Raw genomic sequence first — 72,089 nt, forward strand, 5'->3', positions numbered from 1 at the left:
TTCTGTTATATAGGGAAACTGTTACAACTTTGAAATAGAATGAAGAAGACCAGGATATATAGAAACTATGGTCAAGTTTGCTAGAAATGCAAGGTAAATAACACAAAGACATGCAGATTAAAACAATAAAGTGCAGTTTTACATAGGCTATTTTGGAAGAGTTATAACGCTTGGGAGGATCACTGACCAACAGACAGTGGCTTTGAAGGCAGCCAATTCAAGACAACCTTTCAGAGAGACAGTCGAGAAACAGACACACTCACTTCATTCTTCACTGCCTACCTCATTCTGATCTCCTGCTAGAGGTCCCTATTGGCTGAAACTAGAGGGATATGAATATGTTGATATAGTCCATATGGCCAGAATGCCAGCACAGGTAGGGGTGAGGCAAGGTAGTAAGTATATCTGGAAGGATAGATGAAAGAGAGGTGACACAGAGCCTCTGATGCTGGGGGTCCCCTCCACCAAGACAAACGTCTGTCAAAATATTGTATTTTAGGGAGGAGGAATACAGGGGGAACATATTCTTATTTTTAAAGTCTAGATTTAAACATTGTATTAAAATCCCTCTGTTGATTCAAATGCATACATTATTTTTCTCCTGGGAACAAGCTTTACAAAACAATCTATTGTCTAGATAGATTACAAAACTAGAGTGTTTTAGTCTATAATGCTGATTTCAAATAGTACATTTGGATGCTTTACAAAAAAGAGTCCTTGAGGGATAAATTAAAAAAAATAATTTCCGAGAAACAGTATAGAGTAGAGAACTATATTTATTCTCACTGTTCTACAAGATTTTTTTATGTTCTTTAAGGCATGACTTGGAGAAATTGCAGGTTCGTTCCAGACTACTACAATAAAGTGAATATTACGATAATGTAAGTCGTGAATTTTTTGATTTCCCAGTGCCTATAAAAGTTATGTAATAGCATTATGTCTAAAAAAATAATGTATAATACCTTAATCAAAAAAATAATGCTGTTGGAAAAATGGCAGTGATAGACTTGTTCTTTGTAGGGTTACTGCAAACCTTCAGTTTAAAAAAAATGCAATATCTGCAAAAAACAGTAAATTGAAGTATGCTTGTAACTTGTTTTTATTTTACAAAGTTTGCTTTTGGCCTTTGCTAGTAATAATCTAAAATGTGAGAGTTCATTTTACGCACTTGACTAGCTGTTTTAATTATACCCTATGGCGCTGAATGAGCATCTACATAGCCTAGTTCTCCCTGAATTTAGACAGAAGCATATAAATTGCAATCCAGTGAAAGTATCTCCAACAGCTTTCAACTGAGTTTGAAAATGGTTTTGTTTACTATGTGAGCCAGGGTAGTATCTGTATTAGTGAAGGTAATCCAAACAAAACAAACTTTTAGTTAGTAGTAGTATAATGAAATTCAACAATTCACCCAACATATCCAACACTTGAGCACCTTCGAAATGTTCTAGATGTTTGATTTACATCACTGAAGTACAGAGAAGTATTTCTGTGCTACAGAAACTCATGTTCTAGCAATGGAGACAAGCAATATGTAATGTATATAATAAGTTTATAAACTGCATAGTATGTTAGAAAAGGATATATGCTACAGAGAAAATAAAAAGTAGAGCAAGATAAGGGAGACTAGACTGTGGGGCATATTGCAGTTAGGATTAGGATTAGGATTAGCTTCATTGATAAGGTAATGTTTATATCAAGGTTTGGAATCAGCATGCGAGGTAACCAAGCATATAGCTGGAGGAAGAGCTATATGCTCTTTGCTCAGAGAGAAAAACGTCATAGGTATGTGTATATATATATATACACACACACACATATATATATATAAAAGAGTGTGTGTTCTGAAATTAAAAATGTAAAAAGGGTTAACTTAGTTGGTATACCACCTTTTTCCTTAATCTCTCCTTTATCACATCTAAAGCACCATACTTTTTACCAAGAGTTCTGCTTCTCAGCTACGGTGGTGACAATAGAAGAATAGTCTCATAATTGTCCATTTACTTGACTTCTAATTATGTATGTAACACCAATTCTATTACCACCAATTATGGTAACTGAAAACAATTAAAAAAATTTTGGTTGTTTGCATTCCCCTTATTTGTGTGTGTGTGTGGCTTTTTGCATAACATATTTGCATACAAGGGCATATAGCCATCACATACTATATTTTCTCCCTTCTACGTACATTCACTATTAATTCTATTCATTGTTGTTCAGTCACTAAGTCATATTTACCCACTTTGCAATCCTATGGACTGCAGCATGCCAGATTTCCTTTTTCTTTACTATTTCCTGGAGTTTGCTCAGATTCATGTCCATTGAGTCAGTGAGGCTGTCCAACCATCTAATCCTCTGTTGCATCCTTCTCCCCTTGCCCTCAGTTTTTCTCAGAATCAGGGTCTTTTCCACTGAGTCAGTTCTTCATATCAGTGGCCAGAATATTGGCATTTCAGCTTCAGCACTGGTTTTCCCAATGAATATTGATTTCCTTTAGGATTGACTGGTTTGATCTCCTTGCTGTCCAAGGGACTCTCAGGAGTCTTCTGCACCACCACAATTTGAAGGCATCAGTTCTTCAGTGCTCTGCCTTCTTCATCCATACACGACTACTGGAATTAATTAATTCTATTAGTTATATAATTATAACTATTAATTCTATAAGCAAGTGTATATTTGGTGCTCATCACCAGTCATATTGACGTCTCTCTCTACATGTGGATTTTCTGAAGTTTGCTATTTAACTCCTCAGGGAGCATGGCAAGAGCATTCTTCCTGTATGCCAATAACACATGTGCTATTCTATACTTGCAAGTCAGCATTGCTGGATATAAAGTCCTTTCCTATATATTAAGCCAATTTTCTCTGGTATAAAATTTTTGTTGTTCAGGCGCCAAGTTGTGTCTGACTCTTTGTGACCCCATGGACCGCAGCATGCAAGGCTTCCCTGTCCCTTACCTCCTGGAGTTTGACCAAGTTCACCCATTGAATTGGTGATGCCATCCAACCATCTCATCCCTTGTGGCCCTCTTCTCTTCCTGCCTTCAATTTTTCCCAGCACTGGTACTACTGTCTAATAGTTTGAAGATAACCTAGTATTATTTCTTATTTACTGCTTTGGTCTAGACAACTAAATACTTTATTTTTAGGGTTGACACTAAAAAGTACCTTTCTGTTGATTGTTCTAGGTTGATATTCATAGGTACACACTACACTTTCAAATTATAGTTAAAGATATTTCATTTTTAATTCAGAAAAGCTTTCTTGAATTATAGTTTTTCATATTCTCCCCCTTGCTTTGGCGTTTTCTTCAGGAATGCATATTACTTATGTGTTGGATTTTCTTTGTCTATCTTCAGTATTGGTTATTTTCTCTTGAATTCTTTTCACCCCATTTCCTTTTTATTTTTATTTATATTAAGACATTATTTACTGTGTTTATTCATCTTTCTCCACTGTATTTTTAGTCCAGTCTTAATTTCTAAAATTATTTCCCCCTTAGTTCTAATTCTTCTTTTAGTTTTGTCTTCCCACTTCTAAGTTTTTCTAATTCCTATTTACATTGCTCTTTAAATCATATATTTATATTTTTGTTTTGAAACAGTAAGTTACAGTTTAAATTTTCTTATGGGATGCCTATCTGGTATGCTTTGGTTATCTATAAGGATGTTATTTTTCTCTATATTCGTTTCTTAGTAATTTTGTATGGGATTTGTTCCTAATACAGTAGATGCTGGTCAATTCTATTTGCAGCTAGTTTTCTTGGACTTGCAGAAGGCATAATCAAGGATCATTTTTTCTTTTCTAGTCTAACAAGTCCCCTGAGTCCTCTATTGTTTTCACATAGTGTGCAAGAATTTGGCGACTTGCTCTCTGAAGCTTTCCAGCTCTGTTTCCCTCTCAATTTTTATCTTGATCTTCTCAGTCTTTTGTCTCCATTGCCCATACCCTATTCAATTTTGATTCCACTCCCATTAATTTCTCTTCACTGTTGAACCCTCTCTTGGAAGGGAGTCTTGCTCAGTGTCAGAGTTTACAGGGCCTAAACTGCTCAATTTCTTTAGACTATGCTGTGGGTCCCTCATATGTCTCTACTTTTGAAGTGGTCAAAACCATTCTCAGCTTTAGATGTTGTTCTGAAGTTGGCCTCCCATGCTTTTCAGTGAGTGCCTGGGTTGAGATTCTATATTCTTTGGTGGTGATGGTGGTTTAGTAGCTAAGTTGTGTCCAACTCTTGTGACCCCATGGACCATAGCCCACCAGGATCCTCTCTCCAAGGGGTTTCCTAGGCAAGAATACTGGAGCAGGTTGCCATTTCCTTCTCCAGGGATCGAACTTGTGTCTCCTACATTGCAGGTATATTCTTTACCACTGAACCACCGTTGAAGCTCTCTATATTCTTTAGGTCACTCCATTTTTTAGTTACTCCATTTATGCTTCCTCCTTCAGAAATTATGACACTAGGAAGTTCTAGAAGTTGGCAGATTTTTTGTCACAAACTTGTACTTTGGGGTTAGAAAGAGTGCTATTTTTGTTATCCATAGGATTTTAGTTTTGCTATCTAGTTCTGTCTATGGGGATTGGGAAATTACTTCAGCTATCTTCCTCTACTGCGTTCCTAGAATCTGCCTCATCTTACCTTTTAAGATTAAAATATATCTGTTTAAGTTTTCACCACATGGAAGATTTGAAAACATTATCTCATTTTTTCCATGGGCTCTTGGAGTCCATAAATTGCCATAAGAATTGTCATAACAATTATCTAGAACAACCTGTAAGATAACAAGCTGTCCTGTTTAGCGGATCACTTTCAGTAATTTTTCTTAGCTGAATTCTTGCTAAGACTCAGACCTTTCAAAAGCTGGAAACTGGGATAAATGCCAAATATTCTTCAGGTGGAGGCAGCAAATCTTCTATTATGTACCCAGAATCATCTTTCTCAAAACTTCTGTCTTTCAGTAGAAAAACATGATCATGATTTTCCTTTCAGTGGTTATCACTGATCCCATCTGGATCTGAGTAAGCTAAAGATATTTTGGTAGGTGGCATATGTCCACATCTTCTAATGGGTCATATACCAGGGTTTCATTTTCAAGTTCCCCACAATCATATGAGAGATGAGATTTTGATATTTTAATATAGCTTTTTAAAGATAATCAATGAATCATCATAGTCAGCCAATTATTTGCTTTTATATTACCCACGCAGTTTTTACTCATGATGTTATTTTTTGGGGGACCAATCAGTCCCAATGTCTGACTTGTCTAAGATACAGACAGTCTTATTAATGAGTCATTGCCTGACACCTGCATGATTCAAGAATGTCTTAAAACAACAGTTATCAGGATTTCCAAATCCAGGAAGAAGATTAAAGGACATTCTTTAAATAGATACAGTCAGTACCGCAGCACCTAATTAAACAGATTTCTCTTAGGGGGTGAAAATGTCATTAAATTGGCTGTGTGCTGCTGTGACTCAATTTATTCAAGTAAATCTGTAAAGCCAAATGAATGTTCAAGCAGTCATGAGCTTTCTAATAATGCGTCTATTTTAAAATTTTTCCCCAGAAATCAACATGAATTTTGCTAGGCAGTGTTCAGAATCCATTACATTCTACTTTCTCAAAAACTCAGAAAACATCAGCACCATTATTGTATCCGTTACTCTGTGCACAATACTAGCTAGTTAGAATTTGTCAGAGTATACCAGAAGTGATTCTTTCAGAAGTGACATGGTTCAAATCTTCAATCCCTTCTCAAATGAAGGGAAATATGGCACTCACAGATTGTTGTGTGATATGTTATAACAAGTATTCTGGAGGGTGATTTGGAATTAGGTATCAAAAAGTCTAAAAGAGAATGTTCCCTTTAATTCAGTAATCCCACTTTCAGGATTTCAGAGTACATGTATTCTGAGGAATCAATGAGAACTGTACACAAAGGTTGTGTGGAAACTATTCTCAGGTGGCTCAATGGTAAAGAATCTATGGCCAAGCAGGAGATGTGGGTTCAACCCTGGGTCAGGAAAATCTGGAGAAAGAAATGGCAACCCACTCCAGTATTCTTGCCTGGGAAATCCCATGGACAGAGGAGTCTGGCAGGCTAAAGTTCATGGAGCCTCAAAGAGTCAGACACAGCTTAGTGACTAAATAGCAATAGCACCATGCTGTTTAGTTGCTAAAGCACTTTTAGATTAGGGGAATCTAGAAACAACCATGTTCTACCACCATTAAGGGAACTGATAAATTATGCAACAGCCATATAGATGGTGGGAATTCATGCAGCCATAAGATACTATGTTTGGGAATACTTGGAACTAGGAAACGGTCATCATGTTTAATTATTTTAAGCAAGTTAAAATTGGTAAATTATGAATTTAAATTTGTTTTATGCACATGGACACTGCATGTGCCCATGTGTTCAGGCAAAGAGAGGAGACAGAGAAAGACAAAGAGAAACACAGAGAAAGAATTTTAGACTCCACATCAGGCTATACAAAATGGTACATTCCTAGATTTCTTTAATTATTTAATGTCCTTCAATCCCCTACTCACTCACTGTCATTCTTAGGGCCTCATTCTACCTTAAGGAACTTAAAAATAATATTGGATTTAATAGTTACAGTATATAGATGTAGGAATCAAGTTATTAATCTACAATAATTATCATTTTTTCAGGGCTCCTCAGCTACAGGCTAGTCCTATCAAGTATGGTCCTTACCATTTGTCTTTCCCTCATTTATCTCTCTGCTTCTGGAAACTTCAGGGATATTTCTCACAGTGATCCTGCACACTGACACACATTTGGAACCTGATAACTATTTTCCAGTCTAGAGATCTTTCTTCACTGCTCCCTAGTTCAGGGGGAAGCACTAAAATTCCCCTGGCTCTTTGCTTCTGACTCTTTCTCTCAGACTCTTCAGGGACCCATTGAATCCTCATAAAGGGAATTAAGCCTTAAAGTCCTCGGCTTTCTCAATGGTTGGGAGGAGGTAAAAGGGAAACCAATTCTCTTTTCTATCGGTGGAAATGGGAAAAAGTGATGTAAGTACACATTTATTTCTTAGTCATCCTGTTACCTGAACAAGCAGAAAAAATTTAAAACCGGGAAGGTATATAACAAAACAATGTTCATCATTGGGTACAAGGATAATGAGTGGCGATTTTATTTACTTCGGTTTTGTTTTTAGTTTTAGCTATTTTCCTGATTTTCTATAATGAGCATGTAGAACTAGATAAAATTATGATCAGAAAAATAAACATTTCATAGTTAAAACAGAAAAAACGTCATCCTAAAATGACTGATAATTGGTCCCACTGAGAAGAATCATCAGGTATATTTGGTATAAAAATATGCTAAATGGACAGGGGCTCTATAACAATCTAGAAAGGTGGGATGGGGAAGGAGATTGGAGGGAGGTTCCAGAGGGAGGGGACATATGTATACCTATTCTTGTTGATGTTTGACAGAAAACAACGCGATTCTGTAAAGCAATTATCCTTCAGTTAAAAATAATAAATTTTTTTAAATGCTGAATTTTTTTATTATTCAAGAATTATTGATGAAGAACCAATGTGACAAGACTAACTGGAACAATAAATATAGAATTCCAAATATTGTATATGAGCAGAGAGAAAGAATATGCAGAGCTACAGAATATGTGAGCTTAAACTGAGAAGATAAAAATGTAGGAATGAGGATGAAGAGACAAGATGGTTGCAAGTGAACAAACCAGTCTTTGATCCTTTTATGAAAAGTCTACCTGCGAACCCTTAAGAGATAGATAGCAAAAAAGGAAAAGAAAGTTGGAAGTAGAGAAGCATCTGTTGGCCTTTTGTCCAGGGCTGTTACCTGAAAAGGAAAAACACTCAAATAATTACTAGACAACAGATTCTGTGCTATCACAGTTTTCCCCTAGCATATTAAGTTAGTAACATATTAATCTCTTTAGGGTTTTCCTTCAAGAAGTACCTCATGAATCATCTTAATTAAGGTTTTTATCAATACCTATCTTGACAATTCATTCATACAGCCAATGGTTTCTGAAGGTCTTGCATGCTCCAAAAGAGTCAGTACAGAATAAGAGAACAGAGAGTAGAGAGCAAAGGAGAAAGATGATTTAAATATGGCAGAAAGGATGGGTGTTTTAGAAGACCTAGAAATGTAGAATAAGAAACATTTTTTTCCTCGTGTTACAAATAGTAAGCAGCCATGATTGGTTTTGAGCAAAGGAATGGAAATGTCCACGTATGGTTCCCAGTAACAAGAATTTAGCAGCAAGAAATACTGGGGCAAAAGTGAAATTAGAAAACACAGTTAAGTGGATATAATGATGTTGGTTTCTGTGTAGAAATAAGGGCCAACCAACTATACCTCCTCTCGTTTTGGTGAATTTAGCACTCCATCTAACACCTTGCAGTCTCAGTTTATAGTTTCCTCACCTCTAAGTATTCCTTCCTCCACCACCTCTCTGCCACCTGCTCACTTACTCGCATTCTAATATTTATCATTACTAAAAGTGGCATCAACCTGTAAGGGTCACCTGTCGCCTCATTGGTCAGCAGGATTGATTCCATTTCTCTGGCTGGATAGGTGGGAGTCCTGCCATCCTTCTCCACTCCAAGCGTGTCCCTTCTGAACGTGAAGTGCGTAATTCTCCTTGGTGAAGAAGACTATTCCCTCATCAAGAATCACTGATCAGCACAGCGCCATGTGGAAAAAAACATGTCAGATCAAGAACTCAGTTCCTCTCACTACTATTTTGTTTGGTTCAGTTTTGTTTCCTCCTAAATGAACACATAATGAGAGAATGCAGACTTTTGACTCTCATTTCCCATGACTCAACTTTTCCTTGGGTTTACAACCAATTCTATTGACTTTGGACCGTAAGTTCAAAGGAAAGAGCTTCAAGACCACAATAAGCTCTCTCATCAGTTTTTGCAATCAGTTCCCCAGAGATGTGGGCTGTATCTCTGTCAGTGATAAATAGATCAAAGTCTCTCATTTTAATTATAATTGATACAAAAAACCATTTTTTTCCCTGCAGTTGTACTAATTCAATTCTGATCACTTAGAGTAAGGTAAAGTGACATTAAGTCTTCCCAGCTAAGTTTAAAATTCTATATTTTTCTGTTCTTAAAATTTCTGTTTCTTTCTCTATCAAGTAAATTTGAAAAGATGTATTTTATTACACGCATGTCAAGACAGACCATGAGTCAAATCTAAATTTCTTTTTAGACTAACACTATAAATCAATAACATCTGTTGATAAGAACTTTCAATGAATATGAAATGTTAAAAAATATTCTTCATTATAAATGACAATTGCGGTCCTATTTGAGAATTGATTGAGGCTCCTTGAATGTGTCTTTCTCTTTTATGTAAGATGAAAAATAAATATATTTTAAATTAGAATGCTTTTCCTATAGGAAATTATCACTGTTTGTGAGAAGTGGGAGACTTTTCTTCAGAATGTTTAAGCTATTTCTTTGTCTAAAATCATAAAAGGGTTGGATGGCAAATTGCAGGATAAAGAGAAGCAATATACAGGCTCAAGAGGCCACTCCAATTTAGTGGGGTTTGCATCTACCTCTCTGACAACCTAGATGGGTAGGATGGGATGGGAGGTGGGAGGGAGGTTCAACAGGGAGGGGATATGTGTATACCTATGGCTGATTTATGTTGTTGTATGGCAGAAATCAACACAATATTGTAAAGCAATTATTCTGCAATTAAAAATAAATAAATCATAAAATAAAATAAAATAATTCAAATCTGTATAAACATTTGAATAAAGAGGTGTTTGGGGTTTGTTAGGACTGCAGCCTGGAAGACACAGATTCAAGAAGTATTTGAACTGTGTTGCATTGGACTACAAAATGGGGGAGGTTTATACAGGCAAAAACTGCAAAGCCACAGTTAGTTACATGAATTGTGCATCAAGAATTATGATTGGAGCTGGCAAAAAAGTGAGGGTTCTCAATGTCCACCTGACTCAGTTTTTGTATACCTGAACAGTGATTACTCAATTCTAATTTCCATTTGTCATCAATAATGATATCAGTGAACATTTATTTGCTCTGTACTTACTGTATACCAAAGTTCTGAGTACCTTTTGCTCATTAACTGACAAGAGGACAAAAGAAGTTACATGACTTCTTGAGATCTGGAAGCTTGTATACAGAAGAGGCTGGATTGGAACTCATCTTTTCAACAGCAAAACTCTTTCATTGCATTATGATGTCTTCCAGGAAAAAAAAAAAATCTGCTAACTGATGGTAAAGAGCAACATTTTTATATTACTTAAAAGCACCTTAATCAAATTTTTTTCATTCTCTGATTTTTGTCTTTTGAGATTTCTACTCAGGAGATGCTAGTCAGCTCAAAGCTTTCTCAGCCCCTCTCTAAGGGACTTTCAAGGCTATTTTACAAGCAGAAGTTGTAACTGTCTCAGACTTTTCTATTTACCAAACCCATTGACACCAATAACCTGGATTACTGGTCAACATAATTCAGAGGAAGAGAAGATGAGAGTAAAAAAAATATTTATTCTGTGAGACAAAAGCAAAGTACTGATAAATAAACAACTCAGAGAATAATAATGAAGTTGCCTTCCACTATAAAAGCTACTGATCCTATTTTTAACAATTGCCTTTTTTTCTATACATGGGCTTTCCTGGTGTCTCAGATGGTAAAGCGTCTGCCTACAATGTGGGAGAATCCGGGTTCAATCCCTGGGTTGGGAAGATCCCCTGGAGAAGGAAATGGCAAACCACTCCAGTACTCTTGCTTGGAAAAATCCCATGGATGGAGGATCCTAGTAGGCTATAGTCCATGTGGTTGAAAAGAGTCGAACACAACTGAATGACTTCACTTTCACTTTTTTCTATACATATCAGAATTAATCCTACAGAAAGTTTAGTATTTCATGATCTTTCTGATTTTCTTATCAGTCGCATTTCAGCTGTACTGTGTAAACAAATTTAGGCTCTCCCCGATATCTGATGGAACTTTCATTTTACTTTTTAAAACCATTAAAACTGAAATGCTAATCACCATCCAACCTTCTATGCCTACTCCTCAAATCCCCTGCCATGAAACAAAATCCAGCAGATCTCACTGAAGTTGAATTCCCTTACATGCTAAAAAATAAAATATGGTGTCTAAATGTTGTTGCCAAAATAACACTTAGTTTTGTACTTGCCAGGGCACCATACATAAGCTGGAAATGCCCAGATAAAGCATATGATGGAAAAGACTGAGAGATTTGAAATGGAAAGACTTCAGTTGTGGAACTGCTTCTGGCTGATACCAATCTGTACAAAAAAGTCACCATTCTGAGACTCAGATTTCTCATTTGTAAAATGTTAATAATGATATGCATGTGGTAAGGTTGTGGTGAAGATTAACTAGATAATATACACGCTTCACTACTCTCCTCCATCCAACAGAAACTAGCCCACTGGTCTTGGTGCTACATTTCCTTCCAACCCACTGATAAGCCTTCCCTCTCCAGGGAAGTGAGGACAAAGTTCGGAGCTGCACTTAACCTTGTGCCCACACTAGGTCAACAGTAGCCTGCCTCTGCCACTCACACCTAGTGGTCTTCAGGATCCCCATCAAGTTAACTCAGAATTCTGAGACTTCAGACAAAAACTAGAAATTCTGTAAAAGTGGTATTATGCAAAGGAGAGAGGAAAGGGAAGAGCAATGTGACATTTATGTAATAAATGTGTGTGAGCAGAGAGGTTACGCAGGTGCCACCTTAAAGGAATAAAGACTTAAGGATATGGTTTTTATATCTTACTAGTATCCTTCATTGGTTGTCTGGATATCAACTTTATTTTTTTTTAATAAACAGGAATGAAGAGAGCATAATTTATGCAAAGTGTCCCCAAGTTCTCTGTTTCCATTGAAAGACTGCTGTGCAGGGATGAAGAAACACAGATATTCCTAGACTTTGGAATATCATATATTTAGAGTGCCAACAACTATTTGATTGAAAGCAGGAGGAGAAGGGGATGACAGAGGATGAGATGGTTAGATGGTATCACTGACTCAATGGACATGAGTTTGAGCAAGCTCTGGGAGTTGGTGGTGGGTTACAAAGACGAGTGTCTACTTCTCACTCATGTACTGGGTGGTAGTGAAATATCTTTGACTGTGTCTCATATCTCCTTTATTCCAGGATCCAGACTGAAGGGAGTAGCTCTGTCTCATTTGCACGGCAGAGGTGAAAGGGTAAAGGTGGAACCACATATAGCTCTTAAGGCTTTGGCTGGGACTTAGGGTACAATGCCCCAGTCACATTTCTTTGGCTAAAGCAAGCCATGTGCTCAAGCCTATTTTTAGAAGAGTGTGTGTTTGTGTTCAACTGCTCAGTCATGTCTGATTCTTTGTGACTCTATGGACTGTATAGCCTGCCAGACTCCTCTGTCCATGGAATTTTCCAAGTAAGAATACTGGAGTGGGTTGCCATTTCCTTCTCCAGAGGATCTTTCTGACCATGGATTGGACCTCTGTATCCTGCATTGGCAGGCAGATTCTATATCACTGAGCCACCTAGGAAGCCCCATTTTTATACGTAGAGGGACTATAATTGTTTTATAGGGAACAGAGAGGAAAACAGGACACAAACATGCACAGAGAGGAAGCATTAGAGGTGAAATTAAAGCTGAGATTCTTCTGATCCTTAAGTGCAGTACTGTTATACCCAGCATGCTCCAGTGGTGAATGGACACAGTTGGCACTGAAAACTCACCTACTGATGAGCAAATGAAGGAAAGAAGAATGTCATCCACACAGTTTCTCCTTCCTCATGTGAGGATTCTCCTGGATAATCACTGAGATTTTGATCACCAGAAATCTTAAAATGTCTACACACAACTCATAACTGTGTCGGACTGGGCCAAGGAGACTGGGACAGATGCCAAACGTATACCAAACAGAATCTAACAGAAACACAGTGACGGGAGAGTTTGTCTACAGGATGATAAGCACCACGACACTTCAAGAGCAGTCTTTGAATAAAAGGTAAAGATGAACAATTGTTACCAGTAGGACACTGAGAATGATAGACATGAGGTTCATCATGACTAAAGGTTCTGATTCTGATGCCTGAACAGATATGCTCACAAGAATGAGTGAAAGATTCGGCTTTAAAGGGAAAGAAAGTGAAAGAGAAAGTTGCTCCATGGTATCCAACTCTTTGCGACCCCATGGACTATAGAGTCCATGGAATTATCCAGATCAGAATACTGGAGTGGGTAGATGTTCCCTTCTTCAGGGGAATCTTCCCAACCCAAGGATCAAATCCAGGTCTCCTGCAGTGCAGGTGGATTCTTTACCAGATGAGCCACTAGGGAAGCCCAAGAATACTGGAGTGGGGTAGCCTACCCCTTCTCTAGCAGATCTTCCCAACCCAGGAATCGAACCGGGTCTCCTGCATTGTGGGCAGATTCTTTACCAGCTGAGCTACCAGGGAATTCCAATTTTAAAGTGGACTGTCAATAACATGAACCTATGCACATTGAAATGAGAAGATTCTTGCTTCTTGGAAGAAAATTTATGACAAACACAGACAATATACTAAAAAGCAGAGACAGCACTTTGTCAGCAAAGGTCTGCATAGTCAAAGCTATGGTTTTTCCAGTAGTCATATATGGATGTGAGAGTTGGGCCCCAAATAAGACTGAGTGCCAAAGAATTGATGCTTTTGAAGTGTGGTGTTGGAGAAGACTCTCAAGGGTCACTTGGATAGCAAGGAGATCAAAACAGTTAATCCTAAAGGAAATCAACCCTGAACATTCATTGGAAGGACTGATGCTAAAACTTAAGCTCCAATACTTTGGCCACCTGATGCAAAGAGCCAACTCACTGGAAAAGACACTGATGCTGCTAAAGACTGAAGGGAAAAGAAGGGGGCAGCAGAGGATGAGATGGTTAGAATGCATTGCCGACTCAATGGATGTTAATTTGAGCAAACTCCAGGAGACAGCAAAGGACAGGGAAGCCTAATGAGCTGCAGTCCACGGGGTTGCAAAGAATTGGACATGACATAGCAATTGAACAACAACAATGCAGCTTGAAATTCACAGATCTTCATTTCAATTCAGTTTTTCCCCCACCCAACTGCCTTCTTAGTCATTCAGCAAGTACTTATTGTGAGTCAGTTAGATGCCAGAAATGATTTAAGGTACAGAGGATACAAATTGAAAAAGGAATAAAAATTTCCTCTTCACATGAACCTTCTTTGCTAGTGCAATAAACATAATGATTTCTCTCTCTGCATATGTAAGAAAATAAAATATGTGGACTGTCAGATGGTAATAAATTCTACATAAAAAATGAAGAAAGGGAATAAGCAATCTCAGAGGAAGAGATTGGTAGTGGGAATTGTAATTTAATAGGATAATTTGAGAAGATAACCCTTGAACAGTACACAGTGAGGAAGCAAACCAGGCAGATCCGGGTAAGAGTGTTCCAAGCAGAGTAAACAGTTGGTGCAGAACCTTGAAGTGGGACAGTATACAGCAGGTCTGAGAAAAAGTGAGCAGCCAGTATGGCTGGAACTGAGTCAGCAAAGAATAAAAGGAAAAAATTAGGTCAGAAAAGGTAATGGAAGGGAGAGCAAACCATGTAATACTGCAAGTCATTATAAGTACTCTGACTTTTCCTCTAAGATGGGAAAATCATTAGAGATTTTTCACAGAGTAGTGTTATCATCTCACTTAAAATGTCAAATGATCATTCTGGTTTTGTTTGCAAGGAGAGAAACAGGGAGACCAATTAGGTGGCTATTTCAATAATCTAGATGAGAGATAGTAATAACTTGTACCAGTTTGGCAGTGGTCAAGATGGGAAAAATGAAGCTTTCTTGATGTATTTTGAAGGTAGAGATGATATAACTTACTGATAGGTTGGATATAAGAGAACAAGAGGAATCAAGGAAGTTTCAAGATTTAACGTCAGCAACTAGAAAGATGGTGTTACCATTACAGAGATAAGAAAGACTATCAGAGTATGAGATTTGATAGAAAAATAAGAAATTTTATTTCCAGCAGGTTAATAATAAAATGACTATGTGATAATCAAATGATAATTTTAATTAGGAAGTAACGATACAATTTTTGAATTCAGAAAAGAGGTGTAACTGAAGATAAAATTTGAGAGTCAGAATACAAATGCTTTAAAGCTATGAGATTGAAGGCAGTCATTAAGAGAATAACAACAGAGGGAAAGACCAATCTTTCCAGTTCAGAAGGATGAAAAGAAACCAGAAAAAGAGATTCATAGCCAGTCAGCAGAGTAGGTGAAATAAGAGATCCTGAGATAATTGTTGCCCTAAAGTCTAAACAAAGGCAATTTTGGTGGAGATGTATAACACTGACTGAAGTGAGTTGAAGAGGAAATGGAGTAGAATCTATTTCCAAGTGTAAGATTAACCTTAGGAAGATGACCAGTTTCAGTTCAGTACAGTTCAGTAGCTCAGTTGTGTCCGACTCTTTGCAGCCCCATGAACTGCAGCACGCCAGGCCTCCCTGTCCATCACCAGCTCCCAGAGTTCACTCAAACTCATGTCCATCAAGTCGGTGATGCCATTCAGCCATCTTCCTCTGTCATCCCCTTCTCCTCCTGCTCCCGTTACAAAAGGGAAAGTAGTGTTATAAGCAGGAGCACAGATGCAGACAGAAATAGAGACAGGATGGTGGAATTGTGTGCAAGTTTTCTTCAGACATTTCATTTCTAGAGAAAATAGTAACCATTCCCATGAGCCAATAGTGGGTTTTAAGGATAAAACAAGACAATAAGCCCCAGATAGAGTCACTTGTGCTAAGCCCCACATCACCAAACCAAGACTTACCCATAGTTTCAGCTCTCCCAGAAATGGAATCTTTAATCAATCAATTAGGAATTGCCTGATTGGTATTAGTTCAGTGATCTACATTATAGACCTCTGCCATCCTTAAAGGAAAGTTGAGATGATCAACTTGTTTTTTTCCCCAGTGTAACTTCTTCATTCCTGCTCCCTTTTTCCTATAAAAGCCTTTTATTTTGTACAGAAATTCAAGAATTCCTATCTGCTAGATTGGATGCTGTCTGATTTGAATCACTTTTTTCTTAAACTCTTAAAATTTTTAATACACCTCAGTGTATCACTTAACAGGTTGAAATAGTCACCTAGAATAGAGCAAGAGAATGAATGAGCTGCTAGGTGCATTGTTGCTGGAATCATGTTGCTGGGCTTTGCTTAAGCACAGACATGAGTATGATTTTTATGAAAACAAAGTAAGACAAATCAGCAAGGATATGTATTTTTCTCTAGCTCTGTTCTACTGTGTGGGAGCAGAAAAGAGTAGGCAGAAATTTGGATTTAATTACAGCTGGGGTTTTGCCAGATATAGATGATAGAGACAGTGCCAAGGGAGTTAGGGGAGAATGCAGGGCCATATCATGATGGACGAGGGAATCTAAGCTTCATGAAAAGGAAAGCAAGAAGGCATAAGTGGCAATAATGTGGAAGTTTCAGCAGACTGTAGCTCCTGGAGACATGGTGGTCAGAAAATTAAATGTTTGAACTTGAGATTATGTGGATGCATTTTAGCATATGGTAGTAATAATAATAATGAGTGTGAAGGAAAAGAGTGAAAGAACCAGCTTAAAACAAAATATTTTTAAAAACTAAGATCATGGCATCCAGCCTCATTACTTCGTGGCAAATAGAAGGGGAAGAGGTGGAAATAGTGACAGATTTCCTTTTCTTGGACTCTAAAATTACTGCAGATATTGACTGCAGCCTTGAAATCACAAGACAGTTACTTCTTGGAAAGAAAGCCATGGCAAACCTAGATAGTGTGTTGAAAGGCAGAGGCATTACTCTGACGACAAAGGTCCACATAGCCAAGGCTATGGTCTTCCCAGCGGTCACGTATGGTTGTGAGAGTTGGACTGTAAAGAAGGCAGAGGACCAAAGAACTGATGCCTTTGAACTGCGGTGTTGGAGAGTACTGAGAGTCCCTTGGACAGCAAGGAGATCAAACCAGTCAGTCTTAAGGGAAATCAACCCGAAACACTCATTGGAAGGACTGATGCTGAAGCTGAAGCTCCAGTATTTTGGTCATCTGATGAGAAGAGCCAACTCATTGGAAAAGGCCCTTTTGCTGGCAAAGACTGAGGGCAGAAGGAGAAGAGGGAATCAGAGGATGAGATGACTGGATGGAATCACCAATGCAATGGGCATGAACTTGGGCAAGCTTCAGGAGACAGTGAGGGTCAGGGAGGCCTGGCAGGCTGCAGTCCATGGAGTTGCAATCAGACATGACTGGGTGACTGAACAACAACAGTAACAAAGTCACCAGTATGACCTTGGGATTAAACAGGTGAGCAAGAGAGATAAATCACTGCAACAGAGAATGTCAAGGACCTGAGAGACTAATGGATTGAAAGGATCATATATAAATGGACACTAAAATCACCAGAAACTGGAATGCCCTGGCTGTCCAGTGGTTAGGACTCTGCTTCCACTGCCAGGCCCTGGGTTTGATCCTTGGTTGAGGATGTAAGATCCTGCAAGCAGTGTGGCATGGGGAAAAAAAATCACTAAAAATGATGGCAAGAATAAAATGAGAAAGAGTTAACTGAGCCAGGAACTAAAAGCTTAAAGCAATGAGAGGGAGTATTCTAGGGGTCTGTAGATGATTAGAACGAGGAGAGAGAGTGGACATTATAGTCTGATGACATGTGGTATAAAGTGTGCATGGATGTGTGTGGGAGGGGGCAGGGAAGAGGAAAGGAAAATGCTCTAAAGAGGCTAAGAGGAGCAAAGGGTACACCAACATCTCCCAGAGACCATTGGCAAGAGGGTTTGTGATGGAAAATATCCACCACTTAGAGCTTCTACTCAGCTTTATCCTGGTGATTCAGATGGTAAAGAATCTGCCTGCAACGCAAGAGACCCAGGTTCAATCCTTGGGGTGGGAAGATCCCAACCCAATGGCTACCCACTCTAGTTTTCTTGCCTGGGGAATTCCACGGACAGAGGAGTCTGGCAGGTTACAATTCATAGGGTTGCAAAGAGTTGGACACAACTGAGCAGATGAACACTTTCATAGGTGGGTTCTACAGGGGAAACAATAAACTTAGGGTGACTAAGTTTTTAGTCAAAGCACGACAGCAAAGGGGACATTTAGTGAAGAGTCAGAAGATATCAGGAAATCTGCTCATGATTGACCTTGTATTTCAAAATACACAGCTTTAGGAATTTAGGGTTTTAGGAATGGAGGGCATAGGAGGGAGCTGGGGATAAAATGCAAATGCAAGCAGCACTAGTGTCCACAGGAAGGAGGAAGAAGTCTGAGAGGCCTGGTCAGTCCAGAGAGGACCTCACCTCTCCTTTACTTCCACATCAACACACAACCAGGCCCGGCCTTTCCCCCCTCACGGATACTCACAGATTCATCATTACTACCTGCCTCAGCACCACCAGAGTTGAGCTCGTTGTGATGTTTATTTCTGCTTCCCATCATTCAGAGCGACTTAGTGCTCCCAAGTCATCCTTTATCCTTGAGATTCTCATCCCCTTACCGCTCCATACAGACTTCTCCCAACCCATCACACACTCTACCTCCATTCCAGAAGAACAATCTGGGTGTGAATCATCACTGACTCATGGACCAGCTCGTGTCACCAGCAGTGCTCGCCTTAAGTCACAGTGACCTTTCCTGACCACCTGTACTGGCAGCACAGTGGGGACCGCAGTTCCTGGACAATGTGCAGTGATGGGGTGGTGACTGAACACTGCTTCTTGTCCCTGGGAGTGAAAGGGACAGTGAAGCCAAGAACAGAGTCTTACTGCCACATTTTTCTTCACTCAATTGGGAAATGTATCTGAAAATTACTATAAAACTTCCTATTTTTAAGAGGTGATTTTGTTTTTGTTTTTTTTCAGAGAGTCAAGGACTTTTTAAAGACATTAAAGGATTTACTGCTACTGCTGCTGCTGCTAAGTCGCTTCAGTCGTGTCTGACTCTGTGTGACCCCATGGATGGCAGCCCACCAGGCTCCTCTGTCCCTGGGATTCTCCAGGCAAGAATACTGGAGTGGGTTGCAATTTCCTTCTCCAATGCATGTGTGCATGCTAAGCCACTTCAGTCATGTCCGACTGTGCGACCCTATGGACAGCAGCCCACCAGGCTTCTCTGTCCGCAGGATTCTCTAGGCAAGAATACTGGAGTGAGTTGCCATTTCCTTCTCCAAAAGGATTTACTACTTTTACTCATATAGAATAAAATACAGAAATTCTGAAGTACTTCCTTTAGAAACATTCTGGTTGGACGAAGAGTTTCCATTTTTAAGAGTGATAAGACTAGGTCATCTTAAATCCTTTTTAACACAAAGTATTTATTAATCCATAAGATCTGAACAATTTAAATACTGTTTTGATTGAGGTAGCATGCATGCATGATTAGCCACTTGTCTTCTGGGACTTTTTGTGACCTCATGGACTGTCAGCCCTACAGGCTCCTCTGTCCATGGGATTTCTCAGGCAAGAATACTGGAGTGGGTTGCCATGCCCTTCTCCAGAGATCTTCCTGACCCAGGATTGAACCCAAGTCTCCTGCGTCTCCTGCACTGCAGGCCGACTCTTTGCTGCTGAGCCCCTGGGGAAGCCTGATTGAGGTAGCAAGTCAGCCAAATGCCTTTACAGTGTTCCCGACTGCTATGAACTTAATTGTATCCCTTCAAATTCATACACTGACTCTTGAACCCCCAAAGTGACTATATCTGGAGAGGAGGTCTTTAGGAGGTGATTAAGGTCATAGGACTGTGGCCTCTTAAGAAGAGAAAGAGGAATTTCTCTTTCTCTCTTTACCATGTGAGGACACTGAGAGGGCAACCAGCAGCAAGCCCTTACAGACACTGCCTCTGCGGGTATCTTAATCTTGGACTTGCCATCCCCAGAACCACGAGGAAATTTCACTTGTTTAAGCTGTTCAGCCTGTGGGATTTTGTAACGGCAGCCTGAGAAAATTAAGACACTCACCTGCCTACCTTTCTAGGATTGATGTTTATTCCCAAAGGAAAAATTGATTCACATCTCAGTCTTCTTTGGGAGATAAATTCTGAAAATTTGTGTAACAGTCAAATATTTGCACAACTTAAGATGCTCTCTTAGACTGACAATGTCTCACTGGCATGGACTGTGTCTACTGGTACACCACCGGCACACTGGTTGAATGAAAAAATGCATGCAAATAATCTCTTTGATGGTGAACAACTGAAAGAGGGAAAATACTGAAAAATATGTTGGTTTGCAGTACACACATGAAATGAAAGCCTTACTGTCTTTAGCACCTACTTCTGTGCTCATTAAGTGTCAGGATACTGTGCAGTAGAAAACTCATTTGTGCTTTTTATTTTTCTAATTTAAAATTACTGGCTTGATACTAACCCAGTCAGTATCAAGATTCTATCTTGAGATCAATAAAAACAATCATGTTTTAACACCACTGTAGACTTAGGTACCTGAGATTGGGCAATACCCTCCAATAGATGTCAACACATAAAGAAGAAAAAAAGTTTATTGCACATAAGAAAATCTAAGTACGTAAAATCCTTACTCCTAGGTGTTTTTAAAGCCATCCCTGTGGTACTTCAACATTATTAGTACAAGACAGATTACCCAAATTTTCATTTTTCCTTTCAGTTAGTTTGATCTTGTAAGAAAAGTCATAAAGTGTTACAACTCTTATTAAAAGAGAAAGGAAAAATCATTTAAAAATATCACTTCGGTCTGTTCTTTGACCTGTGTGTGGTGAGAGTCCTGGCAGAGTGAAGTTGAAGGCCAGCGCATGCAAAGGGAATCCTCCTACACTGTTGGTGGGAATTTAAGTTGGTGCAGCCACTATGGAAAAGAGTATGGAGAGTCCTCATAGAAATGAAAATAGAATTACCATGTGATCCAGCAATCCCACTCCCGGACATACATTTGGACAAAACTATAATTCAAAAAGATACATGTCCTCTGTTCATAGAAGCACTATTCACAATAGCTAAGACATGAAAATGACCAAAATGTCCATTGACAGATGAATGGATAAAGTAGATGTGGTATGTACATACAATGGAATACCACTCAGCCACAAAAATCAGTAAAACAATTCCATCTGCAACACGGATGCAAATTGAGATTATCATACTAAGTGGAATCAGTCTGAAAGAGAAAGGCAAATACCATGTGATATCCCTTATATGTGGAATATAAAATATGATACAAATGAATCTATCTATGAAACAGAATCATGGACATAGAGAACAGATTGCCAAGGTGGTTGGTGGTTGCCAAGGGAAAGGGTTTTTGGGGAGGGATATAGTAGGAGGTTGAGGTTAGCTGATAAACCAGTGTATATAGAATGGATAAGCAACAAGGTCCTACTGTATAGCACAGGGAACTATATTCAGTGCCCCATGATAAACCACAATGCAAAAGAATATGGAAAAATTATAATATGCATGTATATGTGTTTATAACTGAGGCATTTTACTTTTCAGCAGTAATTACCACAACATTGCAATTCAACTACATTTCAATAAAAACTAAAAAGAAAAAAAGGCCAGCTCTTGGAAAGCAGAATTCCTTGCCTTCTTGCTGGAACAGCAGAAGAAGTGTATTTTTTCCCTTTCATAAACCCAGATGGCACATTTTTACATTGCGTTAACCTACAAAAGGAGACCTGTAATAGTTGGCTCCTATAAATGTGTGAACTTTGTATTTAAAAAATGTTAACATCAAGAGCATCAATATGCGTGCCTGACCCATCCAACTAAAAATAATCTGTGACACTTGTGTGAAGAACTAATGACATCCATCAAGTTTTCTGTCAACTCCTCCTCTCTTCCTTGTTTCTTTCACTCCTTACTTGATGCGCTTCAATCTATCAGTTGCCTGTATTAATCTCTCCCTCCTGGGAAGGCAATGTGAGAAAATAGCTAACTACAATTTCTCAAGTTTCAAGTTTTAGAATGAGTCAGCAGGTCCGTTTAGTAGCTGCATGATCTTAGACAAATTGTTTCATCTCTTTATTACTCATTCTCCTCATTTCTAATAAGATAAAAATGAAAGTGAAGTTGCTCAGTCATGTCCAACTCTTTGCGACCCCATGGACTGTGGCTTACCAGGCTCCTCCCTCCATGGGATTCTCCAGGCAAGAGTACTGGAGTGAGTTGCCATTTCCTTCTCCCGACCCAGGGATCGAACCTGGGTCTCCCGCATTCCAGGCAGACGCTTTAACCTCTGAGCCACCAGGGGACCAAGATAAAAATAGTTGTACCTAATATTTTGGTTGCTATATGAATTAAGTGAAATAATGCAGGCAATTCTCTTTGCGTACAGCAAATGGTCAAAATCTTAGCCATCGTTTCATTTTGGGATTCACCCTAAGTGAGATTATTGATCCATTTTTTTAGGTCTTCTGTCTTATTCCCTTCTACTTCTAAGAATAATAGGGAAGAAAACCTGGTGTGATTCTCATAGAGAAGTTTTATAACATTAGACTTCTGTCCTCTTGTGGGAACTCCTCAGCTCCCTGTGCATCTTTCTCTTGTCTCCGCGTTTCTCAGTTTTGTCTTATTTTGTGGTTTTCCATCATTCCTTCCTCAAGGTCAAAAGGCTTTTCGTCTCTTTCTGTGGGAAAGCCTGCACTCCCTATAGTCTGTTTCGTTACCATCAGAGCATCTTCTCTATATTCATCTGAGCGGGTGTTCTCAGCATGAATTGTCCTCTTCCTCTGTCTTCTTTTGCCAGGTAGCTGGGTTGACTGTGTCCCCTTTGCTTTATTTAATTTTTTAAAATTTAAATTTATTTATTTTAATTGGAGGCTAATTACTTTACAATACTGTACTGGTTTTGCCATACATCAACATGAATAAGGGCCTTGGAAAGTTTTCATAACTTTTACCCTTTGCTCCATTAAGTTACAAACAAAATTCATATTTATTGAATTTATAGAGGCTACTACTAGGTTCTTGGGAGCCTGGTAGGCTGCCATCTATGGGGTCGCACAGAGTCGGACATGACTGAGGTGACTTAGCAGCAGCAGAAGCTAGGTTCTTATCCTTCCATTTTCACACTCTTATTTGCCTCCTTCTTTTCAGCCTTATTAGAAATCATTCTCCTGCCTGCTCATTCTCTGACTCTGCTTTCAGAGATCATGTTTCATTTTTCCTTACCCACCAATCTGTTTCTGAGCTCTGAGTTCTCCTGTTTGTTCATCATCCCTTGGATCAAATTTTCTTCTCAAAAGAGAAGAAAACTGTTTACTTGATTAATTTTTTTTCACCTTTTATATCTCAACTTAGATGTCAGGAAATTTACTGTGATGTCTCAGGTTTCTAATTTTACATGTTCAGTGTATATTATTCTTCTGTGAGGCACATTTATCAAAATTAAATTACTTCTCTATTTATTTGTCAGCTGGCTGCCTGCTGTATGAGACCATAACTTGCTGTTTTGTTCATGGATATAACTCTAACAACACTTAATATCATGACTGGCAGATAGTAAATTCGCAGTAAGTACTTGAATGGATGAATGAATGAATGAATTTACATATGATTTGTACACTCCTTTCCCATTATTTCTCATGTACAAGACAACTTCTTTGACTAGTTTATCTACGAAAGCTAATCATCCTCTACTCTACTAAAAGATATCAAATGACTCATTGATCCCTCCATTCCAGGGTTTCATATTTATACTTTTCAGTCCAAATTCAAATAAGCATATTTTCTAAACTCTCAGGGATTCAAAATATCTCTTTAATCAGTTCCCAATATGTAGCTACGGATTCTTTCATCCTTAGTTTGCTCAGCGGAGTCATATGGCTTCTGTCTGTGAGAGTTTCCCTTTGATGCAGACGTAGAAAGCAGACTTGTGGACACAGAAGGGAAGGAGAGGGTGGGGTGAACTGAGAGAGTAACATTGAGACATACATATTACCATATGTAAAATTAGATAGCCAGGGGAAATTTGCTGTATGATGTGACAACCGAGAGAGCTGGGATGTGGTGGGAGGTGGGAGGGAGGGCCCAGAGGGAGGGGACATACATATATCTATGGCTGATTCAGGAAGTTGTCTAAGAGGTAAGCTGAATAAATTTTAAGAATAAAAAAAAAAAAAAAAAGATTCTCCCCTGTAATCTCTATGGTTTGCAAGCTCCTCTCAATGTCTCTGAAGCTGATGCTCAAAGTCAGTCTCCTCTTGACAATGTTTGCTGAAGTCACTTCCTCTCATTGTGGTCCTCAGTGTTTTTTCTTATTCATTCTTATATTCCATGTCTTTATGATTCTTGCTGAAGATGGGAGAGGCAGAGACAGATCTCTTTCAGATCTGCTTCTGCTTGCTTTGTTTTGTCTCCTCCCAGCAGGCATCTTGGGATTTAAGCCTGACATCCTTCCACTACCTTTCTGCCTGCCTGTTCTACAACCTGGGTAGGCTTCTTGCCTGACAGCACTTTCTCCAGGTGAAGTTTTTCACTGTTCTTTTTAAACATCCTTCCATGCATGTTTATTATTCCTCTGCACTATGGAGGAAATACTTGGACCCTCATGATAACCTAAAAAGTTAGCAAGCATCAGATAAGATTTTGGGAAAACCACAGATTTAGTGATGGATGAATCTGCACTCCAGATGAATCTCTAACTGAGGCTGAAAATGTCACCTCCTAATGTGTGAAGCAGCTACCTGTTTTGGTGGAGAATTTGATTCTCCAAAAAATGTTTCATGTGAATTGCCTGTAAGAAAGTCAGTTATAGAGATAAAGGTCAAATTTCCCAGGGTGTATTTATGTCCATAGAAAGGGAAGACTTGGCGCCTGAAACCAAAGTCCTCGAGTCATCTCAGCTTGGCCTTGTGTGATCTTCAGTGGGAACCAGAAGCCCTGTTACTCGGATCAGCTGCTGGTGCAGAGTTAGGAGCAGAGGGGAAGCTGGAGGAAGAGAGTCTGAGGAATGTTGACTAAAGTGAGAATTAAATTAAGATACCTTGCAAAAAAGAGAGCAGCTGTGCAGGGCCAAGGTGGGTAAGGGAAAAAAGGAAGTATTGCATGGATTAAAAATTGTAATTTTAAGATGGTTAACCAATACACTGAATCCCTTCTTTAATTACATTTGGTTGTTAGACTTATTTATTTATTTATTTATTGGACTGCAATGCTGTGCAGAGACTGGGCCACAGGGGTTTTTGTTTTGGTTTGGTTTTTGTTTATTGCTTTTTGTGGGTATTTTTCCTTAATGTTGTCCTTTTAGGATTTCATTTCTTGCCTGTGGTTTTGTATTTAGTAATAATTCTCAGCTGTGCTTCTGATGAACAAAACCAGCACAGATCTTATACCATGAGCAAATTTTCACCATGAATGCCTGACCACTGGGTAGATGTGAGTCATCCTGGTTCCTGGAATATAAGTACAAGTCAGTGGGGAGGAAGTACAAGTGAGGACAGGATGCTGTAGGCAGGCAGACTGGCACAGCATTACGTGAAATTGTAAACTTGATAGGAATGTAGTTTTTAACCTGAACTCCATGGATCCTCAGTAGCATAAGACACCAGAGTCCTTTTAGGATGGCAAGAGGAGTTGGTCATGGGGGATCAGTCAAGTCAAAATGGCAAAGTAGGAAGTCATGAAACTCACCTCCCTCCACAAACACAACAAAAATACATCTATATGTAGAACAGTTTGCGCTGGAAACTGGCGAAAAAGACTCCTTTATAACCAGGGCTGTAAGAAAGAGCCACATGTAATCAGATAGGAAGGGAAGAAAAATGAACAGGTTGGGACCTGCACCCCTGGGAGGGGGCTCAGAGGAAAAGGATGAATACACAGTTGAAACCTGCTCTGGGAGTGAGCAGGGAAAGCCACAGGCTGGGCAGCCCAGTCCTGGGATCCTACATAGGGGAGATGAGCTTCCTTGCCTGATTGGAGGACCCCTGGGACTAACAGGAGGGCTGTGGGCAGTCTGGGCTCCACTCATGAGCATGTGCCCCTTGCTTGCCCCCAGAAGCCAAGTGGAAAGGGCAGTTAGAAGAATGCTCAAGTGGCTGCCGGGTCTCCTGCAACAACCTCAATGCGCACCCCTAGCACCTCAGCCAAAACCAACACTCCAGCTCACTCACTTTATATCATGCAATGGCACAGGATCTAGGGCTGCCACAACCAGGGAGAAAATTTGGCCATGGGATGCAGAGGCAGCCCAGTCCCAGGATGGAGCCTGAGTTGGGGAGGGGCAGCAGTCGTTGGCATGTATGCAAGCAGTGCATCAGAAGCAGCCCACAACTCTGATGATGGCTGTTTTACCAGAGGCCACACCAAGATATGCACTGAGGATCCATGTGGGCCCTGCCTGGCCTGCACTGAGACCCCACAACAGTTATTTCAGACAACTTGGAAATGGACAAATTTCTAGAAACATACAAGATGTCAAGACTGACTCAAGAAGAAACAGACAATTTGAACAGAGAGATCACGAGTAGTGAAATTGAATTTGTAATAAACAAACAAACAAAAAACCTCTTAGTAAACAAAAGTCTAGCAGCACCAGATTGTTTCACTGGTGAATTCTACTTAACATACAAAGAAGAGCCAATACCTATCCTTCTCAAATTATTTTTAAAAATGGAAAAGATAGAACATTCCCAAATTCATTCTATGAGGTCACCATTACCTTGATACCAAAACCAGGAAAAAAGAACATTTCAAGCCAGTATCTTTGGTAATTATACAGGCAAAAATCATCGAAATATTAGCAAACCAAATATATAAAAAGGATTGTATCCCATGATCAAAATAGATTTATTCCAAGGACACAAGGTTGTTTGAAATTTTGAAATTAATGAATGTGATACACTACAGTAGCAAAAGGAAGCATAAAAAACCAAAATCATCTCAATAGATGCAGAAATAGCATTTGACAAAATTCAATATCCAGCCATAAAAATCCTCAAAGTGAGTACAAAGAAAACATATCTCAACATGATAAAAACCAGTTATGACAAACCTATAGCTAGCATCACACTCAACAGAGAAAAACTGAAAGATTTACCTCTAAATTCAAGAAAAAAGACAAAGATTCAGACTCTCACTACTTCTATGCAACACGGTATTAGAGGTCCTAGCCAAAATAATCAGATAAGAAAAAGAAGTAAAAGGCATCCGAATTGAAAGGGAAAAAGTAAAACTGTCACTATTTGCAGATAACATGATACTTTATCTAGAAAGCCCTAAAGTCTCTTAACTGTTAGAACCAAAAAATGAGTTCATTAAAGTTGCAGAAAACTAATATACATGAAACTATTGTTTTTCTATACACTAATAATGAACTCTCAGGAAGAGAAAGCTAAAAATCTCATTGAAAAATCACATCAGAAAGTATAAAATACCTAGGAATAAACTTAACCAAGAGGGGGAAAGACATACTCTGAAAACTATAAAATACTGATGAAGAAAATTGAAAACAATTCAAAGAAATGGAAAGATATCTCTGTTCATGGATTAGAAGACTTAATATTGTTAAACTATTTATACTACCCAAAGCAATCTATTAGATTTAGTGCAATCCCTACAAAAATATCAATGACATTTTTCAAAGAACTAGAACAAATAATCCTAAAATTTATATAGAACCACAAAAGACCCCAAATAGCCAAAACAATCTTGAGAAAAAAACAACAAAGCTGGAGATATCACCCTTCCTGACTTCAGACTATACCATAAAGCCAAATCAAAGGAGAATGGTATCGGTGGGGGGGTGAGGGGGAAGACACATAGATCAATGGAACAGAATAGACAGCTCATAAATAAACCCGTACCTATGTTCAGTTAATCTATGACAAAGGAAACAAGAACATACAATGGAGAAAAAACAGCCTCTTCAATAACTGGTACTGGGAAAGCTGGACAGCTACCTATAGTAGAATATTTTCTCATGCATATACAAAAATAAACTCACAATAGATGAAAGGCTTACAGGTAAGACAGGAAACCATAAGTTCCTAGAAGAGGAACTAGGTAGAACACTGATAAAAATTGCAGCAATACTTTTCTTTTTGGATCTGCCTCCTAGGACAAGATAAATAAAAGCAGAAACAACAAATGAGACCTAACTAAAAGCTTTTAAAATCTTTTCCACAGTGAAGGAAACCATCAACAAAACAACAACACAAATCACACTGAATGAGAGAAAATATTCGCAAATGATAGTACCAATATGGGGCTAATATCCAAAGTATTAATATCCAGTATTGGCTATTATCCAGAATACTGAGCTTTCCTTGTGGTTCAGCTCCTGCGGTAAAATCGCCTGCAATATGGGAGACCTGGGTTCAATCACTGGGCTGGAAAGATCCCTTGGAGCAGGGAAAGGCTACCCACTCCAGTATTCTGGCCTGGAGAATTCCATGGGGCTGCATAGTCCATGGGATTACAAAGAGTTGTATTCAACTGAGCAACTTTCACATCCAAAATATATAAATAGCTCATACAACTCAATATCAAGCAAACAATCAATCAGAAAATGGGCAGAAAATCTGAAAGACATTTTTCTAAAGAAAACATACAGAGGGTAAGAGGTACATGAACAGATGCTCAACATCACTAATTATAAGAGAAACACAAATTAAAGTAATGACATATCACCTCATACCTGTCAGAATTATCAAAAAGTCTAAAAATCACTGTTGTTGGCAAAGATGTAGAGAAAAGGGAACCCTTGTGAACTGTTGGTGGGAATGTAAGTTGGTGCAGCACCTATGGAAAGAAACTGGAGATTCATAAAAAAAAAAAGAAAAGAAAAAAACAAACCTAAAACTAGAACTGCCATAGGATCCAGCAACGCCACTCCTGGGTATATATCTAGGAAAAAAACCCAAAACACTATTTCAAAAAAATACATGCATTCTGATGTTCCTAGCAGTAATATTTGCAATAGCCAAGATATGGAAACAACTCCAGTGTCCCTAATAGATGACTAGAAAAAGAAGATGATATATACACACACGATGGAATATTACTCAGGCATAAAAGAATGAAAGTCTGCTATTTGTAGCAACATGGATGGACCTAGAGAATATCATGATTATTGAAATAAGTCTGACAAAGACAAATGCTAGATGATATCACTTGGGTGTGAAATTTAAAAAATAAAATAAATGAATGTGTGTCTCACAACAGAAATAGACTCACAGATATAGGAAACAAACTAGTTTGGAGAGGAGAGAGGGGAGGGGCAAAATAGGTATATGGGATTAAGAGATACAAACTACTATGCATAAAATAGGTAAGCAACAAGGATTTATTGCACAGTACAGGGAATTACAGGCATTATTTTATAATAACTTAATGGGGTATAATCTATAAAAATATTGAATCAGTATTCTGTACACCTGAAACTAACATAATATTGTAAATCACATATATCTCAATTAGAAAAAGAGAAGGTCAACGTCAGACCCATATATAATATAAACGTTGTATATTATCGCTGCCCAGTAGAGACAGGATTCCCCAAGGACTGGGCTGTTTCTATGAAATTTAAGTGAAACAGGCTTTTAATCCATGGCTAAAAATGCTCTCCCTCCAGAAACAATAAATTCTCATGAAGAACCAACCCAGAAGTCAGAGAAAAGACCTTTGAGTCACGAGTCACAGTTTAAATATTCTATTAATATGATGCTGGAATTTAAATCCTCAGAGGCTGAGAAATGCTGACGCTGAGTCCACAGACCCTCAGGGCTGTTCCCAGTCACCCAGCTGCAGAGACAGCCATCCCCACTTCTCAGGACAAGCATGGGGTAGTTGACAGCGGCTGGGACGGACAAGACCAACTTATGACCGGTTATCAGTGGACAGGGCAAGATCGTTACCACTAAGTGTTCAGAGCAGAACTCTAGCAGTGAATTTCCTGCCAGGGCTATAAAATGATGCTCAGAGTATCAAAACCAAACCACAGTAAAACAGAAAAAAGTGCTGGAACAAATTAAAGTCCAGATTCAATCAGCGATTTTGTAATTCATGGTAACCCAAAAGGATTCTCAGAATTCTCTTTGTAAAAGCTAATCAGGGCACAGGGATGGAAGAAGGATTTCACATTGGTACTTTCACAATGAGGCAGAATATTAGAGCTTTGATCAGTGATGGCCAAGTAGACTTGGGCAGCCAGGATGCTGCAGGATATCAGGTCTCCTGAAGTCAGATCCTCCCTACTAAAGCCAGGTCTAGGTAAGTGTAGGAAGAAAGCTTCTTCATCCCAGTCTGGGGACAGACCACTGGAAGATTGGAGGCTGAATTCTGGAATTTTATTCCAAAGAGGTTGTGTTGCTCTAATTATTCCTTTGTCTTTCCTCTTCTGTTGCACAGTGGAATACTCTAAACAACCATGGTGACACTGTCTACAATTTCAACAGTTGAAGGGAACTCTGTACTCAATCAGAGGAGCAAAAATAACTAGTAGCCTTCTGTTCACAGGAGGTAGATAAATCAGGAACATATATTCCTCACCTTTCCAGGTTCACAGACCTTTGAAAGGAGAAAAGTGAAACTTTCAACTGTCATTTTACCTGCAGGAAACTCTCCAATCTTTAAATACAAAGATTGAAAGAAGGGACCTAATGGAACATCAGAATGATGCTTCTCGTGAGTTTCTGTATGCTTACTCCTAAGAGGGTTGGTAGAGGATCAGGGAAGATATAGTGACTGTGTCCTCCTGCCATTCTTCAACAGTAAACTCCAGCCCAACAACGACAGCAAAAATCAGGAAGGCCTGGAAGGTATTAAAACAAGGAATGGGAAAGAATTTGTGGGAGGAGGGGAGGAAAAAAAAATCAACAAGGACAAAGATAAACTGGATAATACACAGATATCAAATTAGAATAAAGATAAAGAGAGATTTGATCATGTTTCCTCATGTTGTGATTTGGATCCACTCATGTTCTTTGAAAATGAAGACATTTAAAATTCCTTTGCTCTGGTTTATGCCTAGAATACAGCTCTAGTCAGTCCTTGGAACCCACAAAATATAAAATCTATTATGCTTTATTCATTGTGTTAGTTTGAACTGCTATAATAGAATATGAGATGGGTGACTTATAGACAATACAATTTATCACAGTTCTGGAGGCTGAAAAGGCCAACATTTCAACTGATTCGGTATCTTGTGAAGACCCGTTTCCTGGTTCATGGTCCTCTCCCCGTGTCCTCCACGTTGGAAGGCAACTAGAGAGCCATATGGGGACATTAATCCCACTCATGGAAGCTCTGCTCTCATGACCTTCCCAAAGGCCTGCCTCCTAATAGCATCACGCTGGGGATTAGGATTTTGGCATATGAATTGTAAGGAGACACAAAAATTCAGGCTATGGCAATGATAGAAAAGGTAGATAGGTATTATACCCATTTTTTTCAGGTACCAAATAAAAAAGCTGTTAATACTGAATCAAATGATTACCCCAGGATTAAGAGATTCTGCCAATATTTATGAGGAGAAAGAAAAACTCAATTTTTGTCTCCTTGTCTTCCCTGGAGGTAATATTACTTCATCGGTATGTATATACCTACTTGATTAGAGGGAATCACTGTGTAGTAAGTACATGTGATAATGAATGTTTAAAACTGTATGATAGACTTTTAGAAAGGATTATTTTTTCTCTTTCCTAAACAGCTTATAAATTCCTAGTGGGACGGAACCATATAGGACTCTGTACATTGCTTTCTCCTTTCCCCAAACTTGCTTTCCTGTTCCCTTTCCTACTTCATTTTCAATATCATATATTTTCTCTTTACTCGCCTTTCCTTTCCTGATCTCAGCCCTTCTCTCACTCTTTCTCCACCTTTAATTTTTCCATTTCACATTTCAATTGGCCCTAAAGAATAGTAAACTCACTTTTTTTTAAAGAAGTGGCAAGAAGTAAGAAGACTGAATCTATTGGTGTCAATCAGGGAAGTTGACCCTACACGTTATGGAATAAAAGACTGATTACAGGAATTATAGTTTACACAGCTGTGGGAAGAGCTGGGGAATTAAAGTCCCAGAAAGCAATGAAGGACCAGAAGCAAGTCACCAGCCAGCCCTGATAGAGCCAGAACCAGCAGGGGAATGTGTGAAGCCAAGTGTGTCTCGCTGCCAGACGCTGGTGTCGAAGTCTCCCGAGCATTGATGCCTCCGTCTCTGATGATAAGCCTGGGTTCACGGTTGGTCACTGGGCTGCCAGTGAAGAAGAAGAGATGGAATCAAATCAAAGAAGAGCAGGACAAGCTGGAGCTGGTCAGTATCTTTCCTACGTTTCTCACTGCAGGTTGAGTAAGGACAAGCTTGGGCCTGCCAGTATCTCTGCATGCATCTCTCACTCAATCTAACAAGGATAGCCTTTAGAAGGTAATAGCTGCTGCTTTACTTTTCCCATCCAGTTATTACGTAGATGTCTCTTTGGCCAACTCTAAACTAGAATTGTGAGGAAGGGGAAGGTAGTTCCAGCTGATGTAAGCTAACATATGCAAAGCTCCTGGAGGAACCAAGGATGCTTGCATCATAGATGTGAAGGCAGGACAAGGGAATTTGTAAGTGTCAGCATCACACTTGAATTGGCTTTCTCCATTGAAGTTGACAACCCATTCCAGTATTCTTGCCTGAAAGACCCCATGGACAGAGGAGCCTGACAGGCTGCTGTCCAACAGATCGCAAAGAGTCAGACACAACTCAGAAACTGCATTCAGAGCACACTGAGTTCAGAGCTTCTTAAAGCAATAAAGATTTTATGGGATTATCTGTTATATTTATTTTAGTTTCTCTAAATTACCCAACCATAACAATGTATTAGGCATAAATGGATAAATAATGTATTTGGAATAAGTGAATAAGGGAGACAGAGTTGCTGCCTTAACATTAATCACCCAGGGAAGACAGACGTAAACAATGTTGACACAGGGCCATACGTGCTAGAGTAAAGGTGGCCAAGTGTCCTAGGGGAGCACAGAGGAGGTGCCCCAATAGGACCTGGGTGGGAAGATCATGGGGTCTTCACAGACCAGGCAAAGCCAGAAATGAATCTTAAAGGATGAGTAAGAGTTTGTCAGAAAGCGAATACTATGGGCAAAATCATGGAATAAACAGTTTGACGTTGCTGGAAATCAAAGGGCACGCATAGGACCAGCAGGAGATGGGCACAGCAAGGTAAGCAAGGTTATCCACAGCACATGCAGGACCTCAGGCAAATATATTTTGCAGAGTCCTTGTTTATATAAGTAATTTGATTAAAGTCATATAACAAAACTGTGGGCTCATATGAGGTATAGTGATTTGTTGGTGAAGATTCAGGCTAATTGGTAGAAAGGAAGTTTTCACATGTCTGTTTATTGTGCCTCAGTGCATGTGAAGATTTGGGGTAGTATTAGGCTCTTCCTGATTATGTCAAGCAACCATGTACTGTATCGTCACAAGTAGCATTCTTACCTAATTTCTTATCTCCCACTACAAGAAAAATATAGTGACACTTTTGTAACGCCATAGCTTCTCAGAACCTAGTTGCATGGAAACCCTTGGACTATCTTGCCTCTGAAGTTCCCTAATACCACCTATTTAATGCTGGCTCTATCACTACTCATGATTCTGCATCATCTCTCATGCTGCCTGTGGATACTGTTGGCCTCCAGCTATTCTCCTAAAAGTTGTCATTATGCTTCCATGATGATGGTCATGATGATGACCACAAATGTAACCCTTATGCAGGAAAGTGTGAGCGAGAACGTAATGCAACATATGGTACCATATCTACTTTATGGTAGAACAACATTTCTACACCCTGTCTTCTCTTGAACTCTTGGGGCCACAATCAACAGCATTCCTAGAATGTGATTTTTCTATGTGGATCTGTCTCTCACACACGGCCACAAACAGGAAATGTAGGTGGGTGTGTCAGACAGGGTAAGAAGTAATGCCTGTCCCTCGTCCAGCTCAAGATCAATCAAGGGGGACACAATGTCACCACATGGGTGGGGATAAGGGAGGACATCCGTCAGAAGGGGCTGCTGCTGCTGCCGTCATAAAAGCACTCAGATGATATACAAGCATCTGCAGAGAACACGGGGCATGGAGCCCATGAAGAGAGTGGTGAGCCAGCAGAGGGAGACATGCAGAGGAAGTGACACGTGCTGCCACTGTTGCCACCCTGCAATGCTGTAGGCTAGAGATGCCGCTACTGTCAGAGCGCAGATGGCTGAGGGCCATGAATGCAGCACAAGCTCAAAGACCAGCACTGCAAGTGTCAATAGCCCACAGTTCTCGACTCACCCTGTGTCTATCATGAAGGCCATCACTCCAAATCAAAATGTTAGCATCCTTTCAGTGACCCATTTTCAACTAATCATGCCAAAGAAGCACTGTGCTCATCAGCAAGAGACTGCAACCAAGTTCCTAGGACAACCCCATAGTCTGAGTCTTTGAGTTTCTTGGGGATTTCTGGTCAACTTCACAGGTTGTAGAGTACCTTGAAAGATATAAATAAAGTCCAGGGCCCCATGAGTACCTGTCTGACCTTGAAATACCTCATGCATGTGTTATTTCCACCAAGTTAGTCCCAGGGTTTCCAGGAAGGGGATTCAGAAAATTTTAAGGAAAGTGCTGTAAGTATAGTAGGCTTCATGAAGCCCAAGCTTAGATCAGGGCTGGAACTTGACCAAGTCTTAGGGTGGTACTAAAGGGAGGCTAGTGCAAGCTCATGAAACATCTTGTAATAACATATAAAATTTAAGATCTTGATCATGGTAAGTTAGAACTGTCAACATTTCTTACTTTTCTGTGCAATAACGTTATTATAGTAGTAGTAGTAGTTTAGTTGCTAAATCATGTCCAACTCTTGTGACCCCATGGACTATAACCTGCCAGGGTTCTCTGTCCATGGGATTCTCCAGACAAGAATATTGGAGTGGGTTGCCATTTCCTTCTCCAGGGGATCTTCCCAACCTAGGAATCGAACCCAGGTCTCCTGCATTGCAGGCAGATTCTTTACCGACTGAGCTAATAATGTTATTAGGTAAACTGGGGGGAAAAAATGGTGAAATAGATGGGAAACATTTGACAGCCTTTATTGTAGTAGTATGAATCTTGAATTGTCTGTAAAGAGATAGACTAACTACCCTTCTGTAACTTTATCTTAAAAAATAATCCATGAAATCTTTCACCTGTTATGAAGTATAGTACTTAATTATGCCACAGAACACCCTTTAGAAAAACCTACAAATGACATAAGACCCATTGCAGGGATTTCATACAGAATAGATTTCCATTTTAGGAAAATTACCTACAGGAAAGTCAGTAGTTAGAGGAGAGAGAAGAGAAAGGGAAAAATGAAGCATAAAGTGTAGAGAATTTCCAGTGATTCCGACTCCTCTTTCCAATGCAGGGGGTGTGGTTTCAATCCCTGGTGGGGAACTAAGGACCCACATGCTGCAAGTGTGGCAAAATAAATAAATTAATTAAAGGAGTAGTGGTTAGGCAGTTTTTGTAAGAACTAGTCAAGTGATGACAAGATCTGAACCAAGCCAGTATTAGCAGGACAGTACAGTCACAAACACATATTTCTTAGATAAATTAAACTGTATGCACCTGGCCAAAAATAACTAAATGAGGAAAAGAGTCACCTAATTATTTCAGGCTACTGAGCCTGCCACTGCACTCAATGATAGCAAACTCCAGACTGTGTGTGAGACTGTTTTCCGGGAATTTTGTTATCAAGTACATTTTATGCATGATTAACTAGCCCCTTGGAGAGTGATTCTCATATAGAAGGATACGTATTTTCCATAAAATGTTGGCTTTAAACAAAAGTCAACCACTTCATCTGGGACTCAATCTGTTCCACTGCTGCAGGGAAAACTGGCCATGCTGGACTGACTGAGACACAGTATGTCAGGCTCTGCTGTAACCAACTCCTAAGGTATCCTCAAGGGTAATTTTGACCATATGTGACTGTTCTCCTTTGAAGATGATTTTCCTATCCAATTCCAGAGTAGGCTGCAACTGTATTCACTGATAATCACAAAGAGCACATGTCAACGTCTAAATCTAGTCCTGTGATTCTATAGCCCCAAACACACATAAGTGAGAGACTAAATAATCTCTGGATAAAAATAGAAAGACCATATGTATTAGAAGTGGAAGGGGCTGGAATTTGATAGGCTCTGGGGGGAAAATCTAAACTCCTTTATTTTTATTTTTGGATAATGAAGCTGACATTCAGAGAGAGAAACTAACCAAGTCTAATCCACTATGACAGAACTAAGATGTAAACCCAAGTACTCTTACACTTTTTAAAATTTTTATAAAAATTTTATATTTTTTAAAAATTAATTAATTATTATTTTTTTTTACTTTATTTTACTTTACAATACTGTATTCGTTTTGCCATACATTGACATGAATCTACCACGGGTGTACGTGCATTCCCAAACATGAACCCCCTCCCACCTCCCTCCCCATAACATCTCTCTGGGTCATCACCGTGCACCAGCCCCAAGCATGCTGTATCCTGAGTCGGACATAGACTGGCGATTTGATTCTTACATGATAGTATACATGTTACAATGCCATTAAATTTTTAGAAATAATCTCTAGTGACTATAAATCTCTTTTAGAATATGCCATTAAAAAGCTTTTATGAAAGAGTAAACAAATATGATGTTATTTTCTCTTAGCCTCAAAAGACACACAAACTTTAGCTGTGTGGAATCACATGGTACAAATACATATCACCTTGTATGTTACATACATTTCTAAATACCTCATTTCTGTCTGCTCCATAATAGAATAATTCAATACAAACAGAAAACATCTGAATTTGAGAAACTTTTTAGATATTTCATTCTTCCAGAAATTTATCAGCACTATTCATTCTATTTCCAAAGGCAGAGAAAGGTGGTCCTGCACCATAAACATAGAGAGGGCAATGGGAACCCACTCCAGTACTCTCGCCTGGAGAGTGCCATGGACGAAGGAGCCTGGAAGGCTGCAGTCCATGGTGTCGCTAAGAGTCGGGCACGACTGAGCGACTTCACTTTCACTTTTCACTTTGGTGCATTGGAGAAGGAAACGGCACCCCACTCCAGTGCTCTTGCCTGGAGAATCCTAGGGATGGCGGAGCCTGGTGGACTGCCGTCTATGGGGTCGCACAGAGTCAGACACGACTGAAGCGACTTAGCAGCAGCAGCACCATAAACAAATATACCCCCCTCCCCCACTTCATCACATCAGCCGCACCAGGAACCAAATCCTCAATGCTGCAGTTCCTTTTCAGCCAACATTCTATCTGGACATTTAATTATATTTGGTCTTCAGCTGGCTGGCTAGACCCCTGAGCTTTATTTAAATATTGAAGATGAAATTACAGAGCACTCTCAATCTTCCACAATAGGAGCTCAGATTAAGTCTCAGAAGAAACAGATCAAAGCACAGGTTATGGGTTGGAGAGGAAAACATCCAGGTCCCTCACTGATGGTGTCTTGGCCAGCCAGGTTGGCCTGTAGGCTTCCATACCTCTTCTGAAGACAGGTGTTGCTCGGAAGAGGCAGGGGCTGAAGAGCAGCAGTTAGTATGGTTAGTGGGAGAAGACACAGTGTCATTGAGAGAGTGCTGTGATGTTGGGAGTAATGGATGGAGGGTAAGATCAAGTAGACCACAGCAGAAGAGCCAAAGGCCCAAGAAGCCAAGCACTGCTGTTCAGAAGCTGCTGGCAACAGGATGGCAGCACTAGTCATGCCAACACATGTCACCTGCAGCAACCTCATGGCTCACAGAGATGGTCTGCAGAGACAGGAGTGCAAAGTCACTGTGTGGGAGCAACGTTAAAAGAGCAAAGCTTAGCTGCCAATTTTTCTCTTTCCTAGAATCACCAGAGTGCAGTGAACACATACTGAGGGGAAAGGGAAGTTATAGAAAAATAAAGTGTAGCCCCATCTGTGTTTTTTAAAAATGTATGTGTTTATGTTTTGCATGTATATGTATGCGAGACTGCATGTGTGTACCACACGCATACAGATATATACATGTTTATGAGCCTAAAGCAGAGAAGTACTCTTGCCCAGAAAATCCCATGGGTGGAGGAGCCTGGTAGGCTACAGTCCATGGGGTCACTAAGAGTCAGACATGACTGAGCGACTTCACTTTGACTTTTCACTTTCATGCATTGGAGAAGGACATGGCAACCCACTCCAGTGTTCTTGCCTGGAGAATCCCAGGGACGGGGGAGCCTGGTGGGTGCTGTCTCTGGGGGTCGCACAGAGTCGGACACGACTGACACAACTTAGCAGCAGCAGCAGCATGAGCCTAAGGATTTGTCTGAACGCTACCAAATTGGCCAAACTGTGCTTATGCTTATCTCTAGTTGTCAAATAAGACAGGTAGAGGAAACCACTCTCTCTTCTTAATTATACATATTAAGGTTTGAAGTGGAAGACAGTAGTAGTGGATTTCACTTCCTTTTAGTGCTGTTCACGTTTCTTTATATATATACTTATATAAATATGTATATATATGTGTATATATATATATATATATAAATAAGTACATATATATATATATATATATGTACTTTGAGTCTTACAGCCCCATTTAATTGTGGGAATTTGAAAAAAAAAATCTCTTCACATTTGTTATCTTTATTTTTCAAGTTTGAGAAACAGATATGCCCGTCTGACCAGAGATGTGAAGATCAAATGAGCTGATGCTTCCAAGAGTGTTCTATAGTTGAGAAAGCAATGTCTTTTTCCTTTCCTTCTGGTGAGAAATTAAGAGTATACTTGAAATACTCCTGTAGAAGCACTGTCACTTCAGAAGGTAGGAAATGCTTTGTTTCTGCACAATTCTCATCAATGCAGACTTTTGAAAGTCCTATAACAATGACTGCCCTTGTGGATTTGGTAATGGCAAAGAATACTGCTATAATGTTTTCACCATAGGCTGCCCATTACTCCCTCCTTATTCTGAAGTAAGGAGAGCTTATTAGCGTGCTTAACTGAGAGGTGGTTGAAGTAGCTTTATTTATCTCTTGATTTGCTTTCAAACTTTTCTTCTTCTTTTTTCAGATTATAGCCAAAACAAGCAAAATAAATGAGAATAATATCCTAATTTAATAGATAAGACTAGGCTTTTACTTTTTTTCTTACTTATAAGCTGTCTCCCCATATAACACTAATTTTACAATAGGAAAAACGTATTTTCTAAGAGTCACATATCAGTCATTAAAATAAATATTAAAGCTTTATAAATGAGGCTTTATAGATTCTTATTACCAATGCTCTTTTTTTTTTTAAGGTGAGTCAGCAGAAACCAGATATTAAGTTTATTACAAACAGCAATCAAATTGACTTTAGGACTTAATGTCAAGGTCAATTAAAATATATCCAAAAAGATGATTTTTCTAGCTCAGGGGTAAATATCTGAAACTTCTAGTGGCATAAAATAGTGAAGTTATGAATATTCAAAAATAAGTAGGTATTACATTGGATCAGAAACCCACAGTACATAATTGGGTTCCTCTTAGTTGGCCTTCCTTATACAGGTACTGTCTGAAAAACAAAGTAAGAACTATAATTAGCTTCTAAGAATCAAATTTCATCTCAAATGATAACATATCCATTTTATACTATAGTGTAACACTAGGTAATGCTACACTATGAAATGTCATATTAAAATTAACAAGCTAGAAGAGATTTCTGTAAAATAATCATTAAGAAAAAAATAGATCTGCTCTTATTAATCTTTGCTAACTAGAATCCTTCAACTCCAGCTTCTAGTAATCATGCACAATGAGCATTAGCTTTTGAGGGAAACCTTTTAGCGTACATGGGAATAATTTGGAGTGCTTATTTAAAATATAGATTTCTGAAACACACTAATAATTACTCTCATTTAATTTAGGTCTGGGGTGCCTCCCAGGAATCTGCACTTTAACCTGCACCCCCAGATGATTTAGTGCAGGTAATCTAAAAATGTAAGTTCCACTGAACTGGCCTAGGAGATCTAAAGATGAGATGAGCCCTTTGGTTGCAATGAGGACCAGAGAATTCTGAGGTTACCAAAAAAAAAAAAAAAAGGCAAGTAATAGCAGGAAATCTCAAGGGGCATGCCCATGGACCTGTCACATGGCATATAGAGCAGAATGGTCTGACACACAGGGCTCATAAAGAATTTGTAGTTGGGCTTCCCTGTTGGCTCAGATAGTAAAGAATCTGCCAGCAATGTGGGAGACTTGGGTTTAGTCCCTGGATCAGGAAGATATCCTGGGGAAGGAAATGGCAACTCACTCCAGTATTCTTGCCTGAAAAATTCCATGGACAGAGGATCCTGGCAAGCTGCAGTCTATGGGGGTCACAAAAGGTCAGACACAACTGAGTGACTAACACTTCCATTTCCATGAATACCTAGGTCTAAAATAGACGTGGAGCTCACTAAGTTGTTACTTGATTTGTATTGACAAGAAACCCAACAAACTTCATAAAACATTCACTGTTTGCAGATGGCATGATACTATACATAGAAAAAACCCAAAAGAAACTATCAGAAAATTACTAGGGCTAACCAGTGAATTCAGCAAAGTTGCAGGAGACAAAGTCAATACACAGAAATCACTTGCATTACTATATACTAACAATGAAAAATCAAAAAGAGAAATTAAGGAATCAATGTCATTCACCATTGCAACAAAAAGAATAAACCTACCTAAGGAGACAAAAGAACTGTATAGAAAATTATAAGACACAGATGAAAGAAATCAAAGATGACATAAACAGATAGATATTCTATGCTTCTCGGTAGGAAGAATCAATATTGTGAAAATGACTATGCTACCGAATGCAATCTACAGATTCAATGTGATCCTTATCAAATTACCAATGGCATTTTTCACAGAACTAGAACAAAAAATTTCACAATTCATATGGAAACACAAATGACCCTGAAGAGCCAAAGCAGTTTGAGAAAGAAGAGTGGAGCTGGAGGAACCAACCTTCCTGACTTCAGACTATACTACAGAGCTAAAGTCATCAAGACAGTATGGTACTGGCACAAAAACAGAAATATAGACTAATGGAACAAGATAGAGAGTCCAGAGATAAACCCATGTACCTATGGGTACCTTATTTTTTACAAAGGAGGCAAGAATATTCAATGGGGCAAAGACAGCCTCTTCAATAATTGCTGCTGGGAAAACTGGACAGCTACATACAAAAGGATGAAATTAGAATACTTCCTAATGCCATATACAAAGATAAACTCAAAATGGATTAAAGACCTAAATGTAAGACCAGAAACTACAGAACTCTTAGAGGAAAACATAGGCAGAAAACTAGGTAACATAAATCAAAGCAAGATCTTCTATTACCCACCTCCTACTGCTACTGCTAAGTCGCCTCAGTCGTGTCCGACTCTGTGCGACCCCAGAGATGGCAGCCCACCAGGCTCCCCGGTCCCTGGGATTCTCCAGGCACGAACACTGGAGTGGGTTGCCATTTCCTTCTCCAACGCATGAAAGCGAAAAGTAAAAGTGAAGTCGCTCAGTCGTGTCCTACTCCCAGCGACCCCACAGACTGCAGCCTACCAGGCTCCTCCATCCATGGGATTTTCCAGGCAATAGTACTGGAGTTGGGTGCCATTGCCTTCTCCGACACACCTCCTAGACTAATGGAAATAAAAACAAACAAACAAACAAACAAAAAAACAAGCGGGACATAATTAAACTTAAAGGCTTTTGCGTAGCAAAGGAAACTACAAACAAGGTGAAAAGACAACCCTCAGAATGGGAGAAAATAATAGCAAAGGAAACAATGGACAAAGAATTAATTTCTAAAATATACAAGCAGCTTATACAACTCAATGTCAGAAAAACAAACAACCCTATCAAAAAGTGGGGAAAAGACCTAAATAGACATTTCTCCAAAGAAGACATACAGATGGCTGAAAACACATGAAAAGATACCCAACGTCACTCATTATTAGAGAAATACAAATCAAAACTACAATGAGATTTCACCTCACACCAGTCAGAATGGCCATCATCAAAAACTATACAAGCAATAAATGCTGGGGAGGGTGTGGGGAAAAGGGAACCCTCTTGCATTGCTGGTGGGAATGTAAATTGATACAACCACTATGGAAGATGGTATGGAGATGCCTGAAAAAAACTAGGACTGAAACCATCATATAAACCAACAATCCCACTCCTAGGCATATACCTTGAGGAAACCAAAACTGAAAAAGAGACATGTACCTCAGTGTTATGCTAGAACATGGAAACAACCTAGATGTCCATCCACAGACAAATTGATAAAGAAGTTGTGGCACATGCAGGAACACATTTGAATCAGCTCTAATGAGGTGGGCACACCCAGAGCATATTATAGAGAATGAAGTAAGTCAGAAAGAGAACTATAAATATACTGATGCAGATATATGGAACCCAGAAAGATGGTACTGATGAATTTATTTTCAGGGCAACAGTGGAGAAATAGACATAGAAAACAGACCTAAGGAAATGAGGGGTGAGGAAGAAGGGGTGCGTGAGTTGTATGGAGAGAGTAACATGGAAATTTATAATACCATATGTGAAATAGATAGCCAATGGGAATTTGCTGTATGACTCAGGGAACTCAAACAGGGGCTCTGTGACAATCTAGAAGGTTGGGATGGGGAAGGAGATGGAAGGGAGGTTCAGAAGAAAGGGGACATGGGTATATGGCTGATTCTTTATGTATGACAGAAAACCACAAAATTCTGTAAAGCAAATACTCTTCATGGAAAAAAATGAAGTGGCAAAAAATATCAGAAGCAAGACAAAAATGTCTGCTAATACTACATTAATCCCATCCTATATTGAAAGTACTAGACAGTTCAAAAGTACAAGAAAAGGCAAGTACATAAAAGAAATTAAAGAAACAATAACAACAACAACACATTTCAAAGCAAGTGAACAGAGATCTGATTGGAGACTCCATGAGAGTCACAGTCTCTTTTCCACTTCTCTGACTTGAGTCAGTTCATAGACCTAAAACTATTTAAAAGTAAAAATGGTATTGAGGAAAAGACCATAGGGAGGCATAGATGGACCAGCATTGGTACCTTGGGGCTGAAGGAGTGATCTGAGACTTTGGGGTTATATTTTTAAATTTATTACTTATCCACATAATATTTTGTAAATTTTATACAAATATTCTGGTATTAGCATTTTAAAATGTTTTCCACTTTCTTTTTTTAAAAAATGAATTTCAAAGGGATATTTTCTATTTAACTTCTTGAACAGAAACATGTTATATTAGAATACCTATAAAATACCCACTCTTTCTTGATCTATTTCATCATTTAGCAGTAATTACCAACATTCAAAAACCTAAGATCATGGCATCCAGTCCCACCACTTCAAGGCAAATAGAAGGGGGAAATGTAGAAACAGTGACAGATTTTATTTCCTCGGGCTCCAAAATCACTGCAGATGGTGACTGCAGCTATGAAATTAAAAGACGCTTGCTCCTTGGAAGGAAAGCTATGACAAACCTAGACAGTGTATTAAAAAGCAGAGACATCACTTTGATGACAAAGTTATTTCTAGTCAAACCTATGGTTTTTCCACTTGTCGTGTATGGATGTGAGAGTTTGTCCATAAAAAAGGCAGAGTGCCAAAGAATTGATACCTTCAAATTGTGGTGTTGGAGAAGACTCTTGAGAGCCCCTTGGATAGCAAGGAAATCAAATAGGTCAATTCTAAAGGAAATCAACCCAGAATATTCATTGGAAGGACTGATGCTGAAGTCCAATACTTTGGCCACCTGATGTAAAGAGCAGATTCATTGGAAAATATTCTAATACCAGGGAAAATTGAGGGCAGGAGGACAAGGGGGTAATAGAGGATGAGATGGTAAGATGGCATCACTGACTCAATGGACATGAATTTGAGCAAACTTGGGGAAATAGTGAAGGACAGGGAAGTCTGGTGTGCTGCAGTCCATCAGGTCACAAAGAGTCTGACATGACTTAGTGACTGAATGACAACACTTTTTATGTGACTTATTGCCAACATCCGCTGGATCATGGAAAAAGCAAGAGAGTTCCAGAAAAACATCTATTTCTGCTTTATTGACTATGCCAAAGCCTTTGACTGTGTGGATCACAATCAACTGTGGAAAATTCTGAAAGAGATGGGAATACCAGACCACCTGACCTGCCTCTTGAGAAACCTATATGCAGGTCAGGAAGCAACAGTTAGAACTGGACATGGAACAACAGACTGGTTCCAAATAGGAAAAGGAGTACGTCAAGGCTGTATATTGTCACCCTGCTTATTTAACTTCTATGCGGAGTACATCATGAGAAACACTGGGCTGGGAGAAGTACAAGCTGGAATCAAGATTGCTGGGAGAAATATCAATAACCTCAGATATGCAGATGACACCACCCTTATGACACCACCCTTATGTGAAGAGGAACTAAAAAGCCTCTTGATGAAAATGAAAATGGAGAGTAAAAATGTTGACTTAAAGCTCAACATTCAGAAAACGAAGATCATGGCATCCAGTCCCATCACTTCATGGGAAATAGATGGGGAAACAGTGGAAACAGTGTCAGACTTTATTTTTCTGGGCTCCAAAATCACTGTAGATGGTGACTGCAGCCATGAAATTAAAAGACACTTACTCCTTGGAAGAAAAGTTATGACCAACCTAGATAGCATATTGAAAAGCAGAGACATTACTTTGCCAACAAAGGTCCGTCTAGTCAAGGCTATGGTTTTTCCAGTGGTCATGTATGGATGTGAGAGTTGGACTGTGAAGAAAGCTGAGTGCTGAAGAATTGATGCTTTTGAACTGTGGTGTTAGAGAAGAATCTTGAGAGTCCCTTGGACTGCAAGCAAATCCAACCAGTCCATTCTGAAGGAGATCAGCCCTGGGATTTCTTTGGAGGGAATGATGCTGAAGCTGAAACTCCAGTACTTTGGCCACCTCCTGCGAAGAGTTGACTCATTGGAAAAGACTCTGATGCTGGGAGGGATTGGGGGCAGGAGGAGAAGGGGACGACAGAGGATGAGATGGCTGGATGGCATCACTGACTCGATGGACATGAGTCTGAGTGAACTGCGGGAGTTGGTGATGGACAGGGAGGCCTGGCGTGCTGCGATTCATGGGGTCGCAAAGAGTTGGACATGACTGAGCGACTGAACTGAACTAGCAGTTTAGAATGTTCCTTTTTGAATGTTGTGGTTATTTAACTCATCTTTCAAAAGATTTTTTGTTTTCTTTTTGAATACCTTATGAGTCTGCATTACATTCAGATTCTTACCTGTCTTCTTAAATGGAAGGTTTTCCTTTTCCATTTGGAAAAAATGTTAATTAACACATTAGGAATGTACTTGGTACATTTGGTTGCAAATGCAAACAGTCTAATCTTCTATTCATTACAACCTTTTGTTTAAATTATTCAAGTGAATAACAGGTTGCAGTCAAACATCACCCAAAGGATTCAGTTATCTTAAAAGTACTCCTTTTGTCTTTCTGAGAAGAGCTATGTATTATGAATTACTCAAATTGCATTTTTGTTTGATCACCATGGTAACTACTGTGGCAACATTTGAATGGATGGCTACGTTAATCACTTCTCTTGTGAACAAGAGATTCTGGCCACACTTTCTATGCTGAACTTAGCAGAGACTTGTAGCATCCATAGGAACTAAATATCATCAGAAATTTTGTACTTTGAGACTTTGTATTGATAATGGTGTGTGTGTGTGCTCAGTCATTCAGATGTATCTGACTCTTCACAATCTCATGAACTATAGTCCACCAGGCTGCTTTGTCTACGGGATTTTCCAAGCAAGAATACTGGCGTGGATTGCCATCTCCCAATTCAAGGATCAAGCCCATGTCTCGCATTGGCAGGCAGATTATTTACCACTGAGCCCCCTGGGAAGTCCCATATTGATGGTGTAGGAACAGTGAAAATAAGTTTCCCTAAAATTGAATTCCCCTGCCCTGTCTATGATTAACCACTCTATCAAAAACGTTATTCTCTTTCCTGTCCCACCTCTTGCTTCCCTCAGGATTGAGAAGTATCAAAAAGAGGGAGTGCATTGAAACCAAGCAGGACCCTGTGGGGTATAAAAGTCCCTCTGTGTTAGTTTGTAGCAAAAGGGTTGAGTCTTCAGGCCATTTGTGGAGTTCCAAAGAGCCAACATAAGTAGTTACTAATTAGGGAGGCAAGGGAATGAAGAAAGAAAAGGAAAACAAAGAGTTTAGCATAAAACAAGAGTCCTAGTTCCTCCTCAAGAGATACCCACAGCAATCTAAGGCATATCTTTGAGTTGTTCTGAAGACCCTAATGACCCTCAACCCAAGTGGAGGATGGTGACTGCATGCTAACCACAACCATGTAGAGCCCAGACTAGTCAGAACCAGAAGGTTGAATATTAAGATTCCTGCAGCATCACGCTGTTCCCTTACCGCTAACCAAAGTCCATAAATTGCCTGTAAAAATCCTTTCCAGAAAACCATTGGGGAGTTCAGGTCTTTTAAGCATGAGCTTCCCCTTCTCCTTGCTTGATAATCTGCAATAAACACTGTACTCTCCTTCACCACAATCCAGTGCCAGTAACTTGGCTTTGCTGCAGGGGCGAGCAGATTCAAGTGTAGTTTGGTTACACTTTTCAAGGTGAGGGCACAATTAAAAGGCAGAAATAAACAGTCATTTATCAAGTGCCTACTATGTGTTAGGTGCTTCTTTCAATGACCTGATTTAATCTTCCCAACAGTTCTATGGAGGTAAGTCTTACTGCTTTTCCTCTTGACAGATGAGAAACCCAAGGCTCAGAAAAATGAGTTCGTCTGTCATTCACCTAGTAAATAGCGATCAACTGTTTTCTTTCAGCAGCATGGACAAAACCTTACAAATAGATTTAGTGAAGCTGAGATTTAAAACCAAGTCTATCTGACTTCAGAATCCACACTTTCTACGTTATATAATTTTGTCTCCCGGCAACATTGAGTTGCAACATGTCTTCCTTACCCTGACGTCTTACTCTGATAACAGCAGTGTAAGTTATATGAGTGAGTGAGTGAATATGTGTGTGTGTGTGTGTCTGTGCGTGTGCGCACGCGCGTGTGTGTGTGAGAGAGAGAGCATTGGCTTGGGAACAGATGTCTCTACATTTATGGTCAAAAAGAGGTTTAGAACTGACACTACAAGGAAGCAAAATACAAAGTCTAATATGGGAAACATGCCCAGTATAATTAAAGAGTTTTTAATATGATTATATTTTAAACTTAAATAGTTCAGGCACTGTCTACTGTACTGGACAGTGCAAGCCCAGGGGAGCTGCTGGTGGAGACCACCTCCTAAGCCTCATTAGCAGCACTCCTCCCTTACCATTTCTGCTCCCCTGCTGCTCGATACTGTGTTATTCACTGCAATTTCCCAGCTGGTTTTTTTTCTTTTCTTTTCTTTCTTTTTTTTTTTTTTAGGAATGTCTCTAAAATTTCTTCTTGCCATGCCAAGCAGCATGACAGAATGCCATTTGTATTTCATTTTCAACAGTCTTAATGAGGGTCATTTTGACCTCACAAATACTGGTAAGTGACTTGTCATCAAGAGCTATTTTTTTTTTCTCCAAAACACTCCCTATAATGGTAAAATGGTGAAATAAGCCAAGAGGCTCTCAAACTATTAAGCCAAATGCTCCAAAATCACTTTAAAATAGTGGCAAAGATTTCATATGAACATTGCTCCTCATTCCTTTGGTCTCTAGAGAAAACAACAGGCTGCAGAATAGCAGAAGGAAGTCAGGGAGAGAGGAGAGGAAGCATGAGGAAGGAAAGGAGTGCATAATCTTTGCCTCTTTACATAAAACTGAGTGATGGTTATCCTACAGTTATCCTTACTAGAGAGCCAGCAGGGTGGAGAGGGAACGGAGCTGGATGAAGAGTCAGAAATCTTTGCATTATACAGACTTGCTCAGGGAAGTTACATAACCTCTCTGAACCTCAGTGTTTTTCTTGTCTAAATAGGGGGAAATATACCTACTCCCCTCATCTGCTTAGGTTATTCCAAGTTTCAAATGAAATAATCTATGCCAAAAGGATATGCACTCTAAGTTATTCTGTTATATAAGAAGAGGCCCTCTTCTGTATATCACCACTTTTTGTCTTCCAATAAAAACTTCAGGATGGAAAATAAAGAGGAATATACCATTTCTATTTCTTAACAGCCATACAGCCTATTTACCTGCTTTCAACCATTGACATTTACTTGAAAATATATTTTTTTCTAACAATTGCCTATTGTTGGGAAGTATCTGCTTCCACACTTGTATTACTGCTCCAGCCTGGTAGCAATATAGCATCATCCCCAAGGCCAGATTATACCTGGTATGAAGGGAAGGGGCACACAGTGGGACTCAAAATCAGATGATACCTGCAAAAAAAGTACACCTCTGGATCTCTCCTGCCTCCCTTACTTCCACGTGATACCAATTTCCCTTCTGAGCAAGGTATCAGTGTGCGTGTCTGTGTGTTGAGTCGCTGAGTCACGTCCAACTCTTTGCGACCCCATGAACTATAACCTGCCAGGCTCCTCTTGTCCATGGAATTTTTCAGGCAAGAATACTGGAGTGGGTTGCCGTTTTCCTCCTCCAGGGGATCTTCCCAACCCAGGGATTGAACCTGCATCTATAGAGTATCCTACATTGGCAGGAAGATTCTTTACCACTAGCGCCACCTGCAAAGTCCAAGCAGGCACCTCCTTACTCTGAAACGTCATAGTCCAGTCTTGCACCAAGGATTTCCTTTAACTTTGAGAAATTTAGTCATTCAATAAGCTTAATTAAACCTCTAAGGCATGCCTAGCAAAATACTCGATGCTCTGTAAAAGGGAAAGAGAACCCTCATGAGGCTTACAATCTGGAGGCAGAGCTCATATGCATGCGGATGACACATGAGATAGCTTACTTGAGCATACTAAGGGAAAATACCCCTCTGACTTTCTAACAGCCCTCCAGAGCATTGTAACCATTTTCACTGTCAGTCCTACTTTGAAGAGCAAGAATACTGACATCCTGTGGATCAAAATGCAGATGTGTAAATTTTATTTTCCATTCAAATAAAACGACCAGAAAACGCTAGCCTGCACACTACCCATGGAGGACCCCATTAGGTTCAGCCAAACCTAGGTGACTACTAGAGATAGATCAATGTATATTTCTAAATAGAGTTTAATAAAGTTTAATTACTCATGATGTTTTATATACCATGTGGCAAAGTTCCAATTATTTTATGGTATATTTCCATCACAAGAGTACAGTTCCATTAAATAGATATAGCATTATTAAAACTTCTGTACTCAAATTATGACTCAAATGAAATGTTACCAGTTTTCAAAGGCAATATTTTCCTAGGTAACTTATACAAATGTTACACATCAGATGTGACCCATGTATACATATAAGGATTGCTTCTTGTGCAGTCCTTTTATTTGTTGATGCACTCATCCACCCCTTCATCTATTTATCCATTGTGGAAGAAGTTTAATATGGAGAAAGCATAGGTGTTTAGGGGCTTCCCTCTTGGCTAAACAGTAAAGAATCTGCCCCGCCAGTGCAGGAGATGCAGTTTGATCCCTGAGTCGGGAAGATCCCCTGGAGTAGTAAATGGCAACCTACTCCAGTGTTCTTGCCTGGAAGTCCCATGGACAGAGGACTTCTCTCAGGGCTCAAAGTATGAGTGCTTTTGTTTCCCACATACTGTAGATCGGAGATAATTTTAGACTAATGTGCACAATCTTGCTAGATATTCTGATTTCCAGTATGCCAAATTAAAGTAGTTGAAAACAAAGTCCCTATATTTAAAACAACATGTTTTGGGGACCATTGAGACGTTAGTTTTGCTCCAACAGAGCAGCCAAGAAGTAGGACTATCTCAGTACATGTCTTTTTGTTCATTGGTATTCTGAGAATCAGTTCAGAGTTCTCCTTCAGGAAGGAGAAAAGTAATGAAAACATCACGAATCTGCAGCAACCAAATCTCAACCCAGAAGTCAACATTTGCTGTATCCAGTTCTGTCCACCCTAAGAATGTCAAAGACAATTGATACTGTTTCTACCTTTTCTTGTGTGTCTAGAACTTTGCTTAGTGTTAATACATATTTATGGAGAAGGAAATGGCAACCCACCCCAGTATTGTTGCCTGGGAAATCCCATGGGCAGATGAACCTGGCTGGCTACAGTTCACGGGGTCACAAAAGACTCAGACTTGACTGAACAACTACGCAGCAATACCATACATATTTAACTCAGCCCCAATATGTGAAGGACTGGGAGAATTGAAACTGGCAGATATAAGTGAATTTGCTTTAACTCAAAAGCCATATTTTGGTGGGGGGAAGAGTGCCTAGCAGAATACCTTGTACATAGCAGAAACATAGTAGATAATTATAATAGTTTCATTCCCCAAACTTTGAGACCCTATTGTGTACCACCCACGTACCATCCATCTCTTGTCCAAATAAAAGTAGGTCCTTACTCTCAGTTCAGTTCAGTCGCTCAGTCATGTCCAACTCTTTGCGACCCCATGAATTGCAGCACACCAGGCCTCCCTCTCCATCACCAACTCCCGGAATTCACTCAAACTCATGTCTATCGAGTCGGTGATGCCATCCAGCCATCTCATCCTCTGTCATCCTCTTCTTCTCCTGCCCCCAATCCCTCCCAGCATCAGAGTCTTTTCCAATGAGTCAACTCTTTGCATAAGGTAGCCAAAGTATTGGAGTTTCAGCTTTAGCATCAGTCCTTCCAAAGAACACCCAGGACTGATCTCCTTTAGAATGGACTGGTTGGATCTCCTTGCAGTCAAGTGCTAGAGGAGTTCACTGAAAGATATAAAAAAGTGGAGTGAAATTGTACCATTTGCAGAGATGTGGATGGACCTAGAGACCGTCACATAGAATGAAGTCAGAACAAATATTGTATATTAAAACATATATGTAGAATCTTGAAAAATAGCACAGATGAACCTATTTGCAAAGCAGAAATAGAGACACAGACATAGAAATCAAACATATGGACACCAAGCGCAGAAGGAGGGGTTTCAATTGAAAGACTGGGATTGACATATATATACTCCAATGTATAAGTAGATAACTAATGAGAACCTACTGTATAGCACAGAGTGGGGAAAGGGGAGGTAACAATAAAGTGAGTTTGATAAGTGTAGTAACAAGGGCACTTCTGTGGACTCAGCAGGAAGGAGGAACCCCCTCAGTGACATGGAACTTCATTAAGAGAGTGTATTGTTCTCAGTCATATGAATGACAAGAGGTTAAAGAGACTTCAGCCTGTGTCCAGCTCATGCTTGACCCTGAAAAACTGTCTGGGTCTCAGGATCTCTATCAGCAACGCAGAGTTTGAGAGCAAAACAATAACACAAATTCACAGAGAAGGCAATGGCACCCCACTCCAGTACTCTTGCCTGGAAGATCCCATGGACAGAGGAGCCTGGTGGGCTGCAGTCCATGGGATCGCTAAGAATCGGACACGACTGAGCGACTTCACTTTCACTTTTCACTTTCATGCCTTGAAGAAGGAAATGGCAACCCACTCCAGTGTTTTTGCCTGGAGAATCCCAGGGATGGGGGAGCCTGGTGGGCTGCCGTCTGTGAGGTCGCACAGAGTTGGACATGACTGAAGCGACTTAGCAGTAGCAGCAAGCTGTTCCCATTCATTTTTCATTTAGGCCTTAATTCGTTCCTTTAATTTTTCATCAAATATTTACAAAGTACCTACTACCATGTGATAGGCACTTTGAGAACAGCATTAGTTAGATAATAAACCAGATATTTATTCTATTCTTGCAGAGTTCATGATAGATAACTGTCAGGCAGGCCGGACGGCTCAGTGAGGTGCATAGCACCAGGGACCTGAGTCATGTTTCATGTTAGCTGGAAAAAAAAAAACAGCATTCCTTGACCATATAGGGAAAAATTTCTATATGCGATAACATAAGGGAGGCAATGTATGAGCTCATTCTGCCTGTCCAATCCATTCCTTGACCAAATTAGGAAGACTTCCTGTACACACCAACCAGAAAGAGACAGGACATGCGCTCATCCTGCCTGGACAATCATGTAACACCAGCTACTCCTGTAACTGAGACAAAGAACTGCCTGTATATAAGCCGCCATACTCCTTTGTTCGGGGCTCTTCTCAGATTCTGCCGTGTCGGATGAGACTTGAGCCCTAGCGCGCTAGAAATAAAATTCTCTTCTTGCCTTTGCTTTACTGTGGTGGACTTGTTCGCTCTCTCGGTTGGTTTGGAGATACGGGCTCGGTGCATAACAATAACAAGCAAGTAAGTAACTTAATGTTTGGAATCAGTGAAACAACAGAAACCCATAGGCATACTTTAGCAAATTATAATGCAGCTCATGAAGAAGAGAAAAAGGGAGTCCTGAAGGAAAACAGAGTAAACCTCTCTGGTATTAGCTCCAGGAGCTCATGTTCTCAGTGAGGCATGAAGGTGTAAGAGGAAAGAAAGGGAGTGAGAAGAGCGGGGCAGAAGCGGCAGGGAGAGTATTTCCGGAAGAAGGAAGAGAGAGGGTGTGCTAAGGCCCTGAGGTGGGGGCAAAGCGTGGCAGGCTGGAGCTATTGAAAGGCAACCAGTGGCATGTGGATAGAGCTTCTTAAAGAGAAAGCAATGCCAAAACCCTCCCTTGGAATTCATTTGCATTCATTTTAACTTGTTCTGTAAGCAATTCAAGTGAGAGTAGGATCAGAGTTCTTAAAATACGAACAAGGTTGGGGTTCATCCCCTCTCCTGTCTCTGACTCTTCTTTCCACCTCTGATTTTGCTGCTTCCTGAGCTCACCAGGCAGGTGGTGCCTCAAAGCCTGCCCCTCAAAGCTCCTGCCCCCGCTTGCAATGCTTTCTACCCAAATCACCCCATGGCTCAGCCCTTTACCTCCTTCAATCCCTTGCTCCTTGGTAAGGTCATCTCCATCTACCCCATCTGCAATGGCGTCTTTCCAGCTAACACCCCCTCAACCCCACCGCCCACACACACATCCTGTATTTTTCTCCATTGCATTTATCTTCTTCTAAAGAAGCTGTAAAACGTTCTTATTTGACCTGCTTAGTCCCTCTCCTCTAGACTATAATATCTATGAAGGCAGAGATTTGTGTCTGTTTTGCTCAATGCTATATCCCCTAGCTTCCAGAATGGTGCCATAGTCAAAATTCAGATATTTGTTGAAAGAATCTCATTTAATCTTCACAAGGCAACAGTCAATGACTAGCTCAAAGGGGTGGTGTATTAGCTTTCATAAAGTTACAAAAATCATTTCATTGACAGATTAAAATCTTGTATTGATCAAGGCAATAAATACCCACAAGATAAATCCAAATGTTGTATTAATAAGTTTTGACAGTTTTTCTATCTCATGAAATGAAAATCAATGACATAATTTATAAAAGTAATTTTTTTGCTATTAATCATATGTTATTTGCAGTGTGACAATAGTCATGTCCATTGATTTGGTTTCAACTTGAAATTCAAAAAGAGTATTAAAATGTTCTCTGTGAGATTCAACTTCTTAAAAATTGCTATCTCTTCTCTTCTGACATTATGATATAAACTGTACCTTTTAATGAATTATATATTCAAATATAAAGAGACATTTGGTCTTCAGAAGGTGATTCATTTTGCTGCCATTTAAGTATAAAAAACAAATTGCAAGCAGAGAGATTCTGTTTGTGGGGGTGTTGTCTGTTCTTCAACTCTAAGAAATAAAATGCAAAAGTAAAAGAAGCACAGCTAGCCAGACAAATAGGTCTCCTTGCTAAAACCACGGTGTTTAAACTTCCCATTCTTGGTACTTATTTTAACTTGATGCCTTTTGCCAGAAACTTCTAAGGCTATGGGATGCCTGGGAAGATGCAATGAGCTTTTTCTGGAGCTGGGGCCTGTGAAGAGGTGATTAAGTTAAAATGAGGTCACTAGTATGGACCTTAATTCAATAAAACTGCTATGCTTATGAGAAAAGGAATTTGTAACAGACAGGTAGAAAGGGAAGACCAAATGAGAACACAAGAAGGCAGCCATCTACAACCAAGGGAAGAGGCTACAAAAGAAACCAATCCTGCTGACACCTTGATCTTAAACTTGTAGTTCCAGACCGTGAAAACAAATCCCTGTTGTTTAAACCACCCCACCTGTGGTACTATGTTACCGCAGCCCTATAGACTAATACACTATATCTTCATCTTTTTCTCCCCGTGGGAGAAGGGCATACATTAGACTCAGTACCTTTTTCTTTCTTGAAGAATGAGTCCAAATCTTTCTGCCATTATGTAGGGTCAGTAGTCACTGGCCTGAAGGTCGCTAAGTCACTGAATCTGCAGTGTACTTGATGCTTCTTTCTGCACATTTTAAAAAATTAGAGTATAGCTGCTTTTACAATGTTGCATTAATTTGTGCTGTCAAGCAAAGTGAATCAGCCGCATGAATACATGTAACCCCACTTCCTTGGATTTGCTTCCCACTTAAGTCACCACAGAGCACGGAGTAGAGTTTCCCATGACCTACAGTAGGTTATTACATGCCCTCGGTTATTTTATACATGCGTGTGTGCATGCTCAGTCATGTCTCCTGTAACTCCATGGACTGTAGCCCACCAGGACATAGCAGTATATATATGCCAACCCCAATCCTCCAGGGCACCCCACCCTCCCTTCCCCCCTTGTTCTCTATCTGTGTGTCTCTAGTTCTGCTTTCAAATAAGATCATCTATACCATTTTTCCAGATTTTTCACACATATGTGTTAATATATGATATTTGTTTTTCAGACTTCTTTAATGCTGCCAGGGTAAGGAATGGGGGCAGGTGACAGCGGTGAAGCTGGGAAGGAACCACCGACTACTTGCTCTGGGGAGAACACACAAGACTCCTATGGGCTGAGTGGATGCTGCCCAAGGTAGATGGCTTCCCCGAGGAGGGCCTCCCACTAGAGCAAGAGGACCCCAATGGCAGGAGCCTCTGGGGGAAATTTGCCACCGTCAACTCACTCATGCCAGGCAGCAGCCCAGGAAAATGCTCTCCCTGACAAGTTATAGGTGACATGCCCTCAGCACTTCAGACTTAGGTGGCACAGGTTCCCAACAGTCAGTTTAAAATACACATAAAAGCAGTAAAAGCTAATCAGCAGAAACCTTAATGTAATATGTTAGGAGACCAGGAAGGGGAACTCTTGCCTGCAGTGATAGCAGAGTCCAACAGGAAGAAGACTGGCTCTTCTCCTTTCCTGTCAAGGACTTGGCCAATGAAAAGCCACAGTATTTTCATCTGCTACAGCCCTCCCGACTCCCTTGTCCTCCCTATAATAGAATTCTCCTGCCTTGGCCATGTGGGGATCTGCATGATGCTCATGTTGGATAAAGAATCTGCCTGCAGTGCAAGAGATGCAGGAGACGAGGATTCAAATCTTGAGAACACAAGACGATCGTGTCGGGAAGATCCCCTGGAGGAGGGTGTGGCAACCCACTTCAGTGTTCTTGCCTGGCGAATCCCATGGACAGAGGAGCCTGGTGGCTACAGTCCACAGGGTCGCACAGAGTCAGACGTGACTGAAGTCACTGAGCATGTGCATGCACACACGCATGAACACCACGGTGGCAGACCCTGAGTTGCAATTCCCTGCTGATCGCACATTAATTCGTCTATGCTAGAGAAATATCTGAGTGTCTGTTTTGGTTCAGTAAAGCCACAGCAACCCACTGAAAGGTGAAGGTGAACTTGGAACTGCTGGTCAGTGACAGGAAGTGTTTTCCCTCCTTCCATCACCAGGAGAGATGGTTTGCAGGTGCAGATTATATCCCACTAATGATTCTGACAGCAATTCTGATGTGAAAGGGGTTTTCTCTACCACCAAGCTATTCTCCAACATCAGCTGGGAGGCCTGCAATTCAGGTGAACTCTGACAATATCTGGAGAGAGCATCAGATCCCCCAGGATAAGGGCTCCTGCGAGGCAGCACCCCCTCACCCACCTTGAGACACCAATTGCAAGTCCAAGCTGTCTCCTGTGCTTCTAACTAACCAACTGTAAAGGTTCCTATGACTCCCTTCTTGTATTAGGGGGAAACACTGAGAAACAGTCTACCCTGGCCAGACATCATAGTAACCATTTTTGTGAGTTATTTTACAACAGGAGGTCCTAGTAAGGAACATGGAACTAACAAGCCACCTCCAACTGGAAGAATTCTGGGAAAGGTCAAAAAGATGCCACATGTCATACCACCTCCCAGAATCCTTCTCCCTGGCATCCATCTTGGCTGAGCAATACATGTGCCACCAGGAAGGACTGGCCACCAGGAAGGATTGGCCAGAATGATTGGTCAGAGGCAACCCAGACACTAATTCCAGTACTATAAAACCAGAGATTGGAAGCCACAGGGCAGAGCAGTCCTCCTGGGTTCCCTTACCCTCCTGATCTCCACCGAGGCATGCCTTCCCAATAAAGTCTCTTGCTTTATCAGCATGTGTGCCTCCTCAGACAATTCATTTCTGAGTGTTAGACAAGAGCCCATTTGGGGGCCCTAGAGGGGGTTCCACTTCCTGCAACACTTGGGTTTGATTAATTTGCTAGAGCAGCTCAGAGAACTCAGAGAGAGAAACAGTTTACTTTACAGCCAGATGGAAGAGATGCATAGAGCAGGGTCTGGGGAAAGGACACCACCCTTCCCAAATCTTCACATGTTCACCAACCTGATTCCTAAGAATGGAACCTGGAAACTTCCCGAAGCCTGTCCTCTTGGATTTTTAGGGAGCTTCATTAAACAGGCATGGCTAATTAAATCATTGTTCATTGGTGACTGAACTCAGCCTCCAGTCTGCTCCCTTTCTTGGAGTTCAGGGGGATGCAGTTGAATTTCCAACCAACAGCCCCTCCCCCTCCACCACCATACACACACACACTCCTCTTTCATGGCTCAGCAATAAAGAATCTGCTGCAATGTTGGAAATGCAGGTTCAATCCCTAGGTAGGGAAGATCCCCTGGAGAAGTAAATGGCAACCCACTCCAGTATTCCTGTCTGGGAAATCCCATGTACAGAGGAGTCCGACAGGCTTTAGGGACTAAACAGCAACCACAATCACTTAGCAGCTCCTGGCAACCAGGCCCCATTCTTTTATTACCTAGAGACTTTCCCAAAGCCTTTTCATACTGTTCATGGGGTTCTCATTACTTTGCCAATAAAGGTCCATTACTTTGTCAACAAAGGTCCATCTAGTCAAGGCTATGGTTTTTCCAGTGGTCATATATGGATGTGAGAGTTGGACTATAAAGAAAGCTGAGTGCCAAAGAATTGATGCTTTTGAACTGTTGGAAAAGACTCTTGAGAGTCCCTTGGACTGCAAGGAAATCCAACCAGTCCATCCTAAAGGAAATCAGTCCTGAATATTCATTGGAAAGAGTGACGTTGAAGCTGAAACTCCAAAACTTTGGCCACCTGATGCAAAGAACTGACTCATTTGAAAAGACCCTGATGCTGGGAAAGATTGAAGGCAAGAGGAGAAGGTGACGATGGAGGATGAGATGGTTGGATGGCATCACCTACTTGATGATGAGTTTGAGCAAGCTCTGGGAGTTGGTGATGGAAGGGAAGCCTGGCATTCTGCAGTCCACGGGGTAGCAAAGAGTGGGACATGACTGAGTGACTGAACTGAACTGAAAGGTTTTAACTGAGCTTTGTGCTGGACACAAGGACAAAGGACGGATATATTGTTCTCATTATAAATCACAATACCACACCTTCCTTAACCAAACGCTCCCTTTTACGCAGCAGCTTTATCCTCCAAGTCAGGCTCAGGAAGGGACAGCTCAGTTCAGTTCACTTGCTCAGTCTTGTCCGACTCTTTGCAACCCCATGAACCGCAGCACTCCAGGCCTCCCTGTCCATCACCAACTGCCGAAGCTTACTCAAACCCATGTCCATCGAGTCAGCGATGCCATCCAACCATCTCATCCTCTGTCGTCCCCTTCTCCTCCTGCCGTTAATCTTTCCCAGCATCAGGGTCTTTTTCAATGAGTCAGCTCTTCACATCAGGTGGCCAAAGTATTGGAGTTTCAGCTTCAACATCAGTCCTTCCAAAGAACACCCAGGTATGATCTCCTTTAGGATGGACTGCTTGGATTTCCTTGCAGTCCAAGAGACTCTCAACAGTCTTTTCCAACACCACAGTTCAAAGGCATATATTCTTCGGTGCTCAGCTTTCTTTATAGTCCAACTCTCACATCCATACATGACCACTGGAAAAACCATAGCCTTTATTAGATGGACCTCTGTTGACAAAGTAATGTCTCTGCTTTTTAATATGCTGTCCAGGTTGGTCATAATTTTCTATCCAAGGAGTAAGCGTCTTTTGATTCCATGGCTGCAGTCACCACCATCTGCAGTGATTTTGGAGCCCAAAAAAATAAAGTCAGCCACCGTTTCCACTGTTTCTCCATCTGTTTGTCATGAAGTGATGGGACTGGATGCCGTGATCTTAGTTTTCTGAATGTTGAGCTTTAAGCCAACTTTTTCACTCTCTTTCACTTTCATCAAGAGGCTTTTTAGCTCCTCTTCACTTTCTGCCATAAGGGTGGTGTCATCTGCATATCTGAGGTTATTGCTATTTCTCCTGGCAGTCTTGATTCCAGCTTGTGCTTCCTCCAGCCAAGCGTTTCTCATGATGTACTCTGCATAGAAGTTAAATAAGCAGGGTGACAATATACAGCCTTGACGTACTCCTTTTCCTATTTGGAAGCAGTCTGTAAGTGGTATGACTTTAGCAATAAGACTGGTTTACAAAAACCAGTGGACTGGCTTAAGTTTTAAATGAGATTAAGGAGGCAAAAAATGCCTTTTTGGTCAGAATATGAAATCTCAGGTTTAAAAAGTGAGCATGCTTGAGGCTCAAGGCAGTTGCGTGCTGTATATATCTATTGTGAAGCTCCTCAGCCAAACGTGCTCTAAGTTGCTCAATCATGTCCCACTCTTTGCAACACTTTGGACTGCAGCCCACCAGGCTCCTCTGTCCATGGTATTTTTCAGGCAAGAATACTGGAGTGGGTTGCCATTTCCTCCTCCAGGGGATCTTTTCAACCCAAGAATATATCCGTGTCTCCTACGTCTGCTGCATTGCAGGCTGTTTCTTTTCCATTGAGCCATTGAGTAATGTCCCTCAGCCAAATACATAAAGCGTAGCAGGTTGCCGCCTAGTAAATCCTCATCTTCCCTCAGTGCTTTTTCAAAATATTATAACCTGCTTCACCTTCATCTTCCCAATCCTACATTTTCATCTTGCTTCTGCAACAGACAGTGAGAGCCTGAGCAAGTCGCTTACACTCTCTGGCATGGCCTCATCTGTAAAATGAGAACTGTTGAGCTAAAACCGAGGCTTCTAGTTATTTTTCCAACAAAAATGGGTGTGTTTGTGATAAATTTGAGTTCTGCAAATTAATTTGAGTTTAAAAAGAATTGCAATTTGAGTTCTGCCACCATGGCTAGCATGTGAAAATAGCCCACAAAAATGGAGGGACAATTCCCTCTAGGGGGAAAGGAAGTTAGGAAGGCTGGAGTGAACAGAGTCCAGTGGAGGAATTGAGAGTCTGAAGCCTAGTGGCTTTTCATTGGCTGAGTTATGACATTTCCTCATTGGCTGAGCTCTTTCTGGACAAGAAGGGGAAGTTTCCTCTTCCCGTTGGGCTCTGCTACTGCCCTGGGTCATGAGAGTTCCCACTTCTAGCCTCCTGACTCTATTATGATGAAGATTTCTTTTTATTAATTTTTATAAGATAATAATACCAGCTTTTAAGGTAGTCATCAAGAATAATTGATACAGAGCATTTAAGATCAAGTCTGGTACATACAACATACTTGATAAATGAAACACAGTTGATAAATGAGAGTTACTATTATTATTATTGTTAACAATGCTTATATGAGTGAACCCTACCTTCTAGGAATACTAACCTATTTGTGTTAAGCAAATAGGGATAATCATGCTCCCTTTCAAGTTATCTGTTAGAAAAATATGGTACTCACTCTGGCACACATACCCTGGGGGATGGGTGCTGGTGTTGGTCATTTAGTCATGTCTGGCGTGCTGCGATTCATGGGGTTGCAGAGTCGGACATGACTGAGCGACTGAAGTGAACTGAACTGAACTCTTTGCAACCCCATGGACTCTAGCCTGCCAGGCTCCTCTGTCCATGGGATTCTCTAGGCAAGAATATCGGAATGGGTTACTAGTTCCTTCTCCAGGGGCTCTTCCCCGCTCAGGAGCTGAACCATGATCTCCCACGTTTCAGGTAGATTACCATGTGAGTCAAGAGGAAAGCCTGGGGTCCTTATCAAATCTCATCTCTTTGGTAAAATCTTTTTTAACTATAACTTTGTACCCGCATCTTCTTTATCCCATACACTTCCTAAACTACAGAAGAAATCTCTTTCCCTGCTGGGTTTTGTTCAATCTGGTAGAAAAGTACTTGGCTTATTATCCTTTCCAGCTAAATCACAAGCCCTTTAAGGGCTAGAGCTATAGTTTTTATCAATTTTGTACCTAGTAGTTTGTCAGTGCTCAATGTTTTTACCTTTAAAACAGGGGTTGACTCCTATATTCTCAACCTATAAATGAGGTTTGGAATTAGAATGAATGAAAGTCGCTCAGTAGTGTCAGACTCTTTGGGACCCCATGGACTATACAGTCCATGGAATTCTCCAGGCCAGAATACTGGAGTGAGTAGCCGTTCCTTTCTCCAGGGGTTCTTCCCAACCAGGGATCAAACCCAGGTCTCCTGCATTGCAGGCAGATTCTTTATCAGCTGAACCACCAGGGAAGCATCTGAGAATCTTCCAGAGAGCTTGTTCAAACTCAGATTCCTGGGCTGTACCCTCAGGAAGCCTGACTCAGCCAGTCAGGGATGTCCAGAGCTTAATAGTCATCTGCCACTCCCCCTCCCCCCCCATTCCCCCACCCCGCCTCTCCCCACAGTTGATTACTCTATATGTGATCTTCCCACGGTCTGCTCCTGGCCCTGGGCTTCTGCGATTACACAAGTCAGATAAATAACATCTGAATGTGCCCTTTGCTCATTTCCCAACTCAGCTCTTCAGCCTGCTTTTGATTATGGGGGAAGGAAAAAAGGCTTTGCTTCTTTGTTCCCGATGCAAGAACTCATTTTTACTGAGAAACGATTGCTCACTGTGGAGCATAGAAGCATTTTAGTATTCAGATCAGTTCAGTGTTGATGAAGCATTTCTTGAAATTGTTTCAGAGCCTACAGACAAGCCTATTTTTTGCCTAAGAATGGCCTATAAAGCATCATCTGCTGTGTTCACAGTACAAAATCGTCTTTCCAGAAGCTTTAGGTTCTGTCTTCTAGCTCCTAAGAGCCATGAGTAAACTTCTGTGAGACTCGCACAGCAGATCTCTGACTTACAAATCTTGCATATCAAACCTAGCCACCTTCTCAGTAACAGTATCCTCCCTCTTCCAACCCAACTAACAGTGTTAAAAGTGCTACATTTTCAAAAATAAATGAGGAATAGCTGCTTTAAGGATGTATATCACCAATAAGGACATAGACTAGAATAGTCACAGATGTTAAAATAAGAGATTTTTAACATTTTCGTTTTATCCATTTCTCATTCTCTGAACAATCCAGCCTTCTCTGCTGCTGCTGCTAAGTCGCTTCAGTTGTGTCTGACTCACTGTGACCCCATAGACGGCAGCCCACCAGGCTCCTCTGTCCCTGGGATTCTCCAGGCAAGAACACTGGAGTGGGTTGCCATTTCCTTCTCCAATGCATGAAAGTGAAGTCACTCAGTCGTGTCTTACTCTTAGCGACCTCATGGACTGCAGCCTACCAGGCTCCTCTGTCCATGGGATTTTCCAGGCAAGAGTACTGGAGTAGGGTGCCATTGTCTTCTCCACCAGCCTCCTCTGATACCACCTAACTCTGCCAAGGCTTTATACAGCTAGAGAAGAGAAACAAATCAGAAAACACTTTGGAGAAGGATCTTAGACCTGTGGTCACTAGAAAGAAAGGGGAGAAGTAAATGAGGCAGGTAGCTGGTTGATAGCCATGGGAAGGTTCTGTTTTCACTTGACTCCTTCCATCAGTCAAGGAGGAAGGGTTTGCTCATATTTTCCTTCCCTGCAGAAGAATGTAACAGAAAGGAAATTGGGCACACTTCCAATCCTCAACTGGATGGCTGGCAAACTTGGATTAATTATCCTGGGGATATTCCAGTTGAAAATCCAACCTATATATGCTACTTCAGCAAGCCTAATCAGAAAAAGTAATCAATTTAATACACCTGCAACAGAACTTGTTAAGAGTGTCCCACCTTACAATAAACATTGAATATACTTTTTCCTTTAAACCTGTAAATTATCTCGCTCTTCTGTACCTACTGGAGGGTGTTCCCTCTTCTGGCCCTTCATACACTCTTTGCTACCTTCTGCCTAGCTTGGCCTTCCTGAGAGACAGATCTTACAGAACTCTCAAGCATATTAAATTTATCCTTAAACATACTTTCTTCTCCAAAGCCCTAACCCGTTTCTAACTTGAGCTAGAAAAGTCCTTGTAAAAGAATGAAATTAAACTCAAACTGGACTGAAGACCTAAATGTAAGACTGGGTACTATAAAACTCTTAGAGGGAAACATAGGAAGAACATGATTACATAAATCACAGCAATATCTCTGTGGAGCTACCTCCTAACGTAGTGAAAATAAAAACAAAAACAAATGGGACTTAATTTACCTTAAAAGCTTTTGTACAGCAAAGGAAACTATCACCAAAAGGAAAGGATGACCTACTCAATGGGAGAAAATATTTGCCAAAGATATGAGTGATAAGGAGTTAATACCCAAAATATAGAAATAACTCTACATCAAAAAGCAAACAACCTAATTGAAAAATGGTCAGAAAAACCAAATAGATGTTCTTCCAAAGAGGACATGCAGATGGCCAACAGGCATAGGAAAAGAAGTTCAGCATTGTTAATCATCCAGGGAAATGCAATTTAAAACCACAAAGACTTATCACCTCATACCTATCTGAATGAGAATCATCCAAAAGAACACAAAAAATGCTGGCAAGGATGTGGAGAAAAGGGAACTCTCACAAATTGTTGGTGGGAATGCAAATTGGTATAGAAAACTGTAGAAAACAATATGGAGGCTTCTCAAAAATTTAAAAGCAGAATTACTATATGATCTAACAATTCCACTCCCAGGTATTATACCTTCCCCCCCACCTCAAAAAATGAAACACTAATTTGAAAAGATGCATACACTTCAACGTTCATAACAGCATTATTTACAAGTCTCAAGATACAGAAGCAACATCACGTGTCCATCAACAGAAGCATGGATAAGGAAGATGTGCTATATGGAGTACTATGCTTAGCCATAACAAGAACAAAATCTTGCCATTTGCAACAACATGGATGGACTTGGAGACTATTATGTTAAGTGAAATAAGTCAGGAACAGGAAAGATAAATACTGAATGATATTACTTACATGTGGACCATTTATGCTAGAAAATATAGCAAAAAACAAAAAAGGAAACAGACTCACAGGCAGAGAACAACCTAGTGGTTACCAGTTGGGAGGATGAAGTGGATAGGGGCAAGATAGGAGAAGGGGATTAAGAGTTACAAGTTTTTATTTATAAAATAAGTAACTACAAGGATGTATTATAAAACAGAGCATATACGGCCAGTATTTTACAGTAACAATTAATGCAATATAACTTTTAAAAACCGAATCACTATGGGGTACGCTTGTAACTTATGTAATTCTGTGTATCAAGTGTATGAATAAATATTTTAGAATATTTTAAAGTCTTCCTTTCTATAACAGTGTTGAGAGATTAAAGCAAGAAACAAAAGCTCTTTGTTTTCCTCAATTTTTAAACAGCATAAAAAGTTCTGGAGACCAAAGACTTTGAGAATCCCTGGTTAAGACTTAATCAAGACACAACCGCTACAGCTAGCAATGTCATCAGACTACCGAGATGCACGTGGACCTCTGGTTTACAGGTGGATACATGAGTATGTTGAGAGTTCTGTTAGCCAGGAATAAGGAAGCATCTGGTAAAATTAGAGCTGGGACTTTTACCTCTCTCTAGTATGTTCTGTAATGTGTTGGTTGCCATGTGAGTAATTACCACGAATGCCTTTGTGGCATGCCAGCGCTCAGGCTCTCTGATTTCTAGGCTCTGCACCTGTGCTCTCTCTTCCGTGAGTCCCTTTACCTGTCCTGGTCTTGTGGTCTGATGAGTGGAAACACACTGAGTAAGGGATTGGGATCCTGCTCTAGCACTAGAGGACTGGTTTCGTCAGGCCTTGATCACACTTGGTAATGGTCTCAGTGCAGCCAGAAGGGAGAAGTGTGGGAATAAGGACCTGAGAAATATTCATAAACACAGTTACCTTTAGGGAGAGGTAACTTTACATTTTCTTTATAGCAGGAGTTTAGGAGCAGTAACCTGGTTGGAAAGGAGAGTTAATGACCCTTGCTTTGGAAACTACACTTGCTGACCGCACATATGATTGATGTTTTAAATCTGTGCTTTATATCACAGATAAATAAAAAGAGCAAAGCTTGGGAAAGATGTTTTTATTCACACATTGCTTCAGACTTAGAAAATGACAACCGCTTATTTTAAATAAAAAGTCTCCAAGAAGTGACTTGAGTGCAGAGCAGTCGATTGAGTAGGGAAGTCAAAAGGGGAGTGCCCTGTCCCTAACACATTCTTCGGCAACACCTCTGTCTTGAAGAAAATAAGAAGAAAAGCAAGGGTGCAGGGAATAAGGTAAAAAATTGACCTCTAAGTCAGGGCTGCTAAATAACTAATATTACATAGAGTAACATGGGGTCAGGTGACCAATTTCTGCTCCTTTTGGTACCTGAGTAATAGGGAAGGAGTGGCCGGTGCCAGGGGAAGAATGACTTTTGGCTGGGGACCTAGCTAAAAGGAAATGTCTACCTGCTTCTGAAATTCAGAAAATGATTTAATAGAGTCCTAGAAAATGTTGAAATGATGATCACAAAAGTAATATCCACAAGACTCTGCATTATCGCTTGGGAAAATGATTCAGTAGCAGGATTTAGGGCAAGGGAAAAACATGATGCCTGAGTTTACTCAAGATTTATCAATATCAATATTAAAGTCCCCTCCACCTAATACTTGATACATTTATACATAACTCCTTCAATTACTCTGTGTAATATAGCATTATGCTGAGAACTTGTCTTCAGTTTCAGATATTCCCCAGAGCTTCCCAGGAAGCCATTGGAGAATGGTATGTCATCCAACAATATTCTGTGAAATTGATTATCTGGGAAACACATTATAAATCTCATGGATCAGTGAACCATGACTTAGTAGTGTAACAAAAATTATACCTCATGTTTGTGTAGCATTTAATTGTTTAGAGAGCATCCTTATTCCCTGTCATCCTTGAAGAACCTAAGCTACTCCATTTTGTTAAAAGAAAAACTCCATTTTGTAAGGTTCTGGGAAAAGAGCCTTTGGAAATCCCCTGACCGCACCCCATCGCCCACCAGCCAATCGGACCCCAGACCAAAATCTCCTGACTTAACACTCAGGAACCTGTGGTCTACCTAGACAATAGGGACCAATCAAGAACCAACACACAACCCTTCGAAAGAAAGTGACCAATCAGACGTCCCCCTACCTAGAAATCCTTTTTTCCCATGTATACTCCCTATATAAGCAATGTAATCCAAAACCCGGGGCTCCTCCCTATAGGCACTGTGTTGGTAACAGTGGGAGCCCCAGTTCAAGCTTGATAATAAAAAACTCTCTTGCTTTTGCATTGAATATCGGCTCCCTGGTGGTCGTTGGGAGATTTCGCGACTTGGGCATAACAATCCTCACAGCCTCTAGCATGGCATTCAGTTCAGTTCAGTTCAGTCGCTCAGTCATTTCTGACTCTTTGCAACCCCATGGACTGCAGCACATCAGGCTCCACTGTCCATCCCAGAGTTTATTCAAACTCACGTCCATTAGTCAGTGATGCCATCCAACCATCTTATCATCTGTCATCCTTGTCCTCTCTTCTTCAGTCTTTGCCAGCATCAGGGTATTTTCCAGCGAATCAGTTCTTCCCATCAGGTGGCCAAAGCATTGAAGTTCCAGCTTCAGCATCAGTCCTTCCAATGCATATTCAGGACTGATTTCCTTTAGGATGGACTGAATGGATCTGCTTGCCGGCCAAGGGACTTTCAAGAGTCTTCTCCAACGCCACAGCTCGAAAGCATCAGTTCTTCAGTGCTCAGCTTTCTTTATAGTCCAACTCTCACATCCATATATGAAAAACTATAGCCTTGACTAGATGGATTGTTGGCAAAGTAATGTCTCTGCTTTTTAATATGCTGTCTAGCTTGGTCATAACTGTCCTTACAAGGAGTAAGCACCTTTTAATTTCATGGCTGCAGTAACTAACCGCAGTGATTTTGGAGCCCCCAAAAATAAAATCAGCCACTGTTTCCCCATCTATTTTAATTAATTATTTATTTATTGTTTCCAATAAACTGTAGAAAATTCTGAAAGAGATAGGAATACCAGACCACCTGACCTGCCTCTTGAGAAATCTATATGCAGGTCAGGAAGCAAAAGTTAGAACTGGACATGGAACAACAGACTGGTTCCGAATAGGAAAAGGAATATGTCAAGGCTGTATATTGTTATCCTGCTTATTTAACTTATATGCAGAGTACATCGTGAGAAACTGAAAGGTTATTGTTGAATCACACAAAGACGCCAGGATTCTTGGCCCCCGGAGGAGAAGAATTGAATCTGGGGCCAGAGACGAGGCTTGATCATTCAGAGCTTTTGTCTAATAAAGTTTTATTAAAGTATAAAGGAGATAGAGAAAGCTTCTGACATAGGCATCAGAAGGGGGCAGAAAGAGAACCCCCCTGCTAGTCTTCAGCTGGATGTTATATAGTCACTAGCAGTCTGTTAATGAAAGAAAGGAATGTCTGAAAACTCAGAATGGCACCAGGCCCCTCACCCATAAGATGCATTTTGTGATAATCTTGCCACCAAATGGTTCATCTTGGGCAGTAAAATGATTAACTTGAATCTTGAAGAAGAGCAGTCATCATACAAATAGTTTCATTTACATAGATTAGAGGAACAATATCTGAGTATAACATACCAGTTTGTTAAGTAGGTTCTGAGCCAAAAGGCAGAACCGACCTGAAGACAGAGTATGGAGTAAATGTACAGTATCAATGCTAAGAAATAGAGGAAAAGAACAGAATGGGAAAGGCTAGAGATCTCTTCAAGAAAATTAGAGATACCAAGGGAACATTTCATGCAAAGATGGCCTCGATAAAGGACAGAAATAGTCTGGACCTAACAGAAGTAGAAGATATTAAGAAGAGGTGGCAAAAATACGCGGAAGAACTGTACAAAAAAGATCTTCACGACCCGGATAATCATGATGATGTGATCACTCATCTAGCGCCAGACATCTTGGAATGTGAAGTCAAGTGGGCCTTAGAAAGCATCACTATGAACAAAGCTAGTGGAGGTGATGGAATTCCAGTGGAGCTGTTTCAAATCCTGAGAGATGATGCTGTGAAAGTGCTGCACGCAATATGCCAGCAAGTTTGAAAAACTCAGCAGTGGCCATAGGACTGGAAAAGGTCAGTTTTCATTCCAATTCCAAAGAAAGGCAATGCAAAAGAATGCTCAAACTACCGCACAATTACACTCATCTTACATGCTAGTAAAGTAATGCTCAAAATTCTCCAAGCCAGGCTTCAGCAATACGTGAGCTGTGAACTCCCTGATGTTCAAGCTGGTTTTAGAAAAGGCAGAGGAACCAGAGATCAAATTGCCAACATCCGCTGGATCATGGAAAAAGCAAGAGAGTTCCTGAAAAACATCTCTTTCTGCTTTATTGACTATGCCAAAGCCTTTGACTGTGTGGATCACAATAAACTGTGGAAAATTCTGAGAGAGATGGGAATACAGACCACCTGACCTGCCTCTTGAGAAATCTGTATGCAGGTCAGGAAGCAACAGTTAGAACTGGACATGGAACAACAGACTGGTTCCGAATAGGAAAAGGAGTACGTCAAGGCTGTATATTGTCACCCTGCTTATTTAACTTCTATGCAGAGTACATCATGAGAAACGCTGGACTGGAAGAAACACAAGCTGGAATCAAGATTGCCGGGAGAAATATCAATAACCTCAGATATGCAGATGACACCACCCTTATGGCAGAAAGTGTGGAGGAGCTAAAAAGCCTCTTGATGAAAGTGAAAGAGGAGAGTGAAAACGTTGGCTTAAAGCTCAACATTCAGAAAACTAAGATCATGGCATCCAGTCCCATCACTTCATGGCAAATAGATGAAGGAACAGTGGAAACAGTGGCTGACTATTTTTTGGGGCTTCAAAATCACTGCGGAATGGTGATTGCAGCCATGAAATTAAAAGATGCTTAATCCTTGGATGGAAAGTTATGACCAACCTAGATAGCATATTAAAAAGCAGAGACATTACATAGCCAACTAAGGTCTGTCTAGTCAAGGCTATAGTTTTTCCAGTAGTCATGTATGGATGTGAGAGTTAGACTATATAGAAAGCTGAGCGCTGAAGAATTGATACTTTTGAACTGTGGTGTTGGAGAAAATCTTGAGAGTCCCTTGGACTGCAAGGAGATCCAACCAGTCCATCCTAAAGGAGATCATTCCTGGGTGTTCACTGGATGGACTGATGTTGAAGCTGAAACTCCGAAACTTTGGCCACCTGATGCAAAGAGCTGACTTATTTGAAAAGACCAACCCTGACGCTGGGGAAGATTGAGGGCAGGAGGAGAAGGGGGTGAAAGAGGATGAGATGGTTGGATGGCATCACCAACTCAATGGACATGAGTTTGGGTAAACTCTGGGAGTTGGTGATGGATAGGGAGGCCTGGTGTGCTGTGGTTCATGGGGTCACAAAGAGTCAGACACAACTGAGCAACTGAACTGAACCGTTTCATCTATTTGCCATGAAGTGATGGGACCGATGCCATGATCTTCGTTTTCTGAATGCTGAGTTTTAAGCCAACTTTTTCACTCTCTTCTTCCACCTTCATCAAGAGGCTTTTTAGTTCCTCTTCACTTTCTGCCATAAGGGTGGTGTCATCTGCATATCTGAAGTTATTGATATTTCTCCCAGCAATCTTGATTCCAGCTTGTACTTCTTCCAGCCCAGCGTTTCTCATGATGTACTCTGCTAAGTTAAATAAGCAGGATGACAGTATACAGCCTCAACATACTCCTTTTCCTATTCGGAACCAGTCTGTTGTTTCATGTCCAGTTCTAACTGTTGCTTCCTGACCTGCATACAGATTTCTCAAGAGGCAGATCAGGTGGTCTGGTATTCCCATCTCTCAGAATTTTCCACATTTTGTGGGGATCCACACAGTCAAAGGCTTTGGCATAGGCAATAAAGCAAAAATAGATATTTTTCTGGAACTCTGTTGCTTTTTCAATAATCCAACGGATATTGGCAATTTGATCTTTGGTTCCTCTGCCTTCTTCAAAACTAGCTTGAACATCAAACATTGTACAAGATAGACTTTATCCACCCTTGAGATATAGGGAGATGGAGGCTTATACATTTTTAAACAATTTTCCCCACATCCATGAGAAAGGAGGTTCAAGAAACATAATTCAAACCCAGGTATGCTACATTCCAGTTTCATGTTCTTCTGTACATCATAGCTGCCTTCTGCTTGTAAACTTGCCCTGCTACATCCAGAAATATGAACATAGCTTCCAAAGTCAGCTATCTTGCTCACGTCATGACACTCATGCTTTGATATCAAGATGCTCCTTCCTTCCCTCTTCCTCTGGCACTTTGTTTGCCCATCTGGTAGCACTTACCGCTGTCTTGTAGGGCTGGTGTTTGGTACCAAGCTTCATCTCCTGTGTAAACTTGAGAGAGGATAGTGACTAGCTTGCATATCCTGGCTTTTCCCACAGAACCCATCTCAGTGTGGATCCATGGTAGAGGCTTAGTAAATCCTCGTTCCTGGCTGATGAAATGCTTCCATCCCTGTTCTTGGAGTGCGTGCTGGAATGGTTTCATAAGAAACTCAGCCTAACAACCAATCAATTATCCTGTGCAACTGTCTCTTTCAGTTGAATGGAGATTTGATCCTGAAGAAGATACCTAAATTCAGCCAGGCCAGCAAGCATTCCGAGCTCATTAGGATCATTGAGGCCATTCTGGGAAAACAATGAGATCTACCACCCAGGTCTCCTTCAGGGAAGAACTCGGTGTCCCAGGTGCTAGCAGTGCTGTCATCTGACAGTCTAGCTCAGCTCCTCAGGGATGAACTCAACTTTCCTTGTTGGGGTTCTAAAGGCCTGACCATCTCAGTTCAACACAGTCAACCCTGGATGGCCGTTTCACCTTGAAAGCTCCCTGTGGGCTCGGCTGATGCTGTCACTGGACCAGCATGACATATCTACCTCGCCCTCTGCTCAGCCTTCCTTCCTCTCTTCCCCTTCTAGCTGTGCATCTCAAGCACTCTCCTTAATAAGCATCTGCACACAAGCTCCATCTCAGACTCTCTCCCGAGTTTCCCACCTGCATCTAAGTTTTTCCATGATTTGAAACAAATTCAGAAAGATTTCTAAAGTCTCTTCTTTCTTTCTGAATTCACCTTGTGGAATCATAGCCAGCCTGGCCATTGCTCTCTCTCCTTTTCTGTACACTGAAAATAGCTTTTCTCTAATTATGTAAATAATATAGTTTCAACATAAAACATCTGAAAAAAAACCATAAAAATAAACAAGAGAAGTTATATGAATACCATGATTGCCTTTAATACCACAGCAGCTAGCTTTTCATGCATTTCTTTACATTTACATACCTCTATAGTTTTACAAAATTTGGAACATAAATGCCACTTGTTTGTAATTATAGACTCCATATATACTGTGCACAAACCTACAATAAATAGCATGCAAACTTTTGATTTTATGTATCATTCCTGCCCACTACTCCCCCCTTATTTTTACAACCCCTGGACACGCCACTGTTAAGGACTGTTAGTTACTCAGTGGCTCTAATCATATGACTTCTCCATGCCCATATACTTACACACACACCTGCACAGAGATGAGAGGTATTTTTACTACTGTTTGTTTTTCCAAAATGGAATCATCCATCCTCTTGTATCTTGCTATTTCACTTAAGATATTATGGAAATCTCTCCAACTAAAGTGGTATAGATTTATCTTGTGGCATTATACTCCACCAAATACATGTATACAATTTAAATAAATATTTGAACCATATTTTTTATGACTGCATTGTTTCTAGAAATTTACTACCGCAGTGTTGTCATAAACATACTAGTGCTTCTATTTCTAAGGTATAATTATCACATGCTCACAAAGAGATTTCTTTCCAAAAAGGATGTAAAAATTTGTATTCCTGCAAGCAATATGTGAGTGTATCCCTTCTCTTACAATCCCAGAGTAGCTATTAATATTAATACTTTCTAGATTTTTATGACAATTTGGATGATTATAATTTATATTTCACATATTTCACATTGATTTGCATTTCCTGGCCACTAGCAAAATCAAATTTTTCATATATTTATTGACTGTTTATTTTCATATGATCCTCTCCATATTTTCTATTTTTAACCTAGATCTCAACTTAGAAATTATTTATTGTTACCATTCTCAGTATTTTAAAAATTGTATTTTAAAATTTAAGTGGAAGAATATTTGTGAGTTGCACGTGAATAGTACTAAGAACAGGGATGTAGGAGTGGGAGGGCTGATTTAGGGCAATGAGAAAGAAAATGTCACTGATAAGCTTTGCCCTAGGTGCTTGGTCTATACTAACTTACTCTATTTTCTCAACACCTCTGAGAAACTGGTATTATTATCTTCCATTTTACATAGGCAGAAACTGAAGTTCAGA

The 72,089-nt window shown here is 40.3% G+C and overlaps 1 non-coding gene across 1 annotated transcript; it reads right to left on the bottom strand.

Annotated features, from left to right (window-relative positions):
• Positions 1 to 22,232: 22,232 nt before the first annotated feature.
• Positions 22,233 to 22,305, bottom strand: TRNAS-GGA (transfer RNA serine (anticodon GGA)). The gene has a single exon. It is a non-coding gene; the product is annotated as a tRNA-Ser (tRNA).
• Between the last annotated feature and the right edge of the window lie 49,784 nt (positions 22,306 to 72,089).

This window comes from Ovis aries, chromosome 22 (genome assembly GCF_016772045.2).
Source record: "Ovis aries strain OAR_USU_Benz2616 breed Rambouillet chromosome 22, ARS-UI_Ramb_v3.0, whole genome shotgun sequence".
NCBI lineage: Eukaryota > Metazoa > Chordata > Mammalia > Artiodactyla > Bovidae > Ovis > Ovis aries.